This window comes from Brassica napus, unplaced genomic scaffold, assembly GCF_020379485.1.
Source record: "Brassica napus cultivar Da-Ae unplaced genomic scaffold, Da-Ae ScsIHWf_363;HRSCAF=573, whole genome shotgun sequence".
NCBI classification, from domain to species: domain Eukaryota; kingdom Viridiplantae; phylum Streptophyta; class Magnoliopsida; order Brassicales; family Brassicaceae; genus Brassica; species Brassica napus.
This window is the reverse complement of record NW_026016444.1, coordinates 96201-168042: the sequence shown is the minus strand read 5'-3', so window position 1 is coordinate 168042 and position 71842 is coordinate 96201. Positions and strand designations below refer to the sequence as shown.

Genomic DNA, 71842 nt, shown 5'->3' with positions numbered 1-71842 from the left:
AAGCATGAGATCCTCGCCAATGCAGCCTGCCCCACCACTTTCACCCATAACTCGTTACCAGCAACATTCATTGACCTCTTTGAGTCATCATCATAGCCCTCTACATCCGAGTGGGTCACTACCACCATCGACCCATCCTCAAACACAACCACATTCCCAGAACAAACCTGCTTTACATTTCTTGGGATCAAAGCTGAAGTTGCATCAGTTAAGGAACTCTGAGTATTCAGCACCTTGACATGGTAGTACTCAAGAACGGCCTGCAGAGACACATTTAGGAATCAGAGGATGAAGAATAATAACAAAGAAAGAACGTGTCTTTGTCGGTTACCTTCCATTGAGCGGTGGCTAATTTTACTCTAGGCCTGATTGACTTCACGTAGGCATATGCTTCTTCAGGTGTCATGTGTTTGTGTTGCACCTGCATTGCAAAGATATAATCAGAGACAGAGACAGAGCTGAAGCAAAAAGATTTATTTGATGAATTGCAACACAAACCAAGTAGCATATGACGACGGTTGTGCTGCGGCCACGACCCGCCTTGCAGTGAACATAAGTCGTCTTCCCAAGTGAAGCATTTCCTTCAAACGAGACAAAACAAAGATTAAATGAATACAACTACGATTCTTAACAATAGCAACAACAAAAAGTATAAAAAGAGAATGGTAAACTTACTATGGATAAACTCTACAGCTTGGCATATAGCTTCCATGGAAGGTGCAAAACAATAATCCCTCGTGGCAATCACCAGATGGTCAATACAATAAGACTTCCACAACAGTAAGAAAACAAAACAAAGTTAGTAAATAAGAAGAAAAACAAAAACAGAGCATTGGTATATAGAGAGAAAAAAGAAACAGACTTTGTAGAGAGACGATGGAACCAAAGTCTCATAAGGCTCATTCAGAGTGATGACTCCACATACACCAAGCTCCTTCAGCCGCGGAACATCAGACGGAAACGGAACAGCTCCAAGTAATATAAACTGGAGACAATAGCCAAAGCCAATTAACATACATGAGATTGAGACACAACAAACAGCTAAAAGGAGGAAACTTTTTAATAATACCTGAGCGACCCTATCCCACCAATGAAACTCAGCCTCAACCTTATTCCTCACAACGTTGTAAACCAAAGTCGGATAGAACAAGGCACGCGCACCTACACCAACCAGTGCCATCTTCGTCGTCACCACTATCTCCTTATCTCCATCCTCTACGCTAACCTCCTCCGCCGATCTCTCTTCCTTCTCCGTCACGTCTTCGATATACATCACTCCTCAATCCAACAGACACAGAGTTGACGATCGTCAAAACACACAGCCACGAAGAAAATCTACACGAAACTATGAAGTCAAGCGGAAGCGACCGGAGAAAAGCTGAATTCAGAATCGATCAGATCAAACGGCGAGGCGGAGAGCAGAGTGATTTGGGGATGAAAGAGAAGAATCAAAGTTTCTACGAATTTGGGGATCGATGATTTTGCCTAATCTCTCTTCCTTTCCTACTCGACCTATCTTTTTGGTTTCTCTTTTAAAGAGAAGTTTTAAAACCGGACCAAAACACTTAACCGGATTCCTTTATTAACTTTTTTTTTTGTTTTGAACTTTTTATTCATTGGATCGATTATAACTGAACGGTAGATCAATAAACTAATATATTTGATATCAAAATAGTAATTTTACAACTAAAAACTCGATAAATTAATAAACACGGTAAATTAATAGATTTTTTAGACCGAATACAAATCAATAAAATAATAAAATAATATTTTTTAGAAAATCTTATGTAAACATAGCCTCTTAAACATATATTCTCATTGAAATCATATATAGTTTATCTAAGTACTAACAAAAAATATATTTTTATGTTCACAGTAGAATTTATTTGTATGTTTCTTAACATTTCAATGTATTCTGATCGATAATAGTAAAATTATATCTAAAACAACACTTAAATTCTATGAAACAAATTTTTATATACACCAAATAATATAATAATTTTGAAATTTATTAATATCTATATAGTAAAATTTTAAAAAGGAAAGTTTTGTAAATTAATAAAATATTACAATCCTAAAATTATTAATTTATAGAGTTTTTACTTTGTAATGATATGTATATTAATTTATAGAAATCAAACTTTGCATTTTATTCATCAAGTATAATAAAATATTTCACATTTCTATTTTTATTTTAATTTTTTACTTGACATACATAGTTTCAAAAAAAATATTTAACTAATTTTGATAACAAATTAAATTTAGAATAAAAGTAAAAAAAAAAACTGAAAACAGGTTTTACCAAAATTTTAATTAATTAATTTTTATTAAATCAGAACCAAATTTTATAAAATTGTTCGATTTACTGGTTTGATTCGGATATGGAAACATTGGGAGAAACCAAAATAAAGAAAAATGACCTCAGTGTGTTCAGAAACTTAGGTGAAAATCAATGGATTCTTGAAACTTGTTATCCAGCTTTTGTTATACGTAAAAGGATGATTGCTATTGTCGACAGATATCAATTAAATTCACTGAGGTGAGATGAAAATAAGATTTTCACCTTTATTTTGTGACTAAAGTTCTTAAAAGTATAGTAAAGGAGGCACAAGCGATTTAAGCAGCATGGTACTAGACTATGATTTTTTCATCTCAGGTTATCTTGTGTTTGGAGGAAGATAATAGGTATTTGTTTTATGATCTTTACTTGTTTTTGAATTATTTTGATTTAACCATCGGAGTTGTTATGTTGTTTGACTTAAGAGGATTTCAGGAGTATAAACATATTTTCAAGTCTTTTCACTTTTAGTTAAGAACAACACATGGTGACAGGTTTTTTGCTATTGGTCTAGTACGATGATAGGAATGGGCCGACAACTAGAGGCCATGTTGAATGAGGAAGAGGAGGATTCACGTTTACAAATTTTAAAGATTACATACGAATGGACCGGACCAACACATGAAAGTTGATCGATGTCCATATGTCCAATGTTTATCACTCGCCCCAAAGTCCAGACTACTCTCTCAAGCATGCGACCAACAATGATTGATCGCAGTGGATTGACACAAATATCCCCTTAATGAATAAGGTGTCAAACTGTTTGTGTTGATTTATTCATTCAATCGACTTGAGTCTTTATACAACGTTAGAGATAAACTCTAGTCCTAGATCTTAGGAGGTAACTCTTATTGAGCTACATTCAGCGTTTTCACAGCAACATGTGAAACCTTTGTCCAAGTCAGCAAGGTCGTCCCACATGACTTTGAGTCGTCCGTAGAAGATTTCAACTGTGTCACCATCTTGCTTGCATGCTGTTATATCTGCGAGGAGTTGATGAAGTCGAGTGTCGTCGTTGACTGAGAACCGTCGCTGAAGGCTTGCCCACATAGCTTTAGCACTATCAACGAGAGAGATGGAAGGTCGTAGTTTTGGTTCAATGCTACTGTATATCCATCCGATGATCATTGAGTTGACCATGTCCCACTTTTCTGCATCGTCAAAATCTTTGGACGGTCGTTTTAGAGTTCCGTCAATGAACCCTGTTTTTCGTTTGGCACGAAGAGAATTGGTCATCAGCTTCGCCCATCTTTCATAGTTTCCACCGTTGCAGAGGATCGGTGTCTGTACTTGCCCAGTGTTATCGGCTGGATGCAAGTAATATGGCGACGCTAACTTGTCAGTTGCTGCGACGCTAGTTTGTTCACTGCTCATGATTTCTTATCGAGATCGAGCAAAAGAAAGGAGAGAAAAAATTTTGATATTAAGAGTCAAGAGGAGGCTCTGATACCATGTCAAACTGTTTGTGTTGATTTATTCATTCAATCGACTTGAGTCTTTATACAACGTTAGAGATAAACTCTAGTCCTAGATCTAAGGAGATAACTCTTATCGTTACAAGTCTATATTTATCTCAAGAATATTCTAGCTTATCGCTAATATAAGGTGAACATTCAATATCATCGAAGGATCCAACCAAAGGCCAAATTAATATCTTAAGCACGTTGCCTACCATGAGTGATCGCAAGGCGATGACACGAGTTTCTTTGTAGGGTGAACACTTCAACCTTATCAATAGTGGATCTTAAGTTTGTGAAATAAGTGTTTTTGTTATTCATCCATCGATAGATCTGTAAAGACATTGTTAGTTAGGTTAGGACTACTTTCATTTGTATTTTTTTCTTAAAACTTTGTATATGTGTTGTTCATATGGACGGAGTACGTGAAACACAAATGTTTCTTAAAAGACTTATTCTTGGGTTCACCCCCCTAGGGTGAACCTCTAGGTTCACCAACCAATAGGATTGTGTTATTTTATATTCGAAATCTTTTAAAAAAGGAAACAAAATATTTTTTTAAGCTATAAGTTATATTATATTTTTAAAATAAAAAGGTAAAAATAAATAAAATAAAAAAATGTAGTAATTAAAAAAATATAACGTCCTCAACAAAATACTAAACCCTAAATCCTAATCCCTAATCCCTAAACCCTAAATCCTAAACCTTTGGGTAAAACTTAAACCCTTGGATAAATCATAAACTTTAAATCAAAAACACTAAACACTCAAGGGCTTAGGGTTTAGGGTTTTAAGATTTAGTGTTTTTGATTTAGAGTATGAATTATCCAAGAGTTTAGAGTTTGCCCAAGGGTTTATAGGGTTTATGATTTAGGGTTTAGGGATTAGGATTTAGGGTTTAGTGTTTTGCTGATGACGATAAAAATATTTTTTTTTTTAATTCTTTTTTCTCTAACTACTATTTTTTCTAATTTTTTTAACTTTTTTTATTTTAAAAACATAATATATCTTGACAATATTTTGTTTCCTTTTCTAAAAGATATCGAATTTGAAATAATGAAATCTTATTGGTTGGTGAACCTCTAGGTTCACCCCTAGGGGGTGAACCCAAGAATAACTCTTCTTAAAATTGACAAGTAACAAAACTAGCCAAATAATTAGATGATTATATTTCACATTGGATACGAATTGACCCCTTATCTAAACTTATAGAGCAACTTTTTCTTAATTAGAAACCATTAAACCACTACCTATAATTATTAGCCTTTTCCCAACCCTTAAAGATCCCAGCCGATTTTAATTTGTGGTGCGTCTGGTGCCACTCACTGCCATTGATAACTGAATTGGGCAGTTACATACTATATATATGTGATTTATATTATCTTTTTTTTGAATTACCGCGAGGTTGGGCCGAAACCTAATCATCCATGCCCGAAACCACAGCATGTAAAATATTATTTTCAACATGTTATAAGTATATTGCATATACAATTTTCGATTGTGATATTGTAACTTTGTAAGTACCAACATGTTGTCTTCTATCTAGATCCTCCAACATTGAAAAACCAATTAAACAAGTATGCATTTAATTTCATTTCAAAAAATGTTAGTTGGTTGTTAAATGAAAGAAGTAGTTACAACGACATCCTAATTAAAATTACTTTTGATAGACTATGACTTTAATCTTGATTAACCCAAATACGAAAACAAAGTTTGACTTGACTCTTTCGATATATGCATACACATGAGATATATATATATATATATATATATATATATATATATGCATGTCGTAAGAGTGTCATATGTATATACATGTATGGAAAGCGGATGAGATCCTAAAGTTGGCTTTTTGCAACATCTTGTGTACTTTGTAGCATATTTTATCGTCAATTGGGTTATTGTTTATAACATCTTTTGTACCTTGTAGAAACGTGTTCTTACGCGGTTGCTTATACGTGCTGTCTATATGACTAAGGTTGTAGTCAGATTGTTCACTTAAACACACATTTTCTTCAATTTTTTTATCACAAATTTTCAAACTCACTAAACATCTTTCTGGATATGCTAGACCAACGGCTTCAAATCTGTTTGACCTGATGAACGCGTTTTATCATGGGTCAAAACCAACAATATTTGTTGCTTCATTAATTTGCCTTTCCGGATTTCCAACAGAACTGTTGTAGATAATTGTGGATCTCTCCTTATTTTCAATGTCTTATATTCTCTTTGTTTCTCAAAAAAAATGTTATTTAACATTTTGTTCTTGTTATACAAAAAGTATAGTTATAGATTTACAATGCAACTTTAACTTAATATTAATTACAAATGAATTGATTTTATAAATAATTTTATTCATCTCAAATCATATTGGTTGAATATGTGTAATTAATAAGAATTTAAATGCATTTCAATCTTTTTTAGTATGAAAAATGTCAAAACTGATATTTTTATGAAACGGATGAAATATTTGTTTTCCGTTGTAAATCAATTGTAATCTTTTATTATTTTCAATCCCTGCTGTGGCTATTTATTCCTTAATATAGCTAACTAAAACACTGTAATACTGTAATTCTTAAGCCATGTGATCACTATTATATTCACCATCAATGTAGAATATGACTCTTGACTGTAGAAACTCGACAAAGTCGGATAATATCGTTAACCATTGTTTATTTTTGTAACGGATGGTTTGCAATTAACATGTGCTGTGAGTTCATCAATTTAATTCGACTCATAGTACGAGGCGAAATGCATTATTTAGAAGAAGAAACCTCATTCTTTTGGTTCTCAATAAATGTCAAACGCCAAGCTGTAAGGAGTAATCAGTTCTTAAATGGAATCACCAACAAATGATGGCTAAATTCATCTTAAATTAATTCTCGTGATTAGAGCAACTCCAATTATAATTTTTATCATGAAGATTCTCAGTGTATGTATATATAATAATTATGATTTAATTAAAGGTATAATAAAATTTTGCAAACCCAACCAATAATATGTCATGTGAGATAGTTCGTTGGGTTTCTAAAATTTTTAGTATACTCTTAATCATATTATTATTATTAAATATACATACACTAATACGTAACTTTTGATACAAAGATTTATCTTAGATCGTATCATACAAGTTTTTCATTTTAAATTAACTAGGGGTTGGCCCGTCCTACGGGCGGGTGAATTTACATTAAAACTATTTTATATTAAAATAATTAATTATATAAAATATTTAAAATTTTAATTTATACTGAAAATAATAAATGAAATCTGTTTTTATTCTAAAACTTTATTGTAAATTTAATTAAGTTTTGTTGGTTTGAGATGAAAAGACCACTAACAATTTTTCTTTCTAGAGAACACAAAATTATTAAATTTAAAATTAAGGAAAATGTAATGCTTCATATTTTTCTATTTTATTTCCATTTTGAATTTGATATAGTTGAATAAAATCAAAAGTAATAAAACTAATATTTTTTTATTTCTAAGAGTATCAGATTTTAATATTATTATAAAATTTAATTTTTCATAATAATAAAATATTAATCCACCTCCAAGCTAAATCAAATTAAAAATCAAATTTAATGTGATAAAATTATAAAAATTTTATATTCTAAAGTAACATATAAATAGTTTAAATAATTTCGTAAATAATAATTAGTATATATTATGTAACAATGAATGATTTTTTTTATATTATATGTTTGTTTCAGTTTATGATAAATTTTCAATTTATAATTGAATTTTCTTTAATTTTGGTGTTTTACTAATTATGTTTTGTAAAATATTTTGGCATTTGTTGAACTTAAAAAAAAAATATTTGTTGGAAATTTCGCTCGTGCTATTTGAAAATATTTTTATAAGTTAATAGTGTTATAAATTAATATAAGCATTACATTTCTAACAAAATTTTACTTGAGTTTCATATCCTATCATACAAAATAATTTAAATGTAGTGTAATCATTAATAATCTGGAAATTAAAATGAACCAAACTGCATATAAATGTTTTCTGAAAATTAGTTTTCTTTTCAGAAAATAAAATTTAAAGAAGTAACTAAACTTTTTTATTTGTTTTAGTGTTGGCTATATTGAATGAAAATATATATTTCCTATCTAATCAAACATCTCATTTTCAGTTTCCACTTAGTAACAACGATAACATCGAAAAACTTATATATATAATTTAATAATTAAATGGTACAAAACAACATAATAACTTTATATTTCATCCCAAAACAATCAAAGAATATGTCATCAAACAAACAATTATGCACATCAAAACTGGAGAGCTTCTGTTTTGAAACTTACAATGATTTTTCAATGATTTCTGGAGGTTCATCATTTTGTTTCTTACTAATTTTTTAAAGCATGAACTTCGTGATAAAAATGAAAAAATGAAAATCTGTAAATTTCTTTTTTTTTTTATTGTCATTGCTCGAATTTGATGAAAGGTGCGACCATTAGCATCTGTAAAATCTGTAAAAATAAAGTGTGATGTTTAGTGTAACCATTAGCACCGCGTTGAGTCTCTGGAATCAAGGGTATCAGAGATGTTTATTTTTTTAAAAAAAAAATTGGCATGATGACTTAAACAGTTTCGAGTTGGAACTTTACTTTAGTGGGTTGATCTCAGTTTTTGTTATGACCTATGGATAATACGATGAGGAGACGGAATATTAGTGTATGTGTGACAGGATCAGACGGGGTTGAATAATCTTTTTTTTAGCTGTTTTGAATATTCTTAACCTCTGTAACCAGCCAGTAGTTCGATGACCAACAATTTAAAAGCATAAGCAAAAATAGAATTCTTGGAGTAGACATAATTTATTTAAGTTAATAAAATGCACTTACGGCGGGGCATAATAGCTGAGGACACACACACATTCGATTCTTGAAATTGAAAATAACATGATAAAGATAACGATATGCTTTGAAAACACAGAGCAAAGTATCTCACAACTCACTTTTCTCAGTTCCGGAATATATTTTTCAGAAAATGAAAATGAAACAGCTTGTAGGAGTAACAATATATTGGTCTATTTAACCAGTTCTACGGTTCAAAATTGTTTAAAAAGAAAGATGCAGAATTCATAGAGAAAAATAAATAAACGTATAAGTTAAAACACTGAGGAAAATAGCTCAAAGTGATATTCGGTTTATGAAACAATTTAAAAACTGGTTAAGAAAGCAGTTGTGAGATTGAGCGACCTTGTATCTACTCCAATAATCTGAAGCTTAACCATGGTGTGGCTTCTTCGCAGAGTGCGCACACACTGCCTCGACGGACTCCGCAGAAGACATGTCAGATGAAACAGGGATGTCACTTGGTTCAGTAACAGTTCCTGAGAGGCTTTCCACCATCACATGGTTACTGGGTCTGTTGCTGTTGTCATGAATACCTCTTTCAACACTTTGAGAAGGGTCTGTTGTTACAGCTCCAGCTCCTGGAATATCATGGCCAGGGTTGTTATCACCTCCCTGTGGAGGAGTCAAGTAAATGATTAAGCAGAAGTTTTCGTAAAGAGTTTAACAACATGAAGGGAATAGTTTGGTATGACCCCTGAAAGCGGAGGTTGGCCATAATTCGCTGAGTATTTTTGTGTTTCTTCATAGAAAGTGGAAGTAAAATCCATGAACTTACCAAAATATCTGGAATAAAACATATGGAATTATGGGCCTGTATGAGATGATTATCAATAATTAAGAAGATGGGAACGATGTGAATAAAACAATCCAGGCAACTCGGAATTGGTATTAGCTAATGACATCAACTCCTCATAACCTTGGGGATGAAGTTTCTGCTCTCAGGGACCTCTTCGAATAGGAGCAAAACATGGGCGTCCGCAAATCTGAAGCTTTGCTTGCTCCTAGTACCATCAAGAATCGTTTTTTTCTTCTACAGGTGCCAAATTAATAATCAAAACAGACTTTAAGCGCATTTACCTTTCCATCAACCAGTATCAGATCAACTCCCATTAGTTCTCCACTTTTTTTCACATTCCAAGCTTTCTCAGAATCGAAGGAGCCCAACTTACATACACTTGTTTTAAAATGAATTCAATCAGACGTTCACTATACTGCAAATAACATTTCTCTGGATTATTAAAAACTGTGAGGATGATGCTTAAGGGATATAGCCTTACCAATAACTCGGCCGCGGAGTGATAGTCGGAAAGTCCTTCCAACGGATAGAAAGCGAGGAAGAGGTGAGAGGCGCTCTGGTGATCCTTGGCCTTCATTCAAACTTACTCTTCTGCTGGCATCTGAGCAATAAGACGCTTCTGTGCTGATAATACCGAGACACGATCATGGAAACTCAAAACTATATTCTAAACTTTGCATATCAGAATGGGTTTTCTATGCTAAATAGATCTCACCATTGCATCATCTCTTTTATTCTTCATAAAAGACTTGAGAGAAATTTTGAATGCGTCTGCAAATGGAATTACAGTGAGATCCATCATCTGTTACACTCTTTCTACATTTCAGAGTTCAACCAAAATCTTAATAAAAAGATAAGTATTACCTTGAAATCATCAGTTATACAAAAGTCTCGGTGATTCCAGATTGAATCTTTTGTGGTCTTCACCATCAGAATCATCGTTGGACCCTTCTTTCTCATCGATTTCGTCAAATTCCGGCGGCATGTTAGCATCAGAGAAGATCTTATGAATGGTTACCACTTGTGGCTTCATCGATTCATCTTCTTCGTCATCGTCGTTGGGTTTGTAGTTTTACGATCTCTTCTGCTCTCTTCTTAGAAATCTTCTGGTAATCTGAATCATGTCAACTGACAAAGATATCATATTTGAGTGAATGGATTGCTTTGAGGATATGTGGTGAGGGCTGTACTTTCCGCAGATTTATAGTGGTGGTGTTATGGATCTTTGAAACGGACGGAGAACAAATCTATAGTGATTGATTCTGGAAATTGAAAGAATGATTTAAGATAATGCGTTAAGTCGAGAGATTAATAACAGAGATTGATGAAGAAAGTAGAAGAAGATTTGAAACCGTGACGATTTGGTGACGCAGACGGCGAGGTAGGTTAAATGACGTGGCTGAATGATTGGTTGTGAATATTTTAGCTGACGTGGACAGCTTAGAATTGCTTCAATTTAGTAGCTTTTATATAGTGGGATTCTCATTTTTAGAAAAGGAGTGTTAGGAAATAAATATTGTTTTATATATTTTCAATTGATTTACTTTTACCTCTAATAAAATTAACATTAACTTATAAAAATTATAGAATTTTAATAATCGGATAAAAGTATAGTCATATCAAATACGAATTATCGGTTCCAGACATAAGAAAAGAAAAAGCTCATCCGAAAGGTAGATTGCCTTTTTATACAGTGTTTTTCTTTTCTTTTTTCTCTTTTTCCACAGGTATAGAGGGTACGCATAAATATAGTTACAGACTGAAAATCCAGATGTCTAGGTATAAAGTGTATTGAATACGTATACACATATTTTAGATATAGCCTACAAAAGAAAATCAGCTTCTTAAATTGGATGTATATAATAACAACCACACCGACCTATTCTTCTCAAACAAAACTCTCACACTAAACCAAGAAAACCACATTTCTTTCCTTCTCTACATTAACCATCTCCTTCATTACATTTAATCCCTTCTATATTTTTATAAAAAATGAAAAAACTCAAACTCATGGATCACTCATCCTGCCGGAGGAGATATCAGGATCCTCCGTCAAAGGCGACGGCTAGAACACTGAATAATAACAGTAATAATCCGAAGAAGAAAAGAGTCGTCAAAGAAGATCTTGATGATGAAAAGATTGTTTCAAAGCATCCAACTTATCGAGGGGTGAGAATGCGACAATGGGGAAAATGGGTCTCCGAGATAAGAGAGCCAAAGAAGAAATCAAGAATCTGGCTCGGTACCTTCTCCACGGCGGAGATGGCGGCGCGTGCTCACGACGTAGCGGCTTTAGCCATCAAAGGCGGCTCTGCTCACCTCAACTTCCCTGAGCTAGCGTGCCAACTCCCTAGACCGGCTAGTGCTGACCCTAAAGACATCCAAGCCGCCGCAGCCGCTGCTGCAGCTGCCGTCGCCGCTGACATGGAAGTAGAGACGTCTACGCCCTCTCCTGTAAGCTCGGAACCATCGTCTCCGGCTACGACCGCACTAGCAGACGACGCGTTTTCTGACCTCCCCGATCTCTTGCTCGACGTGAACCACAACAATGACGGCTTTTGGGACTCGTTTCCTTACGAGGAGCCTTTCTTCTCGGGAACTTACTAGAAAACAAAGACACTGTAGTTGTGTACGTCTTGTTCTTTTGTCATGTGAAAACTTTTTAACGTTAAAAAGTCACCGGTTGATCCAAGTTGTATATTAATAACGGTCTATGATCGATTTGTTTTTCTTTTTCTAGAACTTTTAAGTGGGGAAGTGTGTGACATGTATAAGCGAAAAGGCTCTTTGTTTTTGTAGAAATGTGAACGTCAGTCAGTGACAATTGAAAAAAGTCCCATGTTTATTTGTAGCTCTATTGTACCTCTACATTTACTTTTAGGTTCTGCACAAGAAATAGATATCGACATCTTTTTCTCTGTAATATTAATGTATCTATCTAATCCAAAGATAAGTTTATATTTCAACTTATAAGCTATACTAACAATAAGCTTGAACATATGTTACAAATAACTTCAGCTGTATATTTGTTATATTTGAAAATTGGTACAACAAAATTGAGCGAGAGACAAATTTGTTATATTTTCTATTAGGTTTCTCCTTTTCTTTCTGTCATTTCCAGTTTCCTAATTATTCCGATAATCTTACTTTGTCCTAAGCTTATTGGCCCTCATAAAGTTTGAAGAGAAATGACCATTGGTCCATTTGATTTAATGCCATGAATTTAATGGCCTTTTTGTTGGGACTGATTTTCATTGAAAGGCTATATTTTTTTGTTTCTATTAGGCCTCTGTTTTTTTGGGTTAACGGTGTCACTTTCTACTAAAATAAAATTCACACAGGCTGAATTATGTTGAATTTTTTTATTCCTTAAAATTTATACTAATTAGATTAAATTTTTTGTCAAATTATTAATAGATAAGTTCTACTATTTTCTTCTAAATTTTTAATAAATAAATAAATTTATAAAGAAAAGTTTTTTCTGCAATTATGATGAAGTCGCTTTCTACTAAAATAAAATTCGCACGGACAAAATTATGTTGAATTCATTATTTCTTAAAATTTATACTAGTTAGGTTGAATTTTAGGTCAAATGATTAATAAATAAGTTGTACTATTTTCTTCTAAATTCTTCATAAGTAAATAAATTTATAAAAAAAAGTTTTGTTTCTGCAATTATGATGAAGAACAAATGAATAAAATTTTCTATTTTTTAATTTTTCAAATAAAATTTATTTTTCATTTTGTTTATTTTTTTCATTCATCTGATGGTTGACCAACAATCAAAGCTATAATATTCGAGAATTTAAGTTTTTCGTCAATTTTAAACATCTATCTCGAATCTTACTCTTAGAAATATCCAAACTTTGTTCTGGGGCCACTTGATGATTTTTCCAAATGTTAAGCTAGATATATTCAAAAAAAAAATCACAGAAAACATTTATCTAAGGTATTGAATTTTGGAAACAGCAATATCTTCAATTTAAGTAATTATGTGATTTTGTAACAACAAAAATTGTTCACTTTAAGTCTATAATCTAATCTGTTAATTTATGGTCTTATTTTTATCTACCATTAACAAGTCACTAGATTTTGACCCGCGCTTCAAAAGCGCGGGTTATTTTGGATTATATATAAATTTTGATAGGAAATAATATTTTGTGATTGTTGTACATTATTTTATTACGAAGTGTATGATATGAAATATTTTTGGGTAATCGTTTGAGTTTTCGGGTATGTTTTTGTGTCAGGTATTTTTCGGGTTTTCGAGTAATTTTCAGTTTTTTTTTGGTATTTTAAATCTTTTTCGAGTCTTAAATATTCGAACTGATCTAGACCTATTATGTATTCAAAATTACAGGTATTTTATAGGTATTTGAATTATGGATATAAATCTATAAAAAAGACCAACCTAAACCCAAACAAAAGAATTTCAAATACCTAATTAAGTCCAAATGTCTAGAATCTGAAGGACTCAAACTCGAAATGAACTGATCTGTACCAACCCGAAGATTCTATGGCCATGCTTATTGTATTTCTCATTATTATTTGTGTGCATTTGTAATAATTACATTTGTTAAATTGGTGAGACCTGAGATTAATTTACGTATTTTTGGCTAATTTAATAGTACAGATTTATAGGTTTTTAATATAGTTCTTAAACTTATATTAAATAACAGTATTTTATAATAATTATTTTTTTATTTTCTATTACTATATATTTAAAATGATTACCAGAAGTCGAACCGATAAACCAAATAATCTCAAGTCTCACCAATCGTCGACTAATGATTTTTGAAACTGGAACCACCTACATCCTTAAATTCACATGCCCAAAGATTTATATGTTGACGTACAGATTTTACATGTTTTTATAGTTTAAATTATTATTATTTTTAGTGTTAGTGAGAAGATTTTATTCTGAGGAAGCAAATTATAATATTTGTTACAAATGAAACTGATGATATACAAAATTATTGCTCATTGCGGCAACATACACAAAATATCGTGATTGTGATTTAACCAGAATCATATGTTAGTCGAACGTGTTAATTTGCACGTATAGATTGTAGTACGAACACATATTTCAGTTTATAAGGTAAATTCATTTGGTTAGCCATTTTCTTGTGGTATTTTAAAAATAAATAAAAAGGCAAAAAGCGGTAAATATATTTTTTTTGAAAAAAATGGTAAATATTACACTTGGTGAAAGGCATATAAACCAACCAAACATACGAAAATCTCAAGTTCATAAAAAGGCATACAAAATCTCAGAATAATAAGGACAAATCTCAGCATAATAAAGAATAATTATTTAGACAATGGTATAGTTAGAGAAAATAAAGAAAATATAAAAAAATAATAAATAGTTAATCAATAGGTCCAACAACCTTGCATAAGTAGATTTTTCAAAACTCCTTCCATTTTAATAGTATTGATTGTAGAACCACTTAAATAATTAGATAATATGACATTTTTAATTATTTATATTAATAATAAACTAAATATAAATTTGAATTTTTTTAATTATAACAAAATGTGTTGAGAAAGAATATAACAAAATCTTACTTAAATTTTTAAATATTTTTATAAAATAACATATCAATTGATTTCTTAATTAGTAATATGATATTGTTATAAATCAATATTAACTAAAACTTTATTATATAACAAGAAAATAAATACTATTTTATAAATTCTATAATTATATTATATAAAAATAGAAGTACTATATGACTTAAATATTAAAAAAATTATATTAAATATGTAAATTAATAAATTTTATTTTTTAAATTGTTTCATTTGAATAAATTATCACTCATCATTAAAATGAGTTAAAATTCATAAACTTTATAATATTTTATACAAAATAAATTAACTAACATAGGTTAAAACTTTTATATCTACAACTATATATTATTATTATTTGTTAAAACTCTCAACAATATATTGTTTAAAATGTATTAGAAAGAGCTATCTAAAGAAATTTCTCTTAATTATTTCATATTGTCATTTTATTGTACCTAACTCAAAAATATATTAGTAGGTAATAAAAATTAATAACAAAGTAAAATATATTAAACAAATCACTATATATTAATAGTGCCAAATAAGAAATATAAACAATAATATTATAGAGTTACAGCATATATAATACTAAAATAGTTATTATATATTTAAAACTTTTGTAATAATATCAAATATATTTATAAAATAAAAGAAAATTTCACAGACGTACAGGTTAAAATCTAGTTATTGTTAAATTTTGAGTTTTTTTAACAGAAACTTAAAGTTCCTTTTCGCTAATTGATTTAAAGCTATGCTTTCACAAAATCATTTTAGTTGTGCTATCCATACATTCCTTATTTCAAATGTCTAGAAACTATAAAGACGATTTCAGGTACTACCACGAATCTTCGTGAACCGATGTATTTTTTTTATTACATTTATATGTGGAAAGAAAAAGTTCAGTTATGTCAACAAAGAAGTCATTTATACGAACTCAAACAACTTTGTTTAATTTAATCAAAAATATTAATAAATGTTAAACAAAATTTTTAAAATATCCAAAATCTAAGAATTTTAAAATAATTTCTAATTTTATTTTAAGTTTCAAGAAATAAAATAACTAAATTATAGAGAAAATTTTAAATTTAGAAAAACTTAATTTTGAAGGGACAAAAATAAATTTGTTTCATATTTCAAAAAATAAACTAAATTTAATATTTAAAACTTAAAACTTTATTACATAACTTAAAATTATCCAAAATTTAGTTAGTTTTATTTTTAAAACTAAAAATTAGAATTTTTAAGATTATTTTATGAATTTTAGATATTTTTAAATTTTATTTAAACATTATTAATACTTTTGATTAAAATTAATACATTGTGTATTAAAATGAGCACTGTTTCAAAAGTTTGTGTATTAAAATGAAAAGAAAATAAATACTTAAGGTATTAAAATGGAAAGTGAAAAAAAATTGTGTTTTAAAAAAACTTAACAAAATTTAGTTGAGTTATGTTTATGAATTTTTTCTCGTTAGAGTTTTCTTATGATGGCTTTAAAATTGAAGGATTGAATTGTTGATTTACGATGAAATTATCAAATTTTAGTAAAAGTTGAGGTATTTTTTTTATAACCGTAGAGATCTCAAATGCTTTCTAGTCGCAAAGCTTAATCTTAAGAAGTTTTGCATCTGAATACGCAACTAGTCCATCTAAATGGAACTACTGGGTAGCCATGAAGAATTGAACTCAAAACAAAAATTCCAGCTGAAACCCTTTACCAAAAGACCAAAACAACTTGGTTACAGGTCCTAGGTTTTATGAATGTGTTCCATAGATATAAAAATATAAATAGTTTTTGTTCGGATATTTGAACTCTAGGCAGAAACAATAAATTACAATATAGATAAGTGAATTCTAAACTCCAGATTCTATATGTTAAAAGTTAAAACTACGATTATTAATGAAACTAAATCCTCGTCTTTCAAAGGAACACAACATGTTCTTAAGAACATCTTCAATCCTCTTTTGTATTTTCTATATTTTTCTTTAAAAAATCTTATATTTTAATGGTTTATAATAGAGTTCTTCTATTTATAGAAAAATATAGAAAATATTAGTTTTATTAAAAATTAAACTTTTATATTTTTTACAAAAATATATAGCATTATTATACGCCATAGCCTACTGGTTTAAATGTAGATGTTGGTAATATTGTATTTCTAATTCAAAGCCTGATGGAAAAAATATTTTAGGCCATATAAATATTAGTAAAAACGGGTTTCACACTTATGAAAGTTGGACTTATCCTAGTCTTCTTCTGATTGAAAAATTGTGTAGTAGGAAACATGGCCGTCTAACCGCACGCATAAGTGGAGCGGTCGAACAGAGTTCCAAAATATAAAAGTAAAAAGTTTAAGAATTTTTAAAATATATAGATAATTATGGTAAAAAACTTTAAATTTCTAGATATAATGCTAAATTTAGAACTTATAATATAAAAAATCAGACAAAATTATTAAATTTTAAAATTATTTAATAAAATGTACAATTAATAATTTTTTTGAACACGGTCTAAAATTAATTTGAGACGGTTCTGGTAGGAAAAAACATTAATATTATCATATTCGATAATATTCTCTTTCAAAGTTTTTTTTGATATATATGTTGTGTATATATTACTAATCATGTTGAAACATGGTGGACGAAAGTACCTTAGTAGGGTGAGTGATTTTATGAAAAGTCATTTTGTTATATATGCTTGGAAAACATTCATGATTAAAACATATAGATGTGATATATCCCACGATGACGTACACAAGCTGGAGAATCCTAGGTGACTTTGACTTAGATGTCTAGAACTAGATTTTGCAAAACTGGAGTTTTTTTTTCTTCTCCACCTACTGGTTGATTATTCACGCTCGTCTAGAGTTCGACAATAAAAGTGGTACTTTATGCGAAGCCCGGTGATAAAATCATTTATTCATTTCACAGGCTATCTCTAGGCTCCGAATGGTGGCTGCGGTTGAGCGGTGCGGGACAAGCGGTTCAACTGCGATGCGGTTTTAATAGTTATAAAAATGTATAGATATATAGTATATGTAGAGATTTTTGTTACTATTAACTGCAGTGCGGGGCAGGACGATGGTTACCATTCGAAGCCCTAGATGTTCAACAGTAATCATTAGCTTAGAAAAAAAAATGCTTTGACAAAAAAAAACAAACGGGAATGAAGATAGAGATGTTTCTCTTTACAGTAGAAACAATCAGAAATATCATAAACAAAAAAATATATATATCATAAACAAAATAAGTAAAAAAGGAACGTCCAAAAGTTGCAGAGAATCTACAGATCAAGTTAAAAATGGTGGGCTGCTCAGCACGTGCTATGTCATGAACGTATCATCGCCATTACGTACGAACAAGACGAAAGTGGAATATGTAAGTCTTTTAATACTATAATATACAAATTACACAGCTATACAAAATTCCAGTATGTGGTCTATAAAAGGTAAGGGGCCCAAATAAAATATCAGTCGGATTGAGGCGGTCACAAAATATTTGGAGCAAAACATTTTGGACTAAAAGTTTTAAATGCGTCCAATTTTAACTTCGGTGCATTGATCTTTCATAGTCTAGGTCTCACATGTCGATAGAAAAAACAAGAGTGTATATATATATGTGTATGGTTTTATTTTAGAGTTAATTTAATAATTAGCAATGGAAAATTTTATATATTAAATGACATATTGAAAAGTTGTCTTCAAAATTTTAGCAAAAGGGAATCGGAAGGATTTAGATAAATATTAATTTGTTGTTTTATTGAATCCACTCCTTATAACTAGTCACTCAAGTAAATACAATAGAACCTCTATAAATTAATACTCACTAAATTAATAATTTCTATAAATTAATAAATCTTGTCGATTCCAACTTGGATCGATTCAATATTTGACATAAATCGATAAAATAATAAGATAATAATTATTTTAGAAAATTCTATGTAAATTGTATACATATTTTATATAAGTAAGAACCTAATGTTATATTGTTTGATTTATATTCACAATGAAATTATCTTTATATTTTATTAATACTTAATATATTTTTGATGAGATTTAGTAAAATTATATCTAAAACCACAATTATATTCTATGCAATATATATTATATACACCAAATAAAATAAATGTCAAATTTCAAAATAAAATAACAATTAATATCTATATACTAAAATCAAATATTTTTCTTATCTTAGAATAAATATATCCAAAAAAATAAAAAATTTAAATAAGAATTTTTTTGTAAATTAATATCTTTATAAATTAATAAAATTTCAAAGTCCCGACATTATTAATTTATAGAAGTTCTACTGTAGATATATCAAATTTAACACACGTTTATGTGACTGAAACATAAATTTATATGATAAATTAGATGTCTACATCGAAAATATATAATATTAAGATAGTTCTTAAACATACATGATCTCAATTACTCCTCTTTGATCAGTTCGTAATGAGAATTACGTTACTGAAGAATGTATGGAGTAGTCATAGTACTCAGATTCGTTGTATTCTTTTGTACCTCTTGCAGCCACAAAGATGGTAGTTGTCAAATATAAACCACACTCGCAGTCTGTACTCTGTAGTACATCACAGCTCGCTTCACAATGTAACCCAAGCGGCTATATGAAGTTATTACACTACTAAAACGATGGCCAAAGTGAAACATTATAGAGCATTAAGGAGTCTAGGGAGGCTGGAGTTAAAGAATAAGCGTGCTTCTGTAACGAGAGAGGAAAAATCAGTGAGGGACACAAAGAACTGAGAGAAACAGAGTGTCCTTGGTCAGTCATTGTTACCTCAAGTTCTAGTGGATTTTGTGATGTAGGCTAACCATCCTACTTTTCTAAACTCGTTCATTAACTTTGTTTTCTTTGTGTGCTGAACCCAAGAGAATGATTTAAAAAAGACCAAACGAGGTTCAAAGAGCAAAATTGAAAATTTTGACCAGGTTAAAGAAATAAGGTCAGATTGAGTTGATATAAAATGTAATGTGAATGAAACAATAATAATCCTTTATATACAGAACCAATATAAGTCAAAATAAACACTCCTAATACAATTTGCTGAACCCAGAAGTGGTCCCTGAGTCTCCCAACCGCGGAAACAACACCTCTTTTTCAATCAGAACCTGGAGATGCGACGTGATCTTGAGAAATGCAACCCACACAAAAGGTGCGCAACAAAATGCGTATCCGAAAACAGACAACGCCCTCACCACTCCATCAGGGTACCAAGGGAAGGCCATGACAAGCAGCGTCCCGAAAATGCCGAACCATGGAGTCAGAACAGGGAGCGTTGGCAGTAGAAGAGTGTTGATTGGAATGGAAGAGAGAGCAAAAGATGCCATCAAGTAGAGGAACCAGCCGATGAGTGGGTGTATGGTGTGAGGGATGGTGAAGAACGGGAAGACGTAGGCTGCGACTACAGAGAGAAGTGCTATGAACTTGAAACCTGCTTGGATCGTTGTTAAGTTGCGGTCCGAGCGGCGATAACATAGCTTAGTTATGGTAGGACGAGCTAGTCGTGTGACTACTATGATTCCAAGGTAGAACACTGCTTGGATTATGACCAAAGGCATCTCTGCTGAGTACCCTAGAGTGGCGCGACGCTGCTCGTGCCATGAGAGACCTAGTGGAAGAACAGGCCATGACCACCAGTACCATGGCTTTAACCAAACAGCTCCTGGGAATGTAATCACACTGTTTGGTCCACAGGGTATGTTCCATCTTAGTTTAAGATCTGAGAGTAAAAGATCATAATGTTATTACATTAACCTAAATATGTTTTATTATCAAGGACTGTTCAACATTTTATGGACCATGGGGCCAAAAAATTGTAACCTCTTAAATTTTATGTTTATGTAAAAGTTTAAATAATTAAGAACTCAGTATAATTTGTGATGAAAAAACTATCGATATATATATATATATATAATTATTTGGGATCTTTTTAAATCTAATTTATTAAAAAAAATAAAAATTCTATATCAAAAGATGTATATGATAAAAAAAAAATCAAACCTCTTAGCTATTAAAATACGCGGAGACAACAGAATTATAGACGAGAACATATCATTTGGGACTGAAAAGAATGTGACTTACAGAAATAAGATGCGTCCATTTGGTAGCCTAACGGAAGTCTCAAATGGCCACTGAGCACAGAGCCATTACTCGGAGGACGAAAGAGAGGCTGGTCAAGAAGATCAGAGAAGTAACTAACAAGAAAGCCTTGATCAGCTCCATCACGATTCTCTCTTCCAACTTGTAGCTCATGGACCATGTCCTTGAACACTTCCACAGACGGTTGCAAGACAAAGAGGCCAGTGTGGAAGATGCAAGGGTTTATGAAGACAGCACAAAAGCGTCCGCACTGGAAAAGCTCGTCGGTCTTTTTAAGAAAGAGGTTGTCGGCATCGAGCATGACTACACGGTCGTAATCAGACAAAGCCCAAGCGTAGAGCTTGTTGAGAGTAAGCTTGAATCTACTGTTGAAGTTAGTTTGTCTCCTGTACGGATTATCCAAATTTTCAACTCTCACCACTTTAGCTCCATCTTCCGCTTCCCTGTTAACACACACACACGTTAGTATCCACACACAATGACACACACGTTCGGTTTCAACAATTAATATGTGCATGCATGATTTTGAGCGTATATATATTTATGTATTGTATTATTTGTGTGTAAGCATGTAAAGTCATTGTATTGTTAAAAAAAAATTATTATAGCTTATGAGATTGACATGTAGACGTTATTGTATGATCTATCTAAACAACTGATCGGCGGGCAATAAATTAATAACGTATACAGAGTTTGACCAAGAAGATATGCGCAGCTCTTCCTGTTTCCAAAAGGTTTTTCAATCAGGATACTAAAGTCAAACAACTCTCCTTATAAATCCTTTCATTCAATGTAACAAGTTTTTATTGTTTTCGATCGTTTTAACTCCCAGTTCTTCTACGCATGTTTCAACTTTTATGGATGAATAAATTGTTGATTAAAGGTTCTTACTAAGATAGTATGGTTTATTTCAAGAACTGAGAAATATTTTCCTAAAGAATTTGAAAATACTTAATACAAAAAGCATAAAAGATGAAAAGATAAAAGAACTATAACACGTAACAAGTTCGGCTTAAAGTAAGAAAATGTAAGATAATAGAAGCGCGTAGTATCGACTCATCATAGATGGAGATGATATAATAAAATGGACTTAAAAGCGTGGGTCTATAAGTCTCAACAACATATATCTACTCAAAGTTTGATTCTCTCCAACTTATATGCTTAATTCATATTTTAATTCATTACAACAAAACAGTAAGGTACAAAAAATAAAGAACGCTTCCATAATGTTCAAATGTTATTTGAATTCGTGAATTCGATCAACAAGAAAAGAAATCAACCACCATGTCCAAGACAAGAGTAAAAGGCGTACAAAACCTATTTATCTTATGTTCTCAATCCGTTATTTTCCAAGCTTATATTAATTTCTACGCGAAAATAAATATATTCTTACCTATTGGTGATTCCAAAATATCACTTTTAAATCAAGAAAAAACCAGTTTTTTATTATCAAACCTGCTGTTTCACGCACAAAGCAATTTATAGTGAAAAAAACTGAAAATTTTCGATATTGTCAAGAAATGGAAAATTATATAAAAATTAATAATCTAGAAATTGTATATTCCAGCGTAATAGGTTTGGTCAACGATGACGTCAGATAATGGCCAGCAGAATCAGTGGACCCACGAAACAGAGGAAAGACAAGAAGACTTACAAGGTTTGAACCCATCGGAGAGGAACGTCGAGAGAAGCGATGACAACAAGGTCAGCGTCCACGTGGAGACTTCTCAGCGATCTGATCAAAACGCGTGTCGCAACATAAAACTCATAGTCCCTTGGCGTTCCCATGTACATCATCGTTGCGTAGGCGTTCTTATGCTCCGGCCGCAGCGTTTTCAAACCCCGATCCTGTACCGCCACCAAAGCGTTTTCAGTGTCTATCGCCGTTTCCTGCGGTTGAAGCAGCTGTCTCTCTCGATATGCTGTCGTTTCGATTACCAGAACGGTTAGGACACAACATAATAACATTAAACCTCTCTGCAAATCCATCTCCGATTTGTCTGAACAATGTCCGAATTGGAACAAATATAAGTGAAAGAATTATTCAGAATTTGATTTTTGTTTTCTCTAAGGAAACTTGTAAATGCATACGCGTATATATACCCAAACAATGTATGGAAACTGGAAAGAGAGAGGAAGGTTTCTGAGAGCCTGTGAAGGGTTCGAGAGGTATAATGGCAAGTGGCCAATGAGAACTGAGAAGTTATTGTAATGATATGTTTTTTTTTCTTCTTATACTGATATTTTTATTTTTCATTATAAGAAGAAAATTGTTGTGCCATACTAAGAGATACACAAACTATTACACATGTCGATCTTAATAATAAATTAAAAATATTAAAAATTAGTTATCATTGTACATTGAAAATTCTTAGGTTCAAATTCTAAAAATAATGGTTTATCATCTAATCATCATATGAACAAGAATCTGTTCTTTGGTGAATGTAGAAGTGTCAGAAAAATGCTCGTAAGAAAAATTAAATAATCAATTAATTGTTAATATAATAATTTTATAATTTGTAGCAGAATAATAAATTAGTATTAATGTAAACTATAAACAAAAATTTACATCAAATAGTTTTTGATACTTTCAATTTTCAGTTGCAAATTCATATCACCGTTTATCTTCACCTTGATCTCATCCTATCTTCGTTTACAAAATAAATGTTTATTTGACACTGAAATATATTGATTTTGATTCCAGATTTTAAGAGTAAAACAAAGCACCTTGCATACATCTTTAGTCACATTTTTTGGACTAGAGAGATGTGACACGCTGTTTAGTCTGTAACGCACACAAGAAGATGTTGATTTACGGTTTGCTTAACTTTGTTTTAATAAAATAATAGGTGATTTTGCAAGTAACCGCATTCTATATTCTACAATATTGCTGGCAGCTAGTATTTTGGAAATGGTCAATTGTGGATCACGTGGACTGAGCCTTCGTCTTCGTTCTCTTCGCAAGTGGTGTGCTATCATCATCCTAGTTCATTGTTTTTTTGGATCAAATCCTAGTTCACTATTTATGTTTCTTATTAAAAACTATATTTCAAAGTCAATTCTGTCGAGAAACAACTCAAAACATTTGTTGTGTACAAAATAAATAAAGTACTATGCTTGTTGCTTCGAAGTAGGGTCAAAAATATTTTGATTGACTTGAGCGAAACAGAGCGATGAATAAGTATGCATATGATTACTTGTGGAGGAAGTTAACTAATTATTTGAGACTGTTCATTGGGTTTTAAAGTGAAATATATTGCATACTCAATACAAAGGTCTATTATGTTGTAAAGAGTACCTCGGATTTTAATGGACCTCAAAATGAATGGTGTAACTCAAATATGATAGTAACATGAACAGAAATGGTAGTCCACTCCGAGGCAACAAGACTATTCTAAAGCGATTGGATCAGAGTTCTAATCGTGGATATCTTTCATTGACTGACGTATATAAATATGCATTTTAATATATAATAACTATTTATATTTTATATTATTTAATATACTATTACAGAAGATTACATGTTGTGTGTAGGCGTATTATCCCTTTTTAGTGTTAAGGGTATATTCTTTGATTAAAAAAAATTGAAGGAAAATGGATGAAAAAGAAAGAGGAAAGAAACTAGAAAATGATCTCAAAATGGAACGTTGACTGACTAGCAATCATGCGAGTCTTCTTGTGTGTTGAAATCGTGTCAGTCCATAATGTTTGTGAAGTGGTCTTTCAGATAGATACTTACATCCACCAAGGTGAGTTATTTTTGTTTACTTACGTTTGTACTAAAGCTGATATGACAAGATAACCTTAATTTTGAAGTTAAACCAGAAAAGTTTCAGCTCACAAACAAGTAATTTTAATTTTATAATAAAGCAAATGTAATTCCGAAAACTTGATTCAACCTTTGCTTTTTTGATATTTAGTCAAACACAAAAATCTCTCATTTTCATTGATCAAGTTATCCTAAATACATAATTAGTAAATCGCTAAGACCATCATTAATAACGTTTATTCTAATAAATCTCTTAGAACATAGTCATTTAACTGTGATAAAATTCCTTTTTTTTCTTCGACCTAAGAGCATTTCCAATGTATAAGTCCATTTTTTTCTTCAAAATATAGTAAAAGTAAAAATGGAGTAAAATTGCTCTAACCCTACCCCATTTCCTACTCTATAATGGAGTGATGAACAAACAAAAAATATATTACTCTATTTATGGAGTAAATTTTATTATGAAGTGAGATATGAAGTTGGATTGAAACATTTCTTACTCCATATTCACTTTTACTTTATTTTAGAAGAAAAAATAGAGTTGGAATGGAGATGCCTAAGTATCCAGAGTTATTTAAACTCGGGGCGGGGGAAGGGTTTTACCAGTCAAATGATTTATTGTGGAGTCCAAGCAGAAATAAAAGACATAAGTTATCAACTTATTCCAAAGTCAACATGTATGTATACGTCTTTGCAACTGCAATTGCAATTGCAAATAGGCACGCGCTTTAATTATAAGCACGATACGCGTTGATTTGATATGGTTCATACATGTCTCTTTTTTTAGTATTCAAATCTTCTATTATTCTTTTGCCTATCTACAAATCTATAAGCCTTGTCACTTGTTGATTTTGGGTACTGCAAACAATAACTCTCAACGAATAAACTTAGGTGAACGATCTTCAATTTTGTACTTTTCAGGTTCCGTCTGCATGATGGATAACCACCACTAACCATGCTGTCACTAGGATTCTCTCAACAATACCAAAGTCCGATGTCGATATAAGATCCATTAATGACGTCAAAAAATTATAAGGCCCATTATCATACCAATTGACTTACAAAAAAATGGGGGTTCAAGTGAACAAACTTTAAAAATAAGATGTCACAAATTTGTGTATCTCTTTGTTCGAATCTCATTGTAGTCTTTGCGTTTATTGATTGATCAAACGTCTTCATATGAAGGAGGTTGCCGAAGAGAACGTCAAACGCATATGTGAAGCAAACGAGATATAATCTGATGAGACTAACAGCCTAATATATGATTTATATCATTCAAACAAATAGTATATGATTTATATGGCATGGAAGGCTTGACTGTAGGGTTGAATCTTGGTCCCAGGCTGATTAAGGCTGAGGAGATCAAGGATTCATAAACACAATACTTCATGAAAACAATAATTCATGAACCGTATCTTGTGGTGAAGTACTTAGAGAGCTCACCAGTCATCTTGGACACTTTGTCTTGATAATGGACACATCCCACCTTTGCGTTCATCACTATGACTTGAAACTGATTTTGTTGTCCATGTTATTATATTTTGTTAAGTATGTTTAACTATGGATGTTATCTTAGCACTTCACACTCGAACTAAAAGAAAGAAACCTAAGAAATTTCTCATCATTCTAAAACACATTGGCTCTATATTCTATTTTACATTTTAATAATTTTTGAAGTAGATTTAGTTTAAAAAAAATTATGCAATTGTAGGTTCACAATCCTAGAAAACAAAATAATTATCGGAAAACCATAGATTTGTTGAGTAAAAAGAGAAATTATAAGAATAATTATGATGGTTAAAGGAAGAAGTTAATATGAGAACGTGTAACATTGTTGAAGATTCATGAAATGATATTGGATCAATATACAAATAGGTGGTGACGATCAATTACTTATAAAACTCAAAATCTATACTGTCAAATCCCAGTTTATTTGGTCAAATACGTACGTACCTATAATTCTAATTACTTCTTAAAAGCGAGTAATTACAATGGGTAAACGTTAGGTAGCAGCCAAGAAACTAGCATTGTTAAAAATATTATTAAAGAGGATGATGGTACACGGTAGGTAGCAGCCAAGCAACTAGTATAGTTGAAAATATTTAAGTAGTAAGCTGCTTGTGGGGGATTAATCAATACTTAGATTTATAGTTTTATAAACAATTCATGTAACACAACTTGTGGTGTGGCACATAGAGAGCTCACGGGTCATTTTGGAGACTGATTTGTCTTGACAAGGGACACATAACACTCTGCACTACTAATGCTTGAAACTGATTTTTTGGCCCTGTTAATATTTTGTTTCACATTCGATCTATAATCATTACTTCTAAGTTCTAAAAACACAAGATGACGCAATTGTATATTATATTTACATTTTTAACTAGTGTTTTTTAACAAAAAAGTATACGCAATTACAAATTCAGTCTTACAAGAATTATCTGAAACCGATATATTTGTTGAGGAAAAAAAAACTATACGTAATGATAAGTAATAAAAAGGGGAAATTAGGCCAACTAGCTAAGAAAAAAAAAACAAAATTAAAAATCTAACCAAAATTCCTCTTTTCTACTTTCTCTTCCTATCTCTCTTAGGATCTCTCCCAAAATCTAATTTCTATTTTTTCGGTTATTTAGAAAAAAAGCCCATAAAAAAGATTTCTACCCGGGCTGAGGTTATAAGATCTAAACAAAGAAACAAAAAAAAAAGGAACGTGATGAAGACGTGTAAAATGCTTCTAAAGGGCCGCTTCGGTGAGTATATTAACAATGATCATCAAACAAGAACATATGCAAAACCAACAGTTCCCATAGATCCCTTCAATTGATCTAAAATGTCCAAAACATGGACAAATCCAAGAACAAACTAACCAAGTTTAGAAAACAGAACAATGTTAAACTCAGAATGAAGTGAAACTTTTGCTAAGCCAAACGTATTATATCTGAAAGAGAGATACAATTTGAAACAGTCTAATAAAATTTTGGAACGGTCTAACAATTAAACAATAATCTTCCGTCAAATATTACATATAACCATATAAGTCAATATGTCACAAAGGTTGTCAGAACAAGTACAATCACACAGGATCTCTTTTATACATAAGAAGGTTAACAGAATCAGAAAACTGCAGATTCTCTACAAGGCAGCAGAATAACCTCCACGGATCTCCCAAGCCAAATGTAAACAACCACCATAGCCTACAACAAATAAACCAAACCATTGACAATATATAAACTTCGAAATCAACCATTAAACCAATAAAACTTCGAAATCAACCATTGAACAAAACATTGAAAAATGGTAAAAACATAATTTAACAACACAACTGAAAAGGGTAATAACCATCAGGAACCAAAAAGTTATCATCAAAGAAATACAGTCCGCATCAAGGTCAAATCATTAATAATGACCATCATCTGGTTATCTTCTTAACCCTTTCTCTTTTACCAAAAATCGAATATAATTACTATAACAAGGCTCAGATATAATATGGGTAGAGATAGTTATCAGCACGAAATCAGAGTGGTGCATGACATTCTCAATCATCACTGCCAACAAAAAAAAACTAATCTAAACAATTAATAATAATAATAATAAAAAGCCTCAGAATTGCAGAAGAATCATCAATAAGTAATCAGTCCCGAAAGATGGTGTTCTTTTATAATCTGATGTCCTCATCGGCTTTAAACCCTAATTCAATTGTAAAATAAGCAACGAAATATCGATCTCATGGCCGGCTCAAACGGTAAAAGCAGCGACGCCGCTCCGCAGAGACATAGAATATGAGAGCAAGACACCTCAGACGGAGAAGCCGTGAAGCTCCGTCAACGCCCTCGGTATACGCTTTCGCTATGTGACGTTTACTAGTGGATTATGCAATCACAGTATTCAGATTGCTCCAGTAAGAGTAAGATTTCGGAGAGAAATCCCGTCACATACAAGACTCAAAGACAAGTACAAAAAGAAAGCTAAGAGAATAAAAAGCTATTGATGGAGAAGTACGAAGAAGAAGAAGGGATGAGGAAGAAGATAGTTCGTGAGATGTATTATATACAAAGAGATATTAGGGTATCGGAAGCCCTAGAGGTTCGGTACGCCTTACTATTACGGGCTACAGTGGATGCGAAATAACCCAACTACGGCCCAATATGTTTTAATTGATTTTAGAAGTGACTGATTTAGTTACTTGTTGGGCCATCAACAAGCCTTAAAGAGTTAAGGTATGTAATTGGATTGTGTGGGATAAATTGTGCTTCTGCAAAGAAAGGGTGGAGATGGCCCTTGAATGACTTTGTGACCAACCTTGACTCTGCAATTAGGGTATGATTGGTTTCCCCGCTACCACCTGCAAACACAACTTTTTCGGTTGGTGGCGGTTGTCGGCGTTTTGCAACAATCACTCAAACTGCTCTAAACTGCTTTAAACCTCATAGATTCAAAATCTGGTTTCAGCTAACGTTTGCGGTTGCGGTTGCGGGGGGTTGTGGGAGGATAAATTTTTGTTCTTTTTTAAAACAATATAAATACAAAAATAAAATATTCAATAAAAAAAAATTAAATTGGAATTATAAAAATACTAAAATATATCTATAATTAATATTATAAAATTTTGAAATAATAATATTTTCTATAATTTATAAAAATTTAAAATTATGAATTTCTAAATATGATTTTTATATTTATTATAATATTATGATTTTTGATATTTTATAATTATATAGCATGTAAATATTGTTAATTTATTATTTAACCGTTGTTGCATTTGGTAGTTAACCAGTCATAAGTATCCCGCAAACGCACTAATTTCTAACCGTAAAACCAGTTGTACAAATCTCTTAACACCGCTAGAAATTGCGACCACCCGCATCCACAAACTCATGTAACCGCTGCGTTTGAACCTGTCAGGCCCTCGGAATGACCAACTTGTGCTTAACGCCGTTTTCGCTAACCAGACATTAGCACAAATTCATGTTTGAATTGCCAGGATAGGGTAGGTCTAACATGTTTAATTCATAAATCATTTCTGATTCCTTCTCCATCAAATTTGAGTTTGATTCCAAATCATTTATAATGTTTCTCATTGTTTGCACAAAAAGCATGTGTACAATTTTCTAAGAGACATGTTTTATATTGTTTCACCCAAAAGATAAGACTAGAGAGATCGGGTAGAACAAGTTTTTTTCTCAAGACACTGTAGACTTATTTTTTCTCAGGAACTAACCACAAGATGGATGACTTTTAGCAGTTTATAAACATTGGAAGCGCAGGGTACAGTAATATGGACTATAACTTTAGTTTCATGTATATAGATTTCTAGTTTAGCTTGTTTAGTACATGCTACTCGCTTTCTCATGTCTTGTGTTGTTTTCTGTGAACCTTAACTCCCATAAATTGAAAAGATAGGGGAAATATGCTGAGGATATTTTTATTGCAATTGACATTGCATTTCGTTATAATGTAAAGTTACTAAAATAGAATTTGGTAAAATGAAACTAATAATAATTAAAAACAGACATGTAGGATACCACTCTATGTTGTAATATTGTGAAAGTTGGAATCTCATAATTGGAACAAGAACATAAATATACGAAAAAAGCTAACAACTTGCTCTTCAAAAAAGTCATTGCTAAAGGCCCCATATCCCCTACTATTCCCCATTCACGTTTGCATTTTCTAGTTTTATTACTTTAAAGTTTATTTTAATTTTAATTATTCTCTATATGAAGAAACACTAACACATACACAACTTTGGAACTACTCATATATAACATAATTTGGTTATGACATGATGGCAATCACGCCGAGATCACTTTACTCTTCAAAATGGGTAAAACCCCATATTCCCCATGGGATTGAAACCCTTGCTATAGGTTCTTCTGTACTATATTAATATCATTATACTTGGATGTTTAGTAGAACAGATAAGATATATGTACAAACATTCATAAAGTTTTCCCAATGTTTTCGTATAAGTATATATGCTCCTTATGATAGACTTCAGTTTTCCTAAGAATTTTTGGTGGTAATGGGTTTGAGTAGAAATTAAAGGTTCTTTGTTAGAGACTTGATGAAATCGTGAGAATGTGTAACGCTATGCAACCCTTTTTCCTACGAGATATTTGTTTTTGAAATCTAACAACAACAAGTGATGGTGGATTTTTTTTTGGCTTTTACAGTTTGTGAAAGGATCGAAGTTATCCTTTGATGTTTGACCGTGATACTATGTTCATGAATCATTGATTAATAAGCGAAGGACAGAACTAGTGAACCTTTAAATTTACCTCATACTTTAGGACAAATCAAATTTCTACATAGATTATTAATTAAAAAACACTAAACTAAATAAAAAATAGCTACACAAAACAAAAACGCTAATTTTAACGATGCTAACGCTTTCACCTAAACCATAAACTCTAAATCTTAAATTCTAAACCATATACCCTAAATTCTAAACCCAAATCCAAACCCCTAACTCAAACCCTATACCATAAACTCTAATCATAGACCCTAAACCCAAATTATATACCCTAAACCCAAAAACTAGACTATAAACCTAAACTCTATACTCTAAACCCAAGTTCTAGACCCTAAACCCAAACCACAAACCTTAAACCCAAATTATATACCCTAAACCCAAAACTTTAACCATAAATCCAAACGATCAACCCTAAACCCAAACCGTAAATCCTAAACCCAAAACCTATACCCTAAACCCAAACGGTAAACCCTAAACCCAAACCCCAAACTTATATGCTATAGGGTTTGGGTTAAGGTTTACGGTTTAGGTTTAGGGTCTAAGACTTGGGTTTAGGTATAAGGTTTGGGGTATAAGGTTTAGGGTTATAGTCTATTTTTTGGATTTAAGGTACATAATTTGGGTTTAGGTTCTAGGATTAGGGTTTAGGGTTTATGGTATAGGGTTTGGGTTTAGGGGTTTGGATTTGGTTTTAAAATTTAGGGTATAGGGTTTAGAATTTAAAATTTAGGACTTAGGGTTTCGTTGGAAGCGTTAGCATCGTTAAAATTAGCATTTTTATTTTTTGTAGCTATTTTTTGTTTAATTTAATATTTTTTTAATTAATAATCTATGTGAAAATTTAATTGGTCATAAATAGTGAGATGGGTTTAAAGGTTCACCCTAGGGGGTAAACCTAAGTTCTTTCCATAAGGGAAAAGCACATAATATACCAAAAATAGAATGCCGATTATAAAGAAAGGGGCAATAGTTATTAATTCGATAATCTATTCATTTTGCTCCTCCATTCTTATTAAAAAAATTATAACCAATACTTAGCTTCAAACAAAAAAAAAACAATACAGTAAAATTTCTATAAATTAATAATGTTGGGACTATAATATTTTATTAATTCATTGAGTTATAATTTACAATAAGTTTCCTTTTCTGGTTTTTTTAATATATTTTTATAAAATAATTGATTTTACTGTTTATACATTAATTAAACTTTTAAAATTTGACTTTCATGTTATTTTTGTTGTATTATTTTTTGTATATAACATGTATTTTATAAATTTTAAATGTGATCTAGATATAATTTTACTAATATTAGCAAAATATATTGAAGTGTTAAAAATATAGAAACAATTCTACTGTGAAATAAAGGAAATAATACAATTATTTGATGTACTTATATAAAATGTATATATACAAAAAATATTAATTTATGATTTTAATGGACCATATAAATACATAAAATTTTATAAAATATTATTATCTTATTATTTTATTGATTGTTGTCATATTTTGAACTGCCTAATTCGGAACCCGATTTTTAAAATAATTTATAGTATTTTTTTAATTTATCAAATATTAATTTATTGAGTTTCTACTGTAATGTATATAGTTGACTGTTATTATTCACTAACCTAATTTTTCAACAACTAAACATGCATTTCACTGATTTTGCGGACAAGTAAAATAGATAAATTTTCTAATCATTCAGTTTCTACCGAATCTCCTCAAACTTAGAAAAAAAACATTTACAATTGACTTTCAAATAGCATCGCTATTACTTTTTCCATATGGGATTTTCACAATAGGTTGGATATCCTAGCGCCCAACTTTGTATTTTCTCCTAGCACTGTTACAAAGCATCACTATTCAGTCACTTTCAAATAATGAACAACCTTGTGCAAGATTTCCAGTACGGGTAGGCCTCGTAAAAACGATTGGATTGCGTTAAAATGGAAGTCAATTATCAAAGTCAGGCTTTGCCTACCCCTTCGACCGCACAATTATGCAAAATGTGATAATGTCTCCTTTTCTTTTAAACCAAAGCTTCATTGCCATATATTCTTCATGACTCTTGGCTTTTTGTGACAACCTTTTTTTTTTCCTTTTTCTTGTGATAATATCAGCATATAAGTTCATAGACATATACATATAGGTGGTAAACTGGTAATGTTGTATTGCTTTTAAATGTTATAGTTCGCACAGGAATTACTACTCTTTTACGTTTTGTAAGCATGCATGTTTACAATCTATTGGACTACTCTTACAGCAGGAAAGCCCGAGCACAAATAAAAAAGGGAAGATACTCCGAGCTGATAATCGACTTTTGCTGAGTTTTTTTTTTTTGACATCAACTCTCTTGCTGAGTACATGTTACGTACTAATCATATAGTTCCAAAAAAAAAAACGTTACTAATCATATTAGGTATTTATATATTATAATTTTTGGTTCGCGGATAGACCTACCAGGACGTATATTTACGTTCAATGCTAAATAGAATAAATATAGAGAGATAGCCATTTGCTCGTACATCCTCAAAGCTCCTCCATCTATGTAATATGATTGGGGTTTTCACAACATTATCTCATCATGATTCATGTTACCTGACGTGTCGTGCTCCCATTGGTTACCTTATCACAAAATTTGGACTCTTCTTGTAATGATTTAATAGTCCACTGACTCTTTGGTCGGGTTATGGGCTAGTTCCAGTTTTGCATGTTTTTGGTATATACACGTAATATGATGTTAGGCACACTTTGGTGAAAAGTCTTTAGTCTTTATAAAAATTATCCCCATCATAATTAACTAATGCAGATACAAATATTATTAATTTATTATACACGAGCGAGAGAAGAGAAGCCAACGTATTGGTATTTTTTATCATTGCCTCTTGTGATGTCACAGTGATCACTCATATTTTTGTTGTTGTTCTCTTTGAAGCTGCGTAGGCCTTACGTCGAACGCCACTTCCCTCTCCTAACACGCAACTTCATAAACATTATGCCCGTTTTCAAACAAAAAAAAAACTTCATAAACATCAATACTATACGCGCGTGTCGGGACAAATCTCCACCTTCCGATCAAAACCAGACAACGGTTTATATAAAAAGCGTAGATGCGTAGTTACATACGATGTTGGGTCCAGGTGATCTTGGGCCACTGGTTTATAAAATGCGGGACAACGTCGAGTGGTACCAAGAATTGACACGTTGTCCTTATAAACCAAACCGACAAAAACAAAAGTCGGAGATACATGCATATCGCTGGCATTAAAACTTTAAAAGACCAAACCCGATCGCCTAATTAACCAGTGTTATTTAACCAATAATCGTGATTAATTAATCAAATTAAGAAATTTCTAAAGATAATGTACTATGTTTTGTCGGTTTCGAAACATAGGATGTTTTTTTTCTAAAATTACACAATTTAAAAATATTATAAGCAAGCAAAGCTAAAACATATGTATATTTTAAATATAGATTTTCACATTATATTGAATAAATTTTAAATTTATACTAACTGAAAAAACTATAAACTGACAGTGTGTGAAGTACTTTAACTTCAGAAAAATCATCTTACAGATTAAAGTTATAATCAAGTTTTATAGTCAACACAAATAAAATAATTTTTTTTAGCATATATATACTTAAAGTGTGTAGCAGTGTAAGCCAGCACAGAATTGAAATGAGTAGACACTGGATTTATAAGAAAAAACTCCACACTCCACACAAAACTCGATGTAGTTTTCTTTCAACCATGTAAATCATGTAAAATGAGTTTCCTTAAACTTCAAAGATTAGTAAGGATTTTCGTTTCCAATCTATTCCAATTAAAAAATATAAAACTAACTTCTAAAATATTAGATAAATGAATGAAAAGAGTATTTAGTATTTACATTAAAACATTTATGCTGATGAAGAAAACGATATCATGGTGGAGAATTTTATAAATAAAATGGAGTAAATGGAGAAAATAATGTATAAAGGTGAGGAGGGAGAGAGAGCCGTAGAAATTTGTAACAAGAGTATGATTGGCTGCTTCCTTGACCTAATGTAGGACACGTGTGGCCCTACTATCTGTGGTACTATGCGTTCCCTCATAAAGCTTTTTTAATTGGGATATGGAGCCCACCTCGAGGAGAAAAAGCCAGCAGGCGTGGGGTCCATGTCAACACTGTACACCCGTCAACTCCACAGCTCCCATTTACTCTTGTTTTTCATGAGTTACTTTGATAAATGAATAGGTTTTTTAAGTTGGAATTGTGAAAGTGAGAAACCTAAAGTTCAAATTAGAAAAATGGATACAAAGCAAAATGCTATGCATATTTGATATCGATTTTGACTCTCTCTTAGAGATTCCTACATAAATTTTATACTTTTTTTTGTCAAGACTTAAATTCTATATAATGATCGTTGGTTTTGAAGTTTAGAACAAAAACTTTCAGTTCAACAAAAAAAACTAAAGTATGCTATTTTAAAAAAAAAATCCCAAGAAAGATTACATTCAATGGTCCAATTTGATGAACCCGTTAACTTTGGCTATTTCAATTGTCTTGTGAGACCACATTTCACATAAATTTAAGCTGCTAAAATATATTATTAATGTTTTAGATCTTAATATTAAAATATTGAATTAGGAAATAAATAGAAAACTAAGGTCGCAATCTTCTCTATTAAAAGAGAAGTACCATTTTTATCTACTATTTAGAAGTCTACTAGGACCATTTCATTAATCACAAAATATGACATAATAATTAATAGGAATATTAATAATAAATTAATTTTAAGTATAGATTTGAATTTTATTTTCAGTTATAACAAAATCTGTTGAGAAAATCTAACAAAATCATACAAAATTTTTAAATAATTTTTTTTAAATATTGCATTAATTAATTTCGTAATGAAGTAATATAATGCTTTCATTTAAATAAATTATCATCTACCACTAAAACGGGTTTAAATTTGTTAATCATGTCAGATTTTTTTTATACAAATGAAGTTATTAACATATGTTAAAAATTTACTTCTACAGCTATATATTTTCAAAAATCATATGTTGAAAAATATTTTTATTTGATTATTTTAAATTATGAAAACTCGAAAACGTAATAAAAAAGGTAAAATGTATAAAACAAACCCCTACATTAATAAAATAATAAAAACCTAAACAATAAAATTAAAGAGTTATAAAATACATAACATTAAAATATAAATTTTATATTTAAATTTATATAATAATATCAAAATTAAGTATTTATAAAATAAAAATATACCCGCACGATGTGCGGGATAAACTCTAGTTATGGTTTATTAAGGGATCACTAAAAGGTCATTTACTTGATTTTGATATAACACTTTATCTATTTTTCAACTCCCATCAAACCAAAGGCTTAAAGTGATAATTAGGTTAAACGGACTCCTCTAATTAAAAATCAAAGTCAAATCAACTTTATTGGTTATATTAAGAATCAAAAATATCAAATAAAATCGCGTTTACATAGTTTTGTAGGATCTTCTATTCAAATCTTAACATGCATAATTAAAATTGTCTAATTATATATTTTGATCGCTTTTATTATATTTGAAAAGTTACTTTTAACATTATTAACATCGTACGTATACATTCAGGGGTAAAGCTAGAAGATTCATTCACTGGGTGCACAGGTGCATAATCGGCTAAAAATATTTTTAGAAGCAAAGAAGGGATTCGAACTGAGGTTATGGGGGTGCACCATAAGGTTTTTACCATTTATTCTAACAAATATTGCTGCATTTTCTTTACTAAATCTTCAATATAAATATTTTGTGGGGCACGTGCACCCATAACTAGTGCTCTAGCTTTGTCCATGTATATATCTAGATGTGACTTCAGCTTTGCAGTCCCTTGAGAGATACCCCCCCCCCCCCCCCCCCCCCCCCAAAAGAAAATCCCATAAAATATAGTATCAAGTACATAAACAAGTACATAAACTGAGTAATTTATTCGAGAAGATCAAAGATTAAACCAATGACTAGTTACTTTCTCATGATGTTAGAGAAATTTTAATTTGACTTTGTATCAACCAAACAACTATCACTTGCTAGTTCTAATACTACTTGTTAGGTTTATCCATACACTTAACTGTCCTATCCTTTGAATGTTAAAGCTTGGATCTTTGTGATGAAAACAAAAATTTAAAGACAAAATTTTTCACCCAGTTCCCTTGCAGTATCTTTGGGGTGGGATCTCTCTCCCACAACTTCCACTAACAAGCAAAGCTTACAAGTTTCAGTCACTTCTCACTTCCTTGAGAATGACAAAGGAGATTACAGAAGGAGAGTACAATACCGAAATAACTCTTAAGAACACAAAGACTCGAACTTTGTTTCTTCTCTTGTCTTTGGTAGCTTCTCACTCTCTGACTTTTTCTCTCTTGTCTCCTTCTTGCTTTTTGCTCAGCTGCAGATCCCTCTTGGCGGCCTTTGAACTTCTTGCTTGCCTCTCTCTAGATCTTGTGGAGTTTCTCTTGTCTTCTCCTCTTTCTTGGCTTGACTTAGCTTTTTTTAGGTTTAGAGGAGGCACAAGATATATATAGTAGTATCTTGTGTCCCCAAAACCCTAGCTCTAATGGGCTTCGAAAACACTGAGGCTCAAACATAACATCTTTCCTAAAGCATCAATGTGCAAGATGCATCATTTCTGAAATGGTCACTCCAGTGCTATAGACAACTTCGTGCTATAGACAACTTCGCTGATTTTCCTATAGCAACAAAGTGCTAAAGACAAGTTTGTGAAGTGGGCATTTCAGAACCGTAGGTAAAACACATACCAAATTCACATAACCAACGCATAATCAAACCAATATACTGAATCAACGTCAAACACATCAAAAATAGATTGGTACACGCAGAGTTCTTGAAATCTCAAAGTGGAGAATACGTATTGGCGATTTATCTAAAACGCATGCCAGACATCTTTCATGTATGATATATTTTAATTAAAGAAAAAATATATATATTTTACTAATTTAAAAAATGGAGTTTGAAACCAAAAATATTTAACTTATTACATATATTTGCTAACTTTATTGTGAACTTGCTAAGTTGTATAGGAAATATGATAGTGCGTTTGTAGACTCAAATGCATATGATGCGTGAAAGTCTAAAACTATCCAAGGTTGTACAATGTTAGTTTGGGAAATAAGCATTTTCGTTCACAGAGGATATGATGAGCTTTCACTTTTTTGCTAAATATGTGAACTCCATTAAAATGGGAAGAGTTTGTATATTTACAATAGGTTAATTAGTCTACTTTGAAAAGAAAAAGAATAAAAACAAGGTAGAACATATAAATTATGAGAACAGAGTATCAGTAACTGATGAGCTTAACTTACAGTGCAATTTTTCTGATTTCACGTAAAATTTTGTAAAAGTTATAACTTAAAAAATGTAGTAAATAATTGATATACCAACAATAATGCACATTAATAATGAAGTGGGGTTTTTTATGAACTTAAACGTTGAGTATATTAGTATTTGTAGTTGGATTCGTTTTTACAGATATTATATATTATTATTTGTTTTGTTTCGTGAAGTTGTGGATATTCATATTTTTTTTGTTTGAATCAAAACATATAACTAAATCATATCAAAATTTATTTTGTTTAGTCTTAGTTTTTACGATGGTAGTTGTGTGAATATCGTAAATAAATGGTTTGATATAAAGTCATGATAATGGACCCATTCTTTCTTTATCATGCTTCAGTATCATTATCGTTATCATCGATTTTCTTTAATTCGTTATCATCCTCTTTCTTCCTCTCTTTCTCAATAATTTAGGTTTTCAGCAGAAGGAGACGTTTCCTCGTTTTGGTGCTGTTTAGATCTTCTGACACTTCACTTTTTCGTATTTCAATTTGTGAACATTTAAATTATTAATATATTACTGATTTATAACATTACTTAATGTACGGCGGGTGACTCTAAGATAAATAAAATAGTTTGAGAACGAAGAGAGTAATCGAAAAACTGAATTATAAGTAAAAGAATATTATTTTTCTCGATGATTTTCTGGTACTTAGAATAGGAATGTCAAACAGGTCGTCCCGTCCCGTCCCGTCCCGTCCCGCCGCGGGCTGAGCATCTCGCGGGTCGAAGCGGTCCCGTCCCGCGCGGGCTGCGGTATAGAGAAAGCCGGCCCAGTCCCGTACCGCCTGATTGAACAGGCCCTTACAAGCCGTCCCGCGGGCTGGACGCGAAAGGAGTGCAGCATGACGTTTCTCGACGATGCAGGCTGCTCCAGTGACCACTACATACATAATGAATGATATATGAACACATGACCCATCTACTATTGGAGCTTAACAAAATTTTACATATATTAGTCTTGTTATGTATTTTTTTTTCAATCTACGAGAGCATCGTTAGAGCCACTGGCTATTTCAGCAACTCGTATATATGTTAATTACTAGCCATTCAATCTGTTTCTTCAGATAACTTTGAAGAACTATAGTTTGTTGTTTGATCGTGAGTATAAAAAATTAAGTCTCAACTAAAGTAAAATTTAGAGAAACACCAAATGGTCCAAATCATAGTATTCAAAACCAAAAATCATGCAACTTAAACAAGAAATCAGAAATTGTAATTGAAGCAAAACACCAAATCAAGATAACATTTCAAACTTGCTCATCTACTCATCTTCATCTTCCCCATCAACAATGGACTCAAATGTTGGTAATTTCTCTTCTTCTCCATCACCATCGATTTCTTCATCTACAAATATCAGTGTACAAGTCAGTAATGTTACTCTTACTAAAATTATAATGTGAGTTATTTACCATGTGCGTAAGATTCATATCCTTTGATCCAATTCCTAGTGCATATCAGAGCTTGCACATTTTCTGGGAGTAGACGACTCCTATATTTGTTTAGAACTCGCGATCCAATACTGAAGGAGGACTCCGAAGCCACTGTTGTGATTGGAATACTTAGCAGATCACATGCCATTGCAGCCAAGTCACCATACCGATGCGCATTATCTTTCCACTAATCGAGGATGTCCAAGCTCTGGAAATTAGTAATGTCCAAAGGTGGTTCTTCAAGATAAGCTTCTAGAGGTGTCTTTCCACTAACAATTCCACTGACTTTGCGAAATGCAAAGAAATCCTAAGAAAGTTTAAAAAAAAAATATCAGAGAGGAAAAAAAAAAATTGGAGGCTGACGACAGAAGGAAAAAATTGAACAGAAAAAAAAATGCTTGTGAAATATACACACACTTCTACTCGTGAAAAAAATGCTTGTGTGAAAAAAAAATAAACAGAAGGAAAAAAATTGAAAACACTCACATTGTAGTTCCCAAACAGTCCCATTGATCCTGCCGCACAAGCTTTTTGCGGAACAGTGTCACGTGGCTCAGTGGAAGGTGAGTTATTCTTGGAGTTTTTGTCGTATGTCTCAAACAGAATACTGAGCTTGTCACGCAAGTTCTTCACCTTTGCATCACGTGTACTTATGTCAAGCTTCCCTAAACAACATTCAACAATTGAAAGCTTAAACAGTGGATCAAAGACTGCTGCCATTGCAAAAACACCACTAACTTCATCCCAATATTTGTCAAACTTCTCCTTCATCGGTCGCACCATGTATCTGACAATCTCATCTGCGCTTTCCTCATTTCTCCGAAGCCAATCATGGATCAACCAAACCTGATAGAAATACAGGTTTGCAGTCGGGTAATTCGAACCAGACATCAAGCTTGTGATCACAGCAAAAGGACCCAAAAAATCGCAGATATTAGCGGCTCTAGTCCATTCCTCATCTGTGGGCGCTGTTTTATAACCCTTCTTATCAAATGTCTCCAACACAACAAATGCTTTACGGTACTTGAGGGCTCTTTCAAGCATATAGTAAGTTGAGTTCCATCTCGTCGACACGTCCAGTATCAGCCACCCACTTTCTACTACACCCGCAGATCCACACATTTTTGGAACAATTGTTCACGGCTTTCCGATCCTAATACATACTTAACACTCTCTCTTACTTTCTGCAAAGAGTCTCCAATAACCTTCAACCCATCTTGCACTATGAGATTAAGTATGTGAGCTGCACATCTTACATGAAAAAACTCTCCTCCACACAACAAATCATCATTCAAATTCAGCTGCGACTTCACAATGTCCTGCATGGAGTCATTACTTGTAGCATTATCTAATGTGACTGAGAACACCTTCTTATCAATTCCCCACTCTTTCAGTGACGTGAGGAGTTGAACCGCAATACTCATACCGGTATGTGGTGGTGGTAGAGTACAAAACGTCAGGATCTTGCTGTTCAACTTCCAATTCCGATCAATGTAATGTGCTGTCACACACATGTATCCTTCCCGTTTCACGGATGTCCACAAGTCAGACGTGAAGGAGACTCGTCCAGGGAGAGTTGCTAATTCCCTCTTGAGTGTGTCTCTCTCGCTTTCATAGAGTCTATACACATCTGCTCTCGCTGTGTTTCGACAAATGGTTTGGACATCAGCATTCAAATACTTCCACGTGTCTCTCACTCTTTCATACTCCACGTACGAGTAAGGTAGATCATGCTGGACTATTGTCTTAGCTACCATCTGCCTAAACACAGTATGATCATACTTGCGAGATACCACTTTCCCTTCGATATTGAGTTGTTGCTGCCTTCCTCGATTCCTTGGATACATTTTACATCTCTCCCGATGTCTTCTCAACCCACTGGGTCCATGCGAATGAGATTGCCATGCATACTCACGTTTGCAATGATTGCATGCAGCTTTCAACTTTCCATTCGGTTTTTCGACCACCTTGAAATCTTTCCAGACATCTGATTTTTGCCTCTCTTCCCTTTCCTCTTCACCGATTTCATCCTCATCAAACTCTTCTTCATCCAGTTCATCACCAAGCTCGGGTATGTCCTCTGCGACCTTCTCCTTCTTCTTTTGCGACTGAGTAGGCGAAACCTTCTTCTTTTTGGACTTAGTAGGCGACTTTCTTCTCCCTCCACGAATCACAGACTTCATAGGAACAGACTTCCCCTTACTACACGCCTGTGCAGACGAGCCAACGCCACCATCGATAGTTGATTGCAACATGGGTTTCCCCGTGGCTGTTCCGAAACTGGTCTGTCTGCGAGGCTTGGTTTTTTGGGTTGGTTGACTGATTTCAACATCAGAATCATCAGTATCATCAACAAGACTGATAAGCCTTTTTCTGCTTCCTTGCTGCTTCCCATCAGCACGAGTTACACCAGCTTCCTGAGAAGCGATCTGATCACCAGCCTCAGCTGCTGCAGCAAGAGTAGCTAAGACTGCCTGAGTGGCAAAGTCCACAGTATTTGGCGGGGTGTAATTCGGATCAAACGTCGACTGATCTTCGGACTGGCTCCTTGATCCCATGGTCTCTCTCGCTCTCAACTCTCAAGTTTTGTGTTTTTTTTTTCACGCCGTGGAATGAAATTAACTTTTTAGGGTTTCCTAAATTTTGTCTATTTTTTAAAAAATTTCTTAATATATTTTTTAAAATTTGTTATAATTGTTGATTTTCAAAATTCCAAATTTTATTATACAAGTACACAAACACAAGTAATCAAGCAAAGCAACGTAAACAAGCAAAGCAACGTAAACAGCAAGTGATCCGATAACCTACGCAAAGCCATCTAAACAAGTTAATGTTCTATCATATACGAAAGCAACCTAAACAAGTCAGTGATCCGATAACCTACGCAAAGCCATCTAATCTCGACTGTGTTCTATTGACAACTTACTAACCTGAGGTCATTAAAGCACCTACATTGGACGAAGCTGGTAACTACTGGAGCAGCTTCTCAACGGACTCTTGTTCTCCTTGTGATAAATCCAATCCCTCAAGACAGAAAACAAACAAAAAAAGACGTGTTAACAGTATGATCCACGTACACAATGCAAGCTAAACTAGATAGTGATCCGATAACCTAGTGATTAGTGAATCTAAGTTTCATACGTTTAAGAGCTTACTAACCTGAGGTCCTTAAAGCTCCTATATCGGCTGAAGCTGGAAACTACTCGACCAGGTGGTGTATGTACTCGTGCAATCCTTCATTGTTCTCATCACAGGACACAAACAAAAAGAAAAGACAGTTCATTCAGTTCATAGAACACAAAAAAAAAAAAAGTACACGTGATGAAACAAACGATACTGAACAAACATATCAGATACTGAACAAATGAGATAGCGAGTTCTCCTATCACTGATTAATAGTTCTGGGTAAGAGAGTGACTAACCTGATGTCCTGAAGCTGTCTAAGAGGAGAAGAAGATGACCAAGTCGCCTACTTTCTCACCATCACTTCATCACCTCAACACAGAACACAAAACATCAGTATCATCAACAAGACTAGATCGCTATGCTAGATCACTACCTTTTGGATCTTGTTAGTCTTCTTATCTAACAACCTGAAAAAAAAAACAAGAGTTAAAGCAGAGATTATAAGTCCAAAAGAACTTCAATTTTTTGTCTGAAATACATAACTCTGTACATGCATGTCCTATCTGTGGAGTTTGGAAGCTCATAGGGAAGAACGGAAGACACATCGGAGAATAAGAATCTACTTTGTCGGACCCTTGTCGTTTTAGCTCCTCTGCTGCAGACTGCAGTTCGAAGACAAAGTAGTGAGCAGAAGCAGTGTCGGGAGAGCGAACCGCCGTCGTCATCGGTGGAGCTCTGTTTCTTTCCACGGTGGAAGTCGCAACCACATCGCCTTTCACTCTATCTCTCTCGCATTTTTTTTTCAGGTGAAGAGCAAATGACAAGAATAGAGATTAGGGTTGCGGGACATGAAGAAACCCGCGGGTCACTGTGGGCTTGCCCGCTTTGGGTCCGGTTCCGCGACAAGCCTCTCCCGCGAGGCCCGCTTCTTTGCGGGACGTGAAATCACGGGCTCAAGCCCGCCCCGCCACAGGTCTAAACGGGCCTATCCCGCGGGCCACAGGTTCCTTTGACATCTCTAACTTAGAAGCATATTTTTGTTACATAGTACTACGCAACAAAATCAAATGTAGGACTTACAAATAATAAATTCATTCACTAGAATATCAGAGTGTTGACGCGTTCTTATATTATCATCAATGAAACAAATTAGTTATCTGTTTATCTGATTAAAAATTATTTGGTAAAAATTAGTATCTTTGTTAATTTGCTAAAGAAAATTAAGGTATCAACTTGGAAGCGAAAACCTTACAAAATTAATTTGGTCTTATTATTAATAAAATCACAACCTGTTCAAATTTTATTTTCCACCTTCGGTGTACAGTCTGAATCTATAAAGAAAGATTTGGATTGAGATGCGTCTTGGATTTATTTTTTACTAAAAACATTAATGTTAAAATGAAAATGAAATGATTCCTTTTTAAAACATAAAAAAAAAAGAGAAAAAGAAAATGAAATGATTCTAAAGTGGACACGGCATATATATCACTATGTCTTGATGTACATTACTTTCCTCTATAAATCTATAGTATATAAATAACTAAATAAGAGTGTTTGGTCACCTGGTCAATACATAAAAGGCCAAGGTCATATCATACAAGTTCCTCTGGTTTTATCCATTCGCACATACACGAATTCGAAAATCCTTCTATATATGAAATTGAAATATTTCGAATTTAAACATTAGATGTCAAATTGAATTTCAGCAGTCCATAATATATACACAAATATCTTAAATTTTGCAACACAAGTATTTGAAATCAAATATTTTAAGACATTTTATCACTTTTGTCTGATGCATAGAAATTATAAATTATAATGGATTTTATTGATCGTGCTAGACATAGTAATAATTCTGGATACTGACTGTCATTAGAGAACAGAGTAGGGTATAACGTTTTGAAAAGATTAAAGGTTTTAAAATACATGTACATAATTAAAGAATGCTATGCAATTTATTCTATAAATTATTTAAATTTATTTATTTTATTTAATTATTGTTGAAGATAGAAAATCAATGTTCTAGTCTTCTAGAGATATTCTAAAATAAAGCATAGTGCATTTTCATACTTATATATTGTTAATCAAAAATATCAAAAAATATTTGAATTTCAAATTGTGAAAATTGTCTAGTAGCCAATATAGTCGGTAAGTGCAAGGAACTCACACGCATTTATCAAAAAAATTGATATCTAAAAATAAATTCCAACATGGTTGGAAGTCCATTTAGTTTATTAAACACAAACCTAACATAATATTAGTTGGTGGTTTACGTAAAGTCATAAACACCAACAAAAGTTTAATTTTGTGGTTACAAGTATCGATATCAATATCAATGTAAATTCAAGTTCTGGCTATACTACAATATAAATCTACATAACGAGATCATGTCTTAAAAATTCTGCTTCGGTTACAAGATATACCGACCATAATGCAAAAAAAAAATCGAAAGAAAATGAAGAGGGATCATGGTGGCGTACTAAATCTAAAGACTGTGGGAAGATTAATGAGTGAAGGAAAAGATGGGTATCTTTTATCTCTTCTTTTCTTTTATTCTCTCTATATCTCTTCAATTATAATATTATATTCATCTTTTCTGTTATATATAAATAATTTGTCAGCTTTTAAAATGTACTCATTTTATATTTCCCCTTTGAGAGAGAAAAGAGTTGCAGAGATCTTTGAGTCTGACACAGAGGCCAAACTCACATAGCAATCAGACACACATCTCCACAAACATAGGTATATATTTGTGTCCGAGAGAGTCTGTCTCTCTCCCTCTTTCTCTTTGATAGAAAAAATTCTCTTATGTAAGTTTCCTTTTGCAGCTTGAGATGATCATGAAACACGTGCATCCTCAGATCTCTATCAATCCAGGTTCTTCATCTTTCTTTTCTTTTTTATATAATAATAATTTATTTTTCTTTCAGTTTCCCTCTTAAATCTATTATTTTATTATTTTATTTTCAATCATGATTATGTCTTAATTTCTATATCCTTCGATTTCTTCTCTTCTGCTTCTTCTTGATGTGATCAACAATTCTATATTTCTTTCAACTTTATATATATACGGATCTATATGAGCTTATAGTGTTTTTTTGTTGCTCTTCTTTTTGTTTGTTTCTTCTATGATTAATCAGCTTAGTGAAAGAAGATCAACGGTTAACGTTTCACTCGTAAATAACAAATACTAACTAGATGGCTGCTTACTTCCACGGGAACCCACCGGAGATCTCAGCCGGATCCGACGGTAGTTTACAGACGTTGATCCTCATGAATCCAACGACCTACGTTCAATACACTCAACAAGACGACGACTCAAACAACAACAATAGCAACAAAACAAACATTAGCAACAACAGCTTTGTTTTCCTCGACTCCCACGCGCCGCCGCAAAACGCTAGCCAGCAGTTTATCGGAATTCCACTCTCCGGCCATGAAGCTGCTTCCATTACATCAGCCGACAACATCTCTGTACTTCAAGGATACCCTCCTCGCGTGCAGTACAATCACTACAGCACCCACCAAGTGGATTCCTCTCACCAGCAAGCCGCGTGTGAGACTCCACGCGCGCAGCAAGGCCTCTTCTTGACTCTCTCGTCTCAACAGCAGCAGCAACAACATCAAAACCAACACCAGACTCTCCATCACGTAGGGCTTGGGTCAGGACCCGGACAGGATATCCGGGTCGGTTCAGGCTCTACCGGAATAGCCACTCTCGTGAGCTCCAAGTACTTGGAGGCAGCGCAAAAGCTTCTAGACGAAGTAGTCAAAGCTGATTCTAATGACATCAACACTAGATCTCAACTATTCTCATCGAAGAAAGGGACTAGTGAAACTGATAATAAAGCAGTCGGAGAATCTTCCACCGGTGCCGGAGAAGGTTCCGGTGGTGGTGGAGAAGCTTCTGAGAAACACACGGTGGAGCTAGGAACGGTGGAGAGGCAGGAAATACATATGAAGAAAGCAAAGCTGAGTAGTATGCTTCACGAGGTACATAACAACAAAAACATTCCATATACGTATTATATATAACCTAGCTACCTATACTGAATCCTCTCTTTATCACACATGAAGTGGACTTCAAAACAGCTATCGTTGATACTTTCAGTCATTTTCACTTCATATAATTATATTTATACTATTTTTTGTGCTCTTCTGATTTCTCAAATAAACAATCTTATGGGTTCTTCTCTTCTAAATGAATTAGTCACATAGATTTATAAGTATAAAATTCTCTTTCTATTTTATATAGATAACATATAGACTATCAATTATATCATCAGTTATCATAATTCATAATGACGTTATTGCTTGTGAAATGAAAAGGTGGAGCAGAGATACAGACAGTATCACCAACAGATGCAGATGGTGATCTCGTCGTTCGAGCAAGCGGCAGGAATTGGTTCAGCAAAGTCATACACGTCGCTCGCACTGAAGACCATATCAAGACAGTTCCGGTCCTTGAAAGAAGCGATCGCTGGTCAGATAAAAGCGGCCAACAAGAGCCTTGGGGAGGAAGATTCTGTCTCTGGTGTTGGGAGGCTCAAGTTCGTAGACCATCACTTGAGACAGCAAAGAGCTCTTCAGCAACTCGGAATGATTCAACATCATCCTTCCAATAATGCTTGGAGACCTCAACGTGGTCTCCCCGAACGAGCCGTCTCAGTTCTCCGTGCTTGGCTGTTTGAACATTTTCTCCACCCGTAAGTAACCCCGACATCATCTATAAACATTCATTACTGTTCACTTGAGAACAACCTAAGTCTTGTCTTTGTTTACATTAGATACCCTAAGGATTCGGACAAGCACATGCTAGCCAAGCAAACTGGACTCACTCGGAGCCAGGTACGTAGGTGCAAACGATTTTTGTGTAATTGTTTTAATTAAAGAAATATATTGTTGTGAACAAAACACGGATCAAACACGAAAAAAGAAAAAATACTTAGAAAGAAAAACAAAGATTGAAGCAAAACATGTTTTAGGGTTTGTATAATTTAAGAATTCCGTATTTTTTTCTCTTTAGGAAACTTTTTTAAACTACTAAATGCATATTTCCTAATCACATTTATTGGGCCGGGCGTAATCATTCAAGATTTAGCACATGTATTTATAAATATGTGGGTTTACTTTGTTTCTTATAGGTGTCAAACTGGTTTATAAACGCGAGAGTTCGGCTATGGAAACCGATGGTGGAAGAGATGTACGTAGAGGAGATGAAGGAGCAGGGAAAGAACATGGGATCCATGGAGAAGACACCTAATTTGGATCAAAACAACGAAGATTCTGCTTCCAAATCTACGAGTAACCAAGAGAAGAGCCCCATGGGAGGAGGAGGTGCCAACAATTACCATCTGAATCCCAATCACAACGGTGACCTAGAAGTCGTCACCGGAATGCAAGGAAGTCCTAAAAGGCTAAGAACAAACGAAGAGACAATGATGCAGCCTATTAATGCTGATTTCAACTCAAACGATAAGCTCACAATGAAAATTCTAGAAGAACGGCAAGGGATAAGATCAGACGGTGGATACCCTTTCATGGGGAATTTCGGACAATACCAAATGGATGAGATGTCAAGATTCGATGTAGCTGTCTCGGACCAGGAGCTCTTAGCGCAAAGGTACTCAGGAAACAACAATGGCGTGTCACTCACGTTAGGTTTACCTCACTGTGATAGCTTGTCGTCCACGCGTCATCAGGGTTTCATGCAGACCCATCATGGGATCCCGATAGGGAGAAGAGTGAAAATAGGAGATACAGAAGAGTATGGATCCGCCAACATCTCGGCTGCAACAGTGCATTCATCAGCCGCTGCTTACAGTGCGATGAACATTCAGAACCAGAAGCGATATGTGGCTCAGTTATTGCCTGACTTCGTTGCTTAAACCCAGGAGAAACCAATAAAGGTATTTATACATTAGTATATAGTTTTTTGTACTGCTGAACCAAAACAAAGAACAAAATTTAAATTTAGACTTTGGTTATATATGGCCGACTGCATATCGTTTTCGTAATTTCTTTTCCTTTTTCGCTTTTATTGGTGGATGGTTAGGATTATATGTATATGTGATTAGTTACATGTAATAGCTTGCTTTTTTGGGTGTATACCAAATATATATTTTTACCTTTTTATTATATTGTAATCATAAGATAGTGGTCTGAGTATCATATATGATATGATTACAGGATATATCATCTTGTTTTTAAAAAAAAAAAAATTGAAATTGTCAGAGATCACGCAGCAGATCTTAGATGTACGTTTTTTCTTTGTAGACGGTTAATTATGCTATTACAAACTATGAAAAAATATTACAAGACGATTCTATAGCCGATAATTCTACCTGCCTTATGAGGATTCACGCCTGACTGCATCATCCTGAGCCGTCTTATGAGATCCATGTCTGATGGTACTCCTTGCGTTATGCTGAAGATCTCCTATATGTTTTTTCTCCATAAATCTACATAATTCACCTTTGTTGGGATTCGAAACTCAGATCTCCTGGTGTAGAATCATTAAATCTTAGATGTATGTTTGATCCAGCGAAAAAAAGACAAAAAGAAAAAAATTTTAGCTGTATAAATTTAGAATACTGTATAGTCAGGTTACTGTAGGTGGTTGAAAACTTGATTTTGTATAAAATTGTATAAATATACACTTCTTCACATTAGAGTTTCAATTCTAAACAATCACATTCAAAATTTTAAATCGTAAATAATTCAACACTAATGAATAGCAATATGCTTAAATTCAAAGACTGCTACAGGAATCGCAGTCATTTTCATATCTCCTAATGTAAACAAGTAAATGATTTCCTCTACAAATTAACAATCTCCAAAAGCTCAGAAAACAAAATTTTACGAACTGTTATGAATTTAAAATAAAAATGTGTATAGAACTTATTATATTTTGTCTTTTTAATAGATAAGAAAATAATTCGTTCTAATAATTTCTGAATATATTTAAGAGACTGTACATAGAAATTGAAGCCTTTAGAGGTTTGTAAAAAAGAAAATCAACAAATTAGTTCCTCGCCAACCTTGGGCCCAAATACCTTCCACAAATAAAAGAAATACAAAAAACGAAAGTAAGGCACATGAGATGGGTTACAACTATTAGCATTTGAGATGCATACATATAAACATCTCCACCGACCCAATAAAGAAAGAAAAGCAATACAATGTTTAGCTATTCAGTCAGCGCAACAGTTTAGAGCATGATTAATCTAGACTCTTAATTAAAGGTTTTAACTTATGATTTGACATTTTTTTTTATAATTTTTAGCTAAGAGTCAATTTCTATATTTCTTATTTAAAAGATGGTTCTTAATTTTTCTTAGTTAAAAGGTAAAAAACGGTTTTTATCCAAAACTAAGAACCTCATCCTAAGAATCCAGATTAATCATGATCTTACTCCCTTCTGAGTCTTTCCTTCAACACCAACACTTCGTTTATAATTTATATACGATGAATTTTCTTTTCCAACAAAGGAGGTCAAAGCTCGCCTCTCATCCTGCGAACAGATTGTACATATCAAACCAGACGTTAGAGCAGCATTAACGCTATCTCGGGGAGCATGGATTCTTATATTTCTTTTTTGTTTTTTTTTTTTGTTTTGTCCAATTTAAAAAAAATAAAATTGGACCAATCGCGGGCAGCCACGTGTCAGTGAAACCCGCAAACAGTATAAATATTCCACCGAACTCGCCTCTTGCAGAATAGGAAGAAGGTCTGGGTTTTGGATTTTTTACGGGCCCCAAAGCTCTTAAAACCCACTAAGAGACAGCGTTAATGCTGTTCTTAGATTTTTTTTTCCGTGAGCCACTTTAGAGCATCAATAACGCTGCTTTTTAAGGCTGGTTCTTCCAAAAAGAAATAATTAAAAATCATATAGGTCCCACCGTTATTTAAAACCTGCCTCTTATACCTCTTCCGTAAGAGGTGAGTCTGTGAGAGTTTTGCCACTTTTCGCGGGCCCGACTAACACGTAGCGGCCTGCGTTTAGTCCATTTTTAATGTTTTTTTTTTAAATCGAACAAAACAGAAAAAAAAAAAGTAATAAAAAACAAAATTAGAAGGGTTTTTGCACTAGATGACTATGTTATCTTATTTAATTAGGTGAATAGCTATGGTACTGTATATTTTTCATAAATACACTTTTACCCCTATTACATCTACTAGTCAGACGCAGAAATAGACTTGACACCACTCCTTTATTTATCTTGCTTCTGAATTAATGCTAAATTTATTTAAATTTAAACCACTATTTGCCTTTAGATTCTTCAATAATTCCCCGTTCAATACCAAATCTCCAGCACCACAATCCTTCTCTCTGTTCCATCACCTCCCACAAAAATCCTGATTTGAAAATCCTAGCTAATAATCATGGCTATGGACAAGGACAACAACCACGCTAGCAACGTCGCTGTCACTGCCAATCAAGATTAACGAAGCGGTTGCCGAAGGATCTCTAAACCAGTGTCGTCTCATAATACGTAAGTGGAAGCGAGAAAGGAGAGGAAGGTTCGGAGACGGCAGTGGCGGTGGATGATGAGAGCGGATCAAATTTGGTTAGAGAGCTACCTACCCGATCTTCCTCCGCTCGAGCTCCCTTCAACAATCTGAGTCTAATCAATTCTGATCTTGTTGTCGCTCACACGCTCCAAGAACATGCGGGCCTCTTTCTTTTTCGACATCTCTTTGTTTCAGATTTTTTATGAGTTTCAACGTTTGTATCCAATTGAATCGCTGATTCGGCGCCGACGGCTCTAGCAAGTAGCAGACATCAATCATCAGCTACAAGAAACACTTCTCTTGGATTCTCCCCAACCCCTTTCTTCAGGTAAAACCACTTACTTGCAGATTTCCACATAAATTCAGAGCAACGTAACATACATTCGATGTGTTGCAGGTGAATTTGGTCACAACAATTTATATTGAAGATAAAGAGTGAGCTTTTTTCTATCTCCCTTTTTTTTTTTGGTTAAAGCTTTTTTCTATCTCCCTCTCTTAATTTTTTTTTTATGTAGCATTTGGATGAATATAAATTGTGTTGCCACTAATGACGTTAATGTTCATAGCATTCACATCACCATGTTTGACGTTAAAGTGTTGTTGAGGACAGAAATGTAAAAGCCATGCCTTCCATCACCATGTTTGCCAATTAATAAAAATAATGCACACTTCTCCAATTTTCATTCTTGTTTTGGTTATTCACCCAAATGAGCCAAATTAGAACCCATTTTCCCCCCCCTTGCGCGTTAATGCTGCTCTTAGTCATGGACCTGATATGATGCTTATTCCCAGATAACTAAAAGGACTGGTTAATCCCCACGATGTGGCATCCTCATTTTTACCACATATATAGGTCAAATATTAATTTACATATTATGACTTTAGATTTTATATACTGACACGGCACGAAATACTTGGTGCATTTTCTGGAGATCTTGATGAACTATATAATGATAAAAAGAAGAAAAGAAATTCTATAACTATATAAAATTTCTGCAAGATCTTCAGATGCATTGTACCTAACAATTGCATTGTTAGTCGTAAAGTAGGATTAAATTATTTTATATTGCTAAAAGAGTGTGGTCAAATAATTTTTTTTGACTGATTGGTCAAAAAAATTAGTGATCTCGTTTGCATGAATATAGAATATTATATTTTGTTATTTTAAGGAAGGTCCAATACAGCCATACAGGCATGCACATTCATGCAAATATATAGTGGTAATATATTTGAAACCGTGTTAACTTTTTGTGTGAGTTTGGTATAATAAGTTGAAGCTCCACACTACTGAATTGAATCCAGCCGTAATATGATGCGTTTTGGGCTACATATAAGTATATACTAGATTTTGACCCGCGTTTGGAAAGCGCGGATTTGTTTTTGTAATTAAATATATTGTAAACGAATTTCTATATAAGATAGTGTATAAGTTTGAGCACATTTATCCAAAACTACGGACCAAACCGTACCAAGCTGAAAAACCAAAATTGAATTGAATTGCATAAATAATATAGCAAATCATAAATCTATGACCGAAAAATTGAAACCGAACCGAGAACCAAATGAATACCTGAATTTTTAAATAAAAATTATATATTTAAAAATATTAATTACATTCAATTTTTAAATAACCGCATATCCTAAAAATACTATTTATAAATCGGATAACACGAAAACTTGAATTACCCGAATATTTTTATTTGGTTGATAAATAATTTAGTTAACCAAAAGTATAATTTATGTATATAATTATTTATTTCAAATATATATATAACTATGTTTAATATAACACATAGTATCAAAACTATTTCAAAATAATATTATGTTTTAAAATAAGTAGAATTTGTTCTAAAACACAATTCTACTGCTAACATGTTTTAAAGTATCGATATAGTGTTAATAAATAACAAAGTGTTTTCAAAGTTTTAGAAGTTATCACTAACCGATTTATAATTGGTTAGACTAAATATCTAGCAGAACCGAAGATAAATAGTCATTTTCTGAAAATATAGCAGATGGAAAGATTGAACCGGTTTTATGTAGACCATAATCATATCTATGGATTTTTATAGAAACTGGTTTGGTATTAAAATAATACAACCAACTTGGAATATTAAGTTGTGACAAACATCGTTTAGTTTGTGATTGATAATGTTGAAGTGTTCATATATATAACATGGTTAATGAAATCAGTTTAGTTAATAAGATTAGTATAAAATAATGGTTCATCTCTGTAAAAAATGTATTTTTTACAATGGATATTATATTTTGTTTATAGTCTTCGAAAGTATTATCTATTAAATAAATCACAAGTAACCATATACTATATAAATATAGGGTGGACATTATTTAATATTAGCTCAAAATATTTATGATGGAATAATGCGTATATAGTAAACATATAAGTAGATAATTAGGTTAGTACCATTTTTTATGACTAATTTGTTTTGGGAGATTTGCTAAAACCAACCCAAATATTCAAGTCAAATATAAAAGTGTACCCCACTTTCAGTCAAATGCAAAACCAACCTAAAGGGGTAGTGAAAGTACTATTTAACCCTTATGACCAAACAAAAAACATAAATGTATTTTACGTTTTTATCCTTTGGAAGTCTACACGTAAAAAACGAAGTCTACAAATGTTTAGACTTTCTAAGAAGTCTACCTTATAGACTTAGTTTGTAGTCTATACTCTAATTTGATCTAAAATTTTAATTTTGAAAATGTATAAAAATAATTATAGTGATATTTTTAACTAATCATCAATATAATGGATAATATGAACTAAATAAATTAAAATTTCATATAATTGAACAATTTTCAAGAATATATACTAATTTGGTTATCATGTGTTGGACAATGTTTATAGTTTACAAACAAAAGGTTATAACATGTTATGTCTTTTAGTGGTTGATTTCATAGGGTTAGATTTTAGATTTTGTTTTTTTTTTGTTTTATTAACTTAAATCTGCATATTAATGTTTAGTAGTTTATATTTTGTATAATTGGGACTTTTTGATTATCAAGCAAAACATTTAGGGTTTGATATTTGGGGTTTAGGGTTTCGTAGACCTACAGAAAAGTCTATTTAGCTGGAGACGTCCTTTTCAGTCTATTTTATTGGTGTTCACATAAAATCTTTTTATTTTAAATTAAATTTCCATATTTATGAATAAGAATGTTAAATCATATATTAATAAATATAAAAAATAAATAAAAATTTAGTAAGTTATCTTTTTAATTTTCGCAAATAATAAAGGGAAAGAAAAAAATCGTTGTAGACTGACAAAGAAGTCCACATATCAAATTTAACCTAACCGGATTTAACCAATATAATATTAACCAAATCGAATTTAAACCAAACCTCTTTTAACCTAACCAGAAAAGTTACCCAGAATATAAATACGATTTGTTAAGCTTTTTGGGGTAAAAAAAACCCTAATCCCCGCCGTTCTCTCTCTCATGCGATTTTCGGGGAGATTTCCGGCGAACTCTAGCCACACCGTTTCCGCCGCTTAAACTAGTCGTTGTCCACTCCGTCGCTCTGGTAAGTTAAATGTCTTCGGCTTGTCTTCGGCTTCGTCCGCTCCGTTGCTAAAAGTAACCACCTTTACCTTTTTCTTTTTCAGATCTGAGCCGGCGACTTCCAAATCTCTGCTTCCTGTCAGTCTCACGGCTTCTACTCTAGCGAGCTAACAAACTGTGTTTCATCTTTCCAGGGAACGAACGGTACGTCATCTCTCTATGTCTTCTCTCGTTTAACTAATAACCTAACTAGTTGACTTATATTCCTGTAACCTCTCTCTTAGTTTGTTAACTAACCTATTAGTTTCTTCTCTAATCCATTTTCTGCTTCCGGTCAGTCTACTTTAAGGTACAAATCATTGTTGATATGTAGACATATTTTTTGAATTGTTGTATACTGTTTTTGGCTTCCGTCGAAGGATGACAAATTTAGTTTGGTTAGATGGTTTCGTATTCTCGATTTATGATAGAGTTTGGGTTATTAATTTAGTTTGAATGGTTAATTCTCGTGTAGACTTCATTTTGATTTGTAGACTTCTCTGATAGACTTCATCTTGCATTGTAGACTTCTCGGGTAAACTTCATCTTGCATTGTAGACTTCTCGTGTAGTCTTCACTCTGCATTGTAGACTTCTCTTGTAGACTTCACTCTGCATTGTAGACTTCTCGTGTAGACTTCATTCTGAATTGTAGACTTCTCGCATAGAATTAATTTTGAATTGTAGACTTCTTTTATTCGTTTGTAAACTTCTCTTGTGTAATTTTTTGTTTTTGCTTTTTTGCTGCAGGTTTCAAAATGGATAAACTTGATTTCCCACAAAGGCTGTATAGTGTAGGCCAGGAACCTTTTCCGAATAAAAGCATTGCCTACTACAGCAATGACAGCAAGCTCTTCCCTGCTCTTAAAGAAGCACTCGAGGCAGATGAATGGGAGGAGCTCAAGAACTCGAGAGTAGGAGTGTTCTTAAAGTTCCACGAAATGAAGTTTGGATGGGCTTCAAGGCTGGTGCACTATATACTGTGTTTTCAGCTTGACTGCAAGAAGAAGTTTGAGTTGTGGAGTCTCGTAGGTGTTGAACCATTGAGGTTTTCTCTGCATGAATTTGAAGAGATAACTGGCCTGAACTGCGAGTATGTGAAGAATCTCGAGAATCCGTTGGTTGAGGTAACGGCTGACATGAAAGCATTTTGGGCGCAGATGGGAGTGAATTTCGACCGGGGGCCAAGTATTGATGAATTAACTGCAGCGTGTCAGATGTGCAGAACATGGTCTCGAGATGATCGGCTGCGTTTAGGGTATCTAGCCATCTACGCTGGCTTCATCGAAGCAAGAAGAACCTCGTCACCCACACGGGCTAGCCTGGCTAGGTTAGTGATGGATCTAGATGCTTTTGAAGATTATCCGTGGGGAAGAGTAGCCTTTAAATTCTTGATGGAGTCGGTGAAGGGTGTAGACTTGACAAAGACGTATGCTATTGAAGGCTTTGTTCAGGTTCTTCAAGTCTGGGTCTACTGCTGTCTCCCTGAATTCGGAGCTGGGTATGGTCTCCCTATAGAAGGTTCTCCGACCCCACCTCTACTTGCCTTCTTAGGTGCCAAAGGCCAGAGAAGACTCCAGGAGAATATCTTGAAACAGGTATGCTTCTTATGTTTATATATGCATTAATTTGATATAAAGTGGTTTTATACTAACTTAATAGTTTTATCTTCTGCAGACTAGGACTAAGAACTTTGCTATGAAGGATTACTCTGAAATGTTCCCTCGCTGGGATGGTGAGCTGGAAGATGAGAAGGCTGATAACATAGTGAAGGCAATGTTTTCTTCAGGCTGGGCGTGGGAACAAAGTCACTGGCCTCTTGTCGGAACAAAACTGTGGACAAATGTGAAGGTGGAGATCCATCCGATGAAGACAGAAGCTGGTCAGATGATGCGAAGCTTGAAGACAGTGTCCCCTTCTCGCACAGAGTCTGATGCAGAATCACGCAAAAAGGCTCGTGAGTCCCCTGGCCTGGATGTGGAGACCATGAAAGGAGAAATAGTTCGTTGGCTAACTAGCCTGACTTCTAATATGGTTGAGGGGCTGAGCAGATGCGAGAACACTCTGAAGACACAATCCCACATGATTGAGGGCCTTACAACTCAAGTGGGAGCTGTTGAGAAGATGGTGCGTGAAGGTTGGAAAGAAGACCACACCAAAGCTGGTTCATCTACTGATGTACCTGAGGCAAACAAATCTGATGGAGACAAAGCTAAGAAGGACAGCGCTGAAGGAAGCAAAGGTGATGAAAGCAAAGGTGATGAAAGCAAAGGTGAGGAAAGCAGAGCCGAGGAAAGCAGAGCCGAGGAAAGCAGAGCCGAGGAAAGCAAAGCTGCGGAAACAGCTCCCAAAGGAATGACAACAAGAGCCAAAGCTAGAGACACCCAAGCCACTGTGGTTAGTACCAAAACATCTCCCAAACCACTCAATCCGAAAAGAGGAAAAAAATCAGTGAAAAAGAAGTAACTTGTTTGCATTTGCATTTGGATTTGAAACGGTGGAACCTTTTTCATGTTGTGCGGAACCTTGGAATATTAGCCCTTTTTCATGTTGTTTTGGAACCTTGGAATATTAGCTTGTTTGGTTTGAAAAACGTGTGCATTTGTATGTTCTCTTTTGGTTTGTATAAAATTTGTGGCTGTTATTAATGTGTTATTTCTACTGAAAACAAATGCAGAGTGAGAGTGAAAATGAGAATGGAGGCATAAGTGTGGTTGTAGTAGATAAAGAACAATCACACATTGATTATGGTTCTGTGAAAAAACTGAAACAAGTTGGTAAACTGAGAGCTGCTCGCATTGTGGCCCGTGCTAAGAGTGAGCGGCAACGTAGGCTTGCTGCAACTCAGCAGTCTCCTTTTGATGGAAACAGCACGGCAAAGGTTATTATACCTAACCAGCCGAAGCAAGGCCAGGGATATAACCCATTTGCTAATCCTGATCGCCAAAAGCTCTCTGCTCTTCTTGATTGGGTGAAACTTGACCCGTAAGTCATCTATTTCCTAAATTAATTGCTCTTTATATAAAGACTTTGTAGTGTTTTATTTATTTAATTTGATTATTCACAGCAAATGGCGACAGAAGGTCAAAGGTTCATCAAGTGATTGGTTCTACATACTACTAACTCCAACAAAATGGTTGATTGACACGGTATGTAGACTTCTCTCTCATGTAGACTTCTCTCGCATGTAGATGTCTCTGATGTAGAAGTCTCTAATGTTGTAACTGCAGCACATGGATGCTGGCATTAATCTTTTAAGGCTCCGATACACAAAGCACCCTGAATGGTTTAGGTCGGACAGAATTTGCATGTTGGATGCTGTATTTACTCAAATGTGGACAGCAAAGTACTCAGAGTTTCTGGCCTCTCCTGCCAATCCTGACGGCTCAGGTAAACTACTCCCTCCTGGCGCCTTAGACTACTACACAGGCGAGGAACCAGCGTATAGCAGATCAAATAAGACATGGGCACTGGAGATTGATGATATATATGCGCCATTATTGGTCAAGAACGATCATTGGGTAGCTTGCTGGATATCAATCCCGAGGAGACGCATAGTCATTTGGGATAGTGATCTTGCTTACGCTACGGATGCAGAAATTGCTAAGGCCGTGAAGCCTATTGCACACATGCTGCCGTACATGCTGCGTATGTTATCTACCGGTGCGGAGAGGGAGTTGTACACGGTTGATTTCACACATGAGCGTGAATCTGGGGTGCCACAAAACAAACAAAGTGGTGACTGTGGAGTGTATTGCTTGAAGTATATAGAATGTCATGCACTTGGCATGCCATTCCCACCTCATGAGCTGTGTGATAAGAAGATCAAGACAATCAGGTCTCAGATGGCGAGTGAGATATTTGATGAGACCAGGATAAACGGCACAGAGAAACGTGATTACAAGCATCTCGGTGTCTATGACTAAGGTTAATCCACTTCTTTGGGTAGAATTGAGGGAAAGTATGAAGTTTTTTGGTGACTTTCCTCATCGGATATATGTAGGTTGATGTAGTAGTCTTTTGTACCAGACTATTGTATTGTGCTGTGAGTAACATGCTGATGTAGCACACTTTTGTTTGTAACAAACTTATGTAATTTGCTTGCAGCAGACTTAAGTAATAGTCTTCTTTTACAGAAGACTTTTACAGAAGTCTGCTACTCGACTACTATCTAGACATCATCTTTTTATCAGTATATTAGTCTTTCTTAGCTCATATTCGACCAAAAATACAAATTCGAGACAACTCAGAGACTTAGTCTTCTTTTCAAAAAGACTACAAAAGAAGTCTGCGGTAAGTAAAAGAAGACTATAAAAGAAGTCTGCGTTCCGTAAAAGAAGACTACAAAAGAAGTATGCGTTCTGTAACAGAAGACTAACACATTAAGACATAAGACATAAGACAACATCCAAAGCAATAAGACAACTGATAAGCTTCACACATCACATAAGACATAAGACAACATCCAAAGCAATAAGACAACTGATAAGTTTTACACATCACATAAGACATAAGACAACATCCAAAGCAATAAGACAACATCCAAAGCAACAATACAACTAATAAGTTCCACACAAGACATAAGACAACATCTAAAGCAATAAGACAGCCAACACCAGTTTAACCTGGACAGTTAGGACGAGTGTGACCCGGTTGTTTGCACTGGGAGCAACTATAATCCTTGTGCAGTTTTCGCGGTTGGTTTCCCCTCATCCTGGAAATTTCTAGCCAAGACTGCCACCTCGACTTCTTTTGCCTACCCCTTCCACGCTTGACCTCTGGAGGAAGACATTTACGTGCCTTATCAGCTCCTTCTTCATTAGCAGGTGTTGTGTCATCAGTGTTAGGAGCTTCTTCTTCATTGGCAGGTGATGTGTCATCAGTGTTGGGAGCTTCCAAAACGTCACTTTTGGGATATATATTTGCCGCGTATGCTGCATAAAGATAATTCTTTGAATAGGATGGGCATACAAGCGTAGAGACATGAATATTTGCATCCTTTGCAGCTGCAATGGCATGTGAACAAGGTATCTTCTCAATATCAAACACACCACATTGACACCTCCGAAGTTCCAAGTCAACAACACAATCTCGATGTCCTCCTCTCACAACAAATCGCCAACCATCAATACGCTCCACATTCATCATATCTGCATACTCTTCACGAATAGCCAACAAGTTTTCGACTCCCCGACTATGATGTGAAGTGAGACTCAAAGCATCTTCTCTCCTTTTAAAGAACCACCTTCCTAGCTTCTCGCGTATAAATTCAAGAAGGAATGAGATTGGGAATCCTTTGGCTGGCTTAAGTGCAGAGTTGATGGATTCTGCGATGTTGCTAGTCTTTATGTTGTATCTGTCACCTTGAAAGTGAACTCGTGACCATAAAGAGACGTCAGCATTCTCCAAATATGTTGCAAGGCTTGGGTTTATACTCCGTATCTCATCCATGTAGCGGTTAAAATCGAAAAGCGTATGTGCGTAAGCAGCGCCTTTGACCAAGTACAACATGTGCTTTCCCTTGAACTTTTGGACTATGTTCTGTTGTAGATGATAATAGCATATTCCTCGCCCTGCCCAAGGAAAAACCTTCTCACACGCCTTCTTAATGGAACCGTGCCTGTCAGAAACTATCACCAAAGCATACTGATCTGAAACACATCTCCGCAATTGGGTAAAAAACCATTCCCATGACTCATCATTCTCCGCATCCACAATCGCAAAAGCCAACGGAAAAATCTGAAAATTACCATCTTGGGCAGCAGCAACTAGCATAACTCCTTCATACTTTCCACATAGATGAGTCCCATCCACCACAATAACCCTCCTAAGATAGTTAAAACCAGCTATCGAAGCTGCAAAAGATAGGAATAGATACTTAAATCTGTTTTCACCATCTTTCACAAGACATGTGACAGTTCCCGGATTCGATATCTCGATCTGACGCAAATAAGAAGGCAGATTCTCATATCCATCTTCTGCTGTTCCTCTCACCAACTCTTGCGCAGATAACAAAGCTCTATACGAAGTGTTGTAATCAAGCTTCATACCAAACATGTTCCTCATCGCGTCTTTGATATGCTTTGGTGTAAGCCCATCTATGATCCCAACCCGTTCTATAAATAGTCTTGCAACATATTTCGGAGTAAAATGTTTCCGTTGAGCCATTCGATCCGCCACTGAACATGTATGAGTTTTTGAATATTTTGTCACCCAAAATGTCTTTGGCCCATGCTTCACACTCGCTCTAAGCTTCCAACCACATCCTTGAACACGACACTTAGCCACATACAGAGTTTTCGTTGTCTTATATGCTGAGAATGTAAATTTATATTCCACAGCCACCGACTTCAGCTTTGAAACAAGCTCATCCTTACTAGCAAAACTCTGACCGACATATATATTGTCCTTTAAGGACAACGATCTTCCTTCCCCACCAGAGAACTGTGCTTTATAACCATCATAAAGCGTTTCATTTGCATCCTCGTCAGAATCCTCATCTTTCACTTTCCCGTAATCACTGTAGTTTACACCATCGTCAACATCAACAGCAACAGTTGCTTGAACATCATCAGCAGTTGCTTGAACATCATCAGCATCATTACTATCTTCATCCCACTCTGAATCAGTATCTTGACCAGTATCTTCATCAGCAAAATTACTATCATCATCATCAACTCCAGCTTCTACTTGGCTCTGGCTTGATACACAAAGGCGTACAAAGTGTGTCTTGGCCAACTCGATCAAGTTCCGCACTTGTCTATCATTCGTGACATGCATAGGAGGAGTATCCGGAGCCATTTGCTGTAGAATGACGTCTGGTAAGGAATATGTTAGCTCCACCTTCTCGATTTTCTTGTCCAGACCATAATCTTCTTGTGCCATTTCATGAAGTTCACCATGTGTACAACCATCTGGCACAAGAAACATTCTCCCTCCTTTCCGATTATTGACCACAAACTCCCACAAAGAGCCTTTCACCACCCATTCTCCATATACAACAGGTATCTGAGCCATATCCTGCAAAAAAAAATACAGGTTTACATAATCAGCAAAGAAATATTTCATGTTTCATAAAACTATAAACGAAGACTTACAAATACGTCTACAATTATTAGCTAACAACATTGTCAAATCAAATAAATTATACCTTCATAATTATAAAAACAATTCTTTTCAAAATCACCCAAACCCATTAGGATTAACTAACACACAGTTTCAAACAAAAAAACTAGAAAAAACTTAATGAATAATACACAAATTTGCATTTTTATAGATTTTTCTACGTAGACTTAATATTCCGTCTCTGACAATTTAGACGTTCGTTTCAGTTTACAGACGTAGACTGTGAAATAGGTCTACGATTTGGGTTGGTTTTTGCAATTGACCATTTCACGGGTTGCTTTCTATAGTTGAAAAAAAGTTGTGATTTTGTTCATGTAGACTTTTATTTCAGTCTACAATTTAAAAAGGTTAGTTTTTGCAATTGACCAGAATTCATCCAAAATTTGACTTTCAGAACTAGACTTCATATGCAGTCTACATGTTTGAATTTTTTTGAAAGAGGTTAGTTTTGCAATTGACCAAGTTTGACTTCCAATCACTAGATCGAAATGAATGTCTACGTTGTGTGTAGACTTTTTTGAAGTCTACGTTCAAATCCGACGGGTTGGTTTTGCATTTGACCAAAATAAAAAGACAGACTTTATACGCAGTCTACGATTTTTTTTCTAGGATAAGAAGACTGCATATGAAGTCTACAATTTAATAAAAATTTTACGGTTTTTTAAACTTTTTGGTCAAACACAAAACTAACCTATTCCACGAAGTCAAAATTTTGGTCAAATGCAAAACTGACATTTTATAGACTTCGTTGGCAGTCTACACTTTGTAGATTTCCGTTGAAGTCTATTTTGTAAAGTCAAAAGTTCGGTCAAATGAAAAACTAACCTCTTTTAAGTAGACGTCTGAGTAAGTCTACCGAAAGTTTTATTTTTGTTGTCAAAGGTAAAGACAGAGACTACTGGGGAAGTCTGCGTTAGAAAAAAAATTTGTCTGGTCAATTGCAAAACTAACCCGTGTGTTGACAAATAGACTGCATCGTAAGTCTCCATGGAGGCGTAGACATACAAAACAGTCTACCGTCGCGACACAGATCTGAAAAAAAAATGAAAACCATGTAAATAGTTACCTTTTTCCTGTGTAAAGCTCGTTTCCAACCTTTTCAACTGTCCAAACTCCAAGTATGAGCAAAAATAAGCATGTTTAACGATTCACTAATGAAGAAACTCGAAAATATGAAGTTTGTGGTTTTGAAAATGAGAGTTATGAGAGTTTTTTAGATGGAAATGTAGAGGAGATGAGAGGAAATGAAGTTTTTTGGGTTAGAATGAGAAAAAAAGTGGTTGAAAATTGAATTCTAGAGCTTTAGAGCTCAAAAATGGTGGTTCATGGTGGTTGAAAAAATTGATGATGATGGCATTTTTGTAAATAAGAAGAAATGGTTTGGGTGTATTTGGTTTTTTGCTAATTTCGAAATTAATAAAAAAATAAATAAAAATGGCAATTTTGTGAATAGTTCAAAAACATAAGGATAGTATGGAAATTTTATTGATGAATAGTATGGACAAAAAAAAGGGGGTTGGTTTTGGATTTGAATTGAAAATATGGGTTGGTTTTGAAAAACACCCATTTGTTTTTAATGAAGAATAATTAAGTTAGTAGTATGAGAAATAATAGGAATTCTAGTTAAATGAAATGGTCCAACTATGACTTGTTTTAAGTAAATTTTTTAGGACTCTTTCCCTTTTAATAATATTGATATATATATATATAATTTTTTTTTTTAAAAAAAAGGGCTACATATAAGTATATTTGATTGATCTTATTCGTAGCTGATTATTGATTTGTATAAAATTTCATCCCAATACGTACCACTTCACGATCCTCACTTTAAAACTATATATATATTTTCTATGTAACTTATTTAAAAAACTATATTGACACTAACTAAAAATGGTTTAATCTGTAGAGTTAACATTTCATGATGATAAATATTTAAATAACATATATTCGAAATTCTGAAGTCCACTTTGAAGTTTTATGTTGAGAGTTGGATTTGAAATTTTGATCAGTGAGAATCGACTAATTGTTTTATATGGTTTTATCGTTTAATCATACACTATTTTTTAGTAAAGCATTTGCTGTCAGAAACTCAATAATACGACAAGAACATGATCGACGCACTGCCCATATTTATTATATTGTTGAAGTCGAGCATATCTATTATAGTGGTTGTTTCTCATAAAAGATAATCAAGTATTGTCCATTTTTGTTAGACTTTGACATTTTAATAGGCAGATGCTTACAATTATATAGCACGTCATAAAGTTGTCAAAGTAAATAAAATATGAAATATCACGAAAGACATTTTAATGAGATGTTAATATTCAAACTTTTGTAGAAGAGCCTAGAAAAAGGTTGAACATAACGATATAAGTTTGTATGGGTCTAAGTCGACCGTTAATGGCACTTAATTAGGTTTTGTCGGTAACAAAAGAAGAAACAATCAAAGGTAAATAATATTTTAGAATTAGAAAGTTGTAACTGCAGTCGTGGAAATTGTAAACGACGTTGAAATGCAAATAAATCATTTAAATATCATTCGTTTTTGTCATAATGCAGTTCTTCTATATTATCCGGCATTTATAAGATTTTTTTTTTTGAGAAAAAGATAAGGATAGCACCAAACCAAATTTTTGTTCACAAATTAACATTCAAGGCTCAAAGTCACAAAAATAGGTTTCATTAAAAAGATAAATATACATTTATATATCTTGGGTTAATTAATTCAAACCTTAGGGTTTAGAGTTAAGGAGTGGGGTTTTGGAATTAGGGTTTAAAATTTTATAAAAAATAAATACTAAAATAAAAAAGAAAAATTTTAAAAACAGTTTCAAAAAGTATTTTTAAATTATAAAAAGAAAATTTGAAAAAAAAAATTCAAAAAAATTCAAAAAAAAAAATTTCAAAAAAAGATTATAAAAATTTTGAATCTGAAAACATATAATCTGAAATTATTAAAAAAAATCTTTTTTTATATTATTTTTATTTTTATTTTATTTATTTTTGTTTGTTTATTTAATTTTAAACCAAGGGTATTAGAGATATTTTACCCTTTAATGAATGTCATTTTGTGACTTTCTCCTTCTAGTACTATTTTTGAAACATAAACTTCAAAATGTGCTATTATTGACAATTGCTCATTTTTTTTATAGTGATTGTTATTTTCATATTATTTGATGGGCTATATTTTCAGTATGAGATTAAATAGTTTTTCAAATTCATTCCGATGTACAGTTTCTCTTATCAGTGTTAGCATTGATTGTATATATGATATACACATCTATAGTTAGTTTTTTTTTTAGAAAACGGATTGTCTCAAGAATTTCATCAAACCATTATTAACGATTTTGCTAAATTACCCTAAAATTTATACAATAGGACTAGCATATTTGTACCGTTACTGTTTCCTTTTACGACGCTCCAAGAACAAAACCAGAAGTCAAAAGGGGAGGCAAAAAATGTGTAAACCTAGAAAGATACGAAGAAGCAATCAATTATGGCATGTGAGTAAGAAAAAAAGGAAGTCAAATATATGTTCCTCGTTCGTTCCATTAGAATATAATATTAATAAACTTAAGGACAGTTTTACAAAGAGTATATATGAAAAAGTATTTGTATTTTCCGTATATTGACTTTTTATTAGCTGTGAATTTCCGCCATTTCCTCTATATTTAAAGCCCCCAAGCTCCTCTCTCTCTTCTTCCTATTATTCAAAGTTTCAAATCAATTCACATCCTCCCTAAATCCAAATACCACAGCTCGTAGCAAGATACATATAGTATACAAGTGTGTTTGTTTCCTTACCTTCTTTGATCAATATAACTAATTAAAGCTCTCGTCAAACTCGTAACCGCTCAATGGATGAAGAGATCGAGATTCCTCCGTTCTTCCTTTGCCCCATCTCTCTAGAGATCATGAAAGATCCGGTGATAGTCTCTACCGGAATAACCTACGACAGAGACAGCATCGAGAAATGGCTCTTTTCAGCAAAAAAGAACTCGTGTCCGGTCACCAAACAAGACATAACCGACGCAGATCTCACCCCGAACCACACTCTTCGCCGTCTGATCCAATCTTGGTGCACTTTAAACGCATCCCACGGCGTAGAGAGGATCCCCACGCCAAGACCTCCTATCTCTAAATCTGAGATCGAAAAGCTCTTAAAAGATTCAGCCTCTTCTCATCAAAACCTAGCCAAGTGTCTCAAAAGACTTCGTCATATCGTTTCCGAGAACGCTAGCAACAAGCGTTGTTTGGAGGCGGCAGGAGTACCTGAGTTCTTGGCCACCATCGTAAGCAATAAAGGCTCTTCGATGAGTTTGACCGACGAAGCCCTCAGCTTACTCTACCATCTTGACACTTCAGAGACATGTCTCAAGAATCTTTTAAACAACAAGAAAGGTAACGATATTGTAAACTCGTTGACGAAAATCATGAACCGAGGGATATACGAGTCAAGAGCCTATGCGACTTTGCTTCTAAAAAACATTCTTGAAGTAGCGGATCCAATGCAGATCATGACTTTGAAGCCAGCGATTTTCACCGAGGTCGTGCAGATCTTGGACGACCGGATCTCTCACAAGGCGACAAAATCTGCGTTGCATATATTGGTGAACGTATGTCCATGGGGAAGGAACAGACACAAGGCCGTGGAAGCTGGAGTGATCTCTATGATAATAGAGCTTCTCATGGACGAGAGTTTCTCATCAGATAGGAGAGGTCCAGAGATGGCCATGGTGGTTCTTGATCTATTGTGTCAGTGTGCGGAAGGAAGAGCAGAGTTCTTGAACCACGGAGCAGCTATAGCAGTGGTGTGCAAGAAGATACTTAGGGTTTCTCAGACAGCAAGCGATAGAGCTGTTAGGGTTTTGTTTTCGGTTGGGAGGTTCTGTGCAACGCCGGCTTTGCTAAACGAGATGTTACAGTTGGGGGTTGTAGCGAAGTTGTGTCTTGTGCTTCAGGTTAGCTGTGGAAGCAAGACTAAAGAGAAGGCAAAGGAGTTGCTTAAGTTGCACGCTAGAGTTTGGAGAGACTCGCCTTGTCTCACAAGAAATATGATTCTTGCATACCCCTCGTGATGAAAAACCAAGAGGACAACCTACAATCATATACACGAGTCTGATTCTCAACAAGTGCAAACACTTTATATGAAAGTTATTCTTCGTACGTATTTTGTTGGAAAGACTAGTGGTTTATTCCTATAGTGAATCCAATATTTTTAGTTTTTTTTTTTTATAGTTTCGATGTTCAAGATGTAGATAATAGCGGAGATTGTTCATCAAATTTTATTAGTAATAAAAGTTGGGAAGATATGAATGAAATCGCATGTTACATGCCTATTCTCACGTTATTGTGAAAACGCTTCTATTTGTGGCATGGTTTTTAAAAATATATCCTATTCCATTATTATAAGTTTTCGACTACAATAATTCCTCATGGCTAATGATAAATAAGATGCATAGATCAGTTTTATAATATATAAATTTAGATCAAATTCCTATAGTACTGAGTTTATTAATTAATCCAACGCATGTTATCTCTCGTTTTAACTGCAAAAATCCATGTATGTTATATGCAATCAGTGCACACACGGTGTCGGTACAAGAATACAAAGGCAGAAATGCCTTACCTTTAAGTGCCTTATGTAATTGGAAGTAACCAATTAGGTTTAAGAAGAAACTTATAAATCGATCACTGATCCAATTTGAATACTTCTATATGATAGACTTTAACAAAAAACTGAAGAGTGACGACAGCAAATTATTGATTCTAGAGATATAGTAATATAAAGAAAAAAAAATATTGACTCTAGAAATATAGTAATATGGAGAAGAAAAAATTATTTCAAGCATTAACATTGTGGTTGAAATTTCAGATGGCATCGGGTTGCATTTCCTTCTTAATTTTTTTCAATTAGAGTAATAATGCCTTTCTTTGGAAAAAAAATTCATAGAGAATATGCCTTTCCGTCGAATATAATGCTAGTATACTATCAAATTATAAAAGAATATGCTTTTGCATTGAATCTAATGACTAAACTACTCTTGGTTATAAGAAATGAGTAAAATTATCATTGACCAGGGAAATTAGAAACGCAGGTCAAGAGTGAAGCCAAATATGTATTATGTGAAAAATATATATACATAATACTACAATAATAGCCACCCAAATAAAAATAGAACAAAGAAGTTGACACCGAAAATAACCAGGAGCATGCTAGTGTTGAACCATGACACCCACCCATATCACATAAAAACAGATAGTGATCACTTTTCATTTTAACAAAAACATAGTAGTAGTCATGTATTGCGAGCAGCTTTACAAAATCTTGATGCTTTTTAAAGTACATAAAGTGGGACCAGACTGGACCATACCTTGTAGGCTACTAGGCTGTAGCTGTAGTTGAACAGTAGATAGAGAGATTCATTATTCATAAATAAATAAACAAACCTAAAAGTCTTCGACTTGATAAATGAAACAGTCGTATTTGTATACTTTGATTTAAATGTTATTTTATGTGACGTAATTTGATAGTGTACCGTAATTGGGTGTCTCTCGAGCTAACATGAGAAACGCCATTGATCGGAGAGTAAAAAATACTTTTTTGTTTCTATCCTTAATTGTATCAGATTTTGAGGTATGTAAGATCTTCAAGATTGTAATAGCTCTTTCTGTCTCGTTTGTGTGAGGGTTTGTAAATTCATCGTTGTCCACTTGCGATTTCATTGCCAAATCTTACACGATTGATAAATAAAAAAATAACGAGTTTCTAAAAAGCAATGATGGCCCAGTAATAAATAAGTACAAAGATAGATATGTGGGTTCGAAACTTAATTACCCTCTTGTCTTTGGATTTAAATGCGCCATATATAATTCACTCGATACCTGCTTTTCAATTTATACGTGTGAAGTACATCGTTCCACCCCTTTCCACGGGACTTGGAGTAGTAACTGCAACAACCAAATTAATTGCTACATTAAGTACACCCTCGTGAACAATATTATTATCCACATAGTATTTAATAATACTTTTTTTCTTTTTTCTTATCTGTATCCATGCATCAGTGTTTTAACTTAATGGGGTTTTTGCCAAAACTAACCCACAACTTGATTTTAATCCCAAACCTATACCCAAACTTGAATCAAATGCACAACTAACCTAAAAGCCTAGTGAAATTACAGCTCAGCCCCTTGTGACCAAACAAAAAAACAGAAGCCATTTTTACGAATATAGCCCCAGTAAATCGTCTGAGTCGTCTGAGATGTTGGAAGTCGTCTGGACGACTGAAGTGTAAGTCGTCTGGTACCAGTTTATTTTAAAAATAATTTATAAATCTTGTAAAAAAATATTTTGATACGTAAAAAATAAAAATCAAATAATTATAAACAGTTTTAACTGATATAAATTAAGATATGATAAAATTGATTTGTTTTGAAGATAGATGAGTGGAAGTAGTGAATCATGAAATACTTTGGTTTAGGAGTTTGACAAACATATGTTGTAGTATTGTATGTATTGTTAGGGTTAGATTTTGGAAAAATAAAATGTTTTTTTCAAAAATTAGTTTTCACTTATATGTGTTTATTTCTGTGTATAGTAAACACTTTTCAAGTTTGATTTGGTTTTATGAAGTGTTTAATTAGATAATTAAGTTTAGGGGTTATGTTTAGGGTGTGGACGACTTATATTTCAGTCGTCTGTTGAATAATTTACCCGGACGACGTATATTTCAGTCGTCCAGACGACTTACTTGTAAGTCGTCTGGAAAGTCTTCTATTTTAGTTTCCCGCTAAAAATATTTAATTTCCCGCTAAAAATATTAAACTCTTCTGGACGACTTACATGTAAGTCGTCTGTTTTAATTTCTTCACCAGACGACTGAAATGTAAGTCGTCCAGGAAGTCGTCTGAGTCAAAAATATTTAACCTAATTGGATTTTTTGTCTCCCTATATAAAGAAAAATTTACACATTCTCTCTCCTCCTCTCAAATGGCTGCAACAAAAATGTAATGTTCATCATTCTAAAACTCTCCAACCTCTCTCTAATCTCTTTGACTTGAAAACACCAAACTTTATATGAATTTTTCAGTTTTGTCTCATGTATTTCTTACTAATCTATCTCTTTTGCAGGTTTTTAATCAAATGGTACTCATCTTCCACTAATTTAGAGGTAGATCTATTAATTTTAGATATGTATTTTTGTGTGTTCTATAAATGTAGATTTATCTAATCTTCCACTCATTTTCTCTATTTTTAAGTCATTTGAACGTTTTTGGATATGCAGGTTTTTCTGATCTGGATTTGATGTGCAGGTTTTTCAGATCTGGAAGACTTCTGGGACGACTTACCTGTTAGTCGTCTGGAAGTCGTCTGGAAGTCGTCTGGAAGTCGTCTGGACTTCTTGGAAGTCTTCTGACAAAGTCGTCTGGACTTCCAGGAAGTCGTCTGGACTTCCAGGAAGTCGTCTGGACTTCCAGGAAGTCGTCTGGACTTCTAGGAAGTCGTCTGGATTTTTCTGAGCGTTTTGGTAAGTTCTTATGTCTGATTTTTCTTCATTTGGTAACTTCTTGTTGTATAAAGTTCTTACTTTTTTCCCAAACTAAAACTCTCCAAACCCACTCTAATCTCTTTGACTTGAAAACACCAAACTTTATATGAATTTTTTAATTTTGTCTCATGTCTTTCTTACTAATCTATTTTTTTTTTTTGCAGGTTTTTAATTAGATGGTACTCATCTTCCACTAATTTGAAGGTAGATCTATTATTTTTAGATATATATTTTTGTGTGTTCTGTAAAGGTAGATTTATCTAATCTTCCACTCATTTTTTCTGTTTTTAAGCCATTTGAACGTTTTTGAATATGCAGGTTTTTCAGATCTGGATTTAATATGCAGGTTTTTCAGATCTGGAAGACTTCTGGGACGACTTACTTGTTAGTCGTCTGGAAGTCGTCTGGAAGTCGTCTGGAAGTCGTCTGGAAGTCGTCTGGACTTCCTGTAAAGTCGTCTGGAAGTCGTCTGAACTCCCTAAAAGTTTTCTGGCAAAGTCGTCTGAACTTCCTGGAAGTCGTCTGGACTTCTTAGAAGTCGTCTGGACTTCTTAAAAGTTGTCTGGTCTTGTCTACTCAAGTAGAATCCAAGCTTGTCTTTGTAGATGAATGATCTATAATAGTTTTGTTTGTGGTCTGTTTTGTGAATTGCATGTATACTCTTTTAGTTGTGAATTTTTTGTAAAATCAGTAATAATGTTTTCCAAGATGTATTAAATGTGCTAACAATGTGTTTACACATTTACAAATCAATGAAATAATAGACTTCAGTAGCCTTTTTCTTATCTTTGGATCTCTCATATGCAATAGTAAACTCCAATAGGTCAATTTTGAAATATGATTTTTTGACTTTAAGTTATAGGTCAGTTTTGTGTTTGACTTTAAGTTATAGGTCAATTTTGAAATATGATTTTTTGTGTAATTTGATGATTCTAATAGTTGAGAGTATTTTACAAGTTAAC

General features: G+C 33.6%; 6 protein-coding genes, 1 long non-coding RNA gene and 2 other non-coding genes across 12 annotated transcripts in view; 4 read left to right on the top strand and 5 right to left on the bottom strand.

The window, feature by feature from the left end:
- Window positions 1-1514, bottom strand: part of LOC111215566 (phosphatidylglycerophosphate phosphatase PTPMT1-like) — a 1811-nt gene extending 297 nt beyond the window's left edge. The window contains exons 1-6 of the mRNA XM_022719220.2: window positions 1070-1514; window positions 863-985; window positions 676-769; window positions 499-581; window positions 332-421; window positions 1-260 (exon numbers count right to left, since the gene is read on the bottom strand). The exon at window positions 1-260 is cut by the window's left edge and continues 297 nt beyond it. Of these exons, the coding sequence (XP_022574941.2) occupies window positions 1-260; window positions 332-421; window positions 499-581; window positions 676-769; window positions 863-985; window positions 1070-1273 (854 nt within the window). The 5' untranslated portion in view covers window positions 1274-1514. The remainder of the gene's footprint in view (window positions 261-331; window positions 422-498; window positions 582-675; window positions 770-862; window positions 986-1069) is intronic.
- Window positions 1515-9801: 8287 nt separating this feature from the next.
- LOC111197730 (ethylene-responsive transcription factor ERF038-like) lies at window positions 9802-12307 on the top strand. The gene has a single exon (XM_013832217.3). The coding sequence runs from the start codon at window positions 11449-11451 to the stop codon at window positions 12061-12063; it is 615 nt and encodes a 204-aa protein (XP_013687671.2). The 5' UTR covers window positions 9802-11448; the 3' UTR covers window positions 12064-12307.
- A 7670-nt stretch (window positions 12308-19977) lies between these two features.
- On the bottom strand, window positions 19978-23716 carry LOC125603620 (putative glucuronosyltransferase PGSIP8). The gene is made up of 3 exons (XM_048774508.1): window positions 22802-23716; window positions 21130-21590; window positions 19978-20767 (listed from the first exon to the last, which is right to left on the bottom strand). The coding sequence occupies exons 1-3, from the start codon at window positions 23134-23136 to the stop codon at window positions 20079-20081; spliced, it is 1485 nt and encodes a 494-aa protein (XP_048630465.1). The 5' UTR covers window positions 23137-23716; the 3' UTR covers window positions 19978-20078.
- Window positions 23717-28390: 4674 nt separating this feature from the next.
- LOC125603634 lies at window positions 28391-28470 on the bottom strand. Its single transcript, XR_007335595.1, has one exon. It is a non-coding gene; the product is annotated as a small nucleolar RNA Z221/R21b (small nucleolar RNA).
- Window positions 28471-28514: 44 nt separating this feature from the next.
- LOC125603632 lies at window positions 28515-28600 on the bottom strand. The gene has a single exon (XR_007335593.1). It is a non-coding gene; the product is annotated as a small nucleolar RNA SNORD96 family (small nucleolar RNA).
- An 11078-nt stretch (window positions 28601-39678) lies between these two features.
- Window positions 39679-45396, bottom strand: LOC125603619. Its single transcript, XR_007335590.1, has 4 exons — window positions 43426-45396; window positions 40490-40668; window positions 39983-40310; window positions 39679-39917 (listed from the first exon to the last, which is right to left on the bottom strand). It is a non-coding gene; the product is annotated as an uncharacterized LOC125603619 (long non-coding RNA).
- Window positions 45397-45542: 146 nt separating this feature from the next.
- Window positions 45543-49267, top strand: LOC106411307 (BEL1-like homeodomain protein 1). Of its 4 annotated transcripts, XM_048774505.1 has the most exons (7): window positions 45632-45655; window positions 45797-45871; window positions 45958-46006; window positions 46270-47122; window positions 47459-47835; window positions 47917-47977; window positions 48274-49267. In XM_048774505.1, the coding sequence occupies exons 4-7, from the start codon at window positions 46328-46330 to the stop codon at window positions 49015-49017; spliced, it is 1977 nt and encodes a 658-aa protein (XP_048630462.1). In that variant the 5' UTR covers window positions 45632-45655; window positions 45797-45871; window positions 45958-46006; window positions 46270-46327; the 3' UTR covers window positions 49018-49267. The 4 variants fall into 4 exon arrangements, with proteins under 4 accessions (XP_048630459.1, XP_048630460.1, XP_048630461.1 ...); XM_048774502.1 differs by having other exon boundaries at window positions 45543-45871; XM_048774504.1 differs by having other exon boundaries at window positions 45590-45871; window positions 46328-47122.
- Window positions 49268-54885: 5618 nt separating this feature from the next.
- On the top strand, window positions 54886-57673 carry LOC106422369. Its single transcript, XM_048774529.1, has 2 exons — window positions 54886-56804; window positions 56884-57673. Exons 1-2 carry the CDS (start codon window positions 55965-55967, stop codon window positions 57670-57672), a joined length of 1629 nt encoding a protein of 542 aa, XP_048630486.1. The 5' UTR covers window positions 54886-55964; the 3' UTR covers window position 57673.
- A 7902-nt stretch (window positions 57674-65575) lies between these two features.
- LOC125603631 (E3 ubiquitin-protein ligase PUB23-like) lies at window positions 65576-67749 on the top strand. Its single transcript, XM_048774532.1, has one exon. The coding sequence runs from the start codon at window positions 66189-66191 to the stop codon at window positions 67407-67409; it is 1221 nt and encodes a 406-aa protein (XP_048630489.1). The 5' UTR covers window positions 65576-66188; the 3' UTR covers window positions 67410-67749.
- The last annotated feature ends 4093 nt before the right edge of the window (window positions 67750-71842 follow it).

What these genes read in the sequence shown, in the direction of transcription:
- LOC111197730 (XM_013832217.3), top strand. Translation starts at nt 11,449, where the DNA reads ATGAAAAAACTCAAACTCATGGATCACTCATCCTGCCGGAGGAGATAT.
- LOC125603620 (XM_048774508.1), bottom strand. Translation starts at nt 23,136, where the DNA reads ATGGATTTGCAGAGAGGTTTAATGTTATTATGTTGTGTCCTAACCGTT. An exon ending in CTCCGATGGGTTCAAACCTT is followed by an intron (nt 21,591 to 22,801) that starts GTAAGTCTTCTT and finishes GTGTGTTAACAG; the next exon opens with GGAAGCGGAAGATGGAGCTA. An exon ending in AATGGACGCATCTTATTTCT is followed by an intron (nt 20,768 to 21,129) that starts GTAAGTCACATT and finishes TTTTACTCTCAG; the next exon opens with ATCTTAAACTAAGATGGAAC.
- LOC106411307 (XM_048774502.1), top strand. Translation starts at nt 46,328, where the DNA reads ATGGCTGCTTACTTCCACGGGAACCCACCGGAGATCTCAGCCGGATCC. An exon ending in TGAGTAGTATGCTTCACGAG is followed by an intron (nt 47,123 to 47,458) that starts GTACATAACAAC and finishes TGAAATGAAAAG; the next exon opens with GTGGAGCAGAGATACAGACA. An exon ending in CTGGACTCACTCGGAGCCAG is followed by an intron (nt 47,978 to 48,273) that starts GTACGTAGGTGC and finishes TGTTTCTTATAG; the next exon opens with GTGTCAAACTGGTTTATAAA.
- LOC106422369 (XM_048774529.1), top strand. Translation starts at nt 55,965, where the DNA reads ATGGATAAACTTGATTTCCCACAAAGGCTGTATAGTGTAGGCCAGGAA. An exon ending in AGGAGAATATCTTGAAACAG is followed by an intron (nt 56,805 to 56,883) that starts GTATGCTTCTTA and finishes TATCTTCTGCAG; the next exon opens with ACTAGGACTAAGAACTTTGC.
- LOC125603631 (XM_048774532.1), top strand. Translation starts at nt 66,189, where the DNA reads ATGGATGAAGAGATCGAGATTCCTCCGTTCTTCCTTTGCCCCATCTCT.